The sequence below is a fragment of the Condylura cristata genome, unplaced genomic scaffold (genome assembly GCF_000260355.1).
Source record: "Condylura cristata isolate star-nosed mole 26May11 unplaced genomic scaffold, ConCri1.0 scaffold00004, whole genome shotgun sequence".
Taxonomy (NCBI): domain Eukaryota; kingdom Metazoa; phylum Chordata; class Mammalia; order Eulipotyphla; family Talpidae; genus Condylura; species Condylura cristata.
The window spans coordinates 14,667,728-14,739,816 of record NW_004567105.1 but is presented as its reverse complement, the minus strand read 5'-3'; the positions used below and the strand labels follow the sequence as shown (position 1 = coordinate 14,739,816).

The 72,089-nt window shown below is 36.5% G+C and overlaps 2 protein-coding genes across 3 annotated transcripts in view; one reads left to right on the top strand and one right to left on the bottom strand.

Annotated features, from left to right (window-relative positions):
• The window catches only part of ELK3 (ELK3, ETS-domain protein (SRF accessory protein 2)), a 36,860-nt gene extending 25,528 nt beyond the window's left edge, over positions 1-11,332 (top strand). The window contains exons 3-4 of the mRNA XM_004675792.2: positions 5,112-5,234; positions 9,025-11,332. Coding sequence (XP_004675849.1) covers positions 5,112-5,234; positions 9,025-9,123 — 222 coding nt within the window. The 3' untranslated portion in view covers positions 9,124-11,332. The remainder of the gene's footprint in view (positions 1-5,111; positions 5,235-9,024) is intronic.
• A 2,536-nt stretch (positions 11,333-13,868) lies between these two features.
• Positions 13,869-47,040, bottom strand: CDK17 (cyclin-dependent kinase 17). 2 transcript variants are annotated; one of them, XM_012720554.1, is made up of 16 exons: positions 46,899-47,040; positions 40,485-40,649; positions 37,826-37,959; positions 36,567-36,692; positions 31,446-31,502; positions 30,303-30,417; positions 29,228-29,322; positions 28,983-29,045; positions 26,890-27,013; positions 24,283-24,403; positions 21,765-21,862; positions 21,160-21,265; positions 18,477-18,519; positions 17,390-17,480; positions 16,130-16,207; positions 13,869-15,957 (listed from the first exon to the last, which is right to left on the bottom strand). In XM_012720554.1, the coding sequence occupies exons 1-16, from the start codon at positions 47,014-47,016 to the stop codon at positions 15,950-15,952; spliced, it is 1,542 nt and encodes a 513-aa protein (XP_012576008.1). In that variant the 5' UTR covers positions 47,017-47,040; the 3' UTR covers positions 13,869-15,949. The 2 variants fall into 2 exon arrangements, with proteins under 2 accessions (XP_012576008.1, XP_004675848.1); XM_004675791.1 differs by having other exon boundaries at positions 13,882-15,623.
• Between the last annotated feature and the right edge of the window lie 25,049 nt (positions 47,041-72,089).

Below are 72,089 nucleotides of genomic sequence, written 5' to 3'. Positions count from 1 at the left end.
TCAGGAGCCGGCTACAGGGCCGTGAGTGACTGTTGAAGAGGTGCGGCCATATGAGAACACCAGAGGGAGCCCAGGGGAAGCGTGTAAATATTCCTGGGGGGCCAGGAGGCTGGCTACCTGCCAGCGCCCCCTAACTGGCCCCTGCCTGCCCCACCTACAGGCTTGCCACTAGACCCCTATGTAAGGTGAGCATATTCAGAGCTGATGCTTCTGGGTGAATCTTTTAAGGGCTTTCCTTTAAAGTTGTCACCACCATACATTTTGATTTGAATTCGGGGCACTTGAGGTGTTCCCGGAGATTCTCCGTCATCTTTGAGGACATTTCAACCGCAGAATGGCATTGTTATAGAGGATTGGCACCCATGAGGTTCAGATGAGAGATGTTTGTTGGTACAACTCGTTAAATCAACATGCTGACTTTCTCGCCTTTATTTTCTAAGTCCTGAACAACTTGGCAGTACCTCAAGTCAGCAGTGAATCTGCAGATACTTCTTGTGGCACAGCTCATGTATAGTCTCTTTAGCCAGTTAAGTAATGAGTGGTGACTTAATTCATGCATTTGGGAGACAGTTGTTGGACACCTGCTGTTTGCTGGGCACTTGGGACTCAGGTGAGGATGGTCAGAGCCCCTGAGCTCATGAGCCAAGAGCTTGTTCAGCAGGTAAAAACGATAGAGCTAGCTTCGAAGGCTGTGTGAAAGGATAGATTCTGAAAACTGGCTGAGGAATTCAACCTGTTTTGATGGGAAAGTTGCATTTGCTGGAGTTGTAAGTTAACAGAAACAAAGGTTCCTGTTTTATCAACAAATAATTACTGAATATTGTTTGCAAGACATAGAAAGGACAGAAGTACAAGTGCCTAACTTTGAGGATTTTAGGACCGAGGTTGGCAGCTAGGTGTGCGTGTGCACACACACGACACTGTAGCAAGAGTGAAATACCCAGTGCAGAGCATACCTTAAGGAACCAAAGTGGGTAAGAGTATTTGTTTGAGTCAACAAAATGAACTGAGCACCTGTCATGTGTGAGCCTGGGGCTGGGGCTACAAATACGAATCACTTCGTCTCTGGTCGTCAGGTGCTCCTCACGTAGGGGGGTGCTGATAGTATCCCAGACACAGCAAGCAGGAAATACTTAGGCACAAAAGAAATGCCGAGGAGGGAGGTGTTGCTGGTGGGGGCAGGTGCTGACAGGGCTTCACGGGCGTGCTCACACCTGGCTCCAGTGACGGATCCACAGTGATTTATCCGGCAGACGGGTGAAAAGGACATTGTGGGCAGTGGACTAGCATGAGCCAGGCATAAAGGGGTGAAGCCACTCAGCATCTCTAGGGTAAACAGCTTTACCAAGGGGCAGGGTAAATTCTAGCAGTGAAAGGTGGCAGGGATGGGGCACCAGAGGCTTGGTCAAGTTGCATTTTGGAAGTATTGTTTGTCCCTGAAGACTGGGGAAGGGGAGGGGCAAACTCGATACAGTGCAGCTGAGAGGCAATGAGGATCTAAGGCTGTATCCGTGGGAGGAGCTGGAGGAGCTGAGATTCAGGGAATGGCATCAACACGGCTTGGTGACTAACTGGGTGTGGAGGCGGTTGGGGTCAGCCAGAAGTTGAGTATGAGGCACAGAGGAGGAAGGATGAGCTCATGGGGAAAGGCTGGGAGCTTGAGGTGCCCGTAGGACATTGAAGAGGAAATACTAAGTGGCAGCTGGAGCTAAGGAGAGTTTGGGGCTGGAGATGAGTGTGGGAGTCAGATATGTCCAGGGTGATTAAAGTTATGGAAAAGGATGGGAGCTGGGACCGCCCGTGACCAGGGATGTTCTGGAATGAGTGCTGATGAATGGGGGGCAGAGGGTTTGTTTTGGGATTCCATGATGCTCTGGACACAGCAAGCCAAGCAGGAAGGTTCGCATCGGGACAGCAGGGAGCATGTGAAGTGGTTATAGGAAAACCTACAGTTGTGTCTAAGGAGCTTGTACCTTTCCCCCTAGAAACTGTGAAAATCTTTCAATGGACATAGTATCTCAGAGTGATTGATCTGGTGGAGGTGCTCCAGAGAGACTGGCGGGGACGGGGAGGCACCCACAAACTGGCGGGCTGGTGTGGGTGGTGGACAGGCCTTGGTTGCAGCAGGAATGGAAATGGAGGGATTAAATTCGGTTCAAGGAAGGTTCCACAAGCCCTGTCGGAGATGCTGGCAAGGCCAAGTCATCCAGGTGACTGGGGTGCTGGGTGGTAGACAGAGCTGAATGCAGGGGTCCTGTCTTATCACTGAGTCTGGCACCTGCTGGGGAGCACCATCGGGGGATTCAAGCTGCCTACAGAGCAGGAGGGCAGCTAAGAAACATTGGATTTGGTGAGAAAGGTGATGAGTTCCGTTTGAACCTGTGGTCATTCCCAGTGAAGGGCATAAGCAAGGGGGTACACCTAGAGGTGCCAATCACGTCCGCTCATCAGGTATTCAGGAGCTGTTCATGGCATAAAGCTAAGACCTTACAGCTACAGAAAGCAGTATGATGAAAGCACATTACCATAATATGAAGCAGAACATGTTAAATGTTAATTTAAAATGTGGTTATAAGTGGTATAAGGATTCAGAAAAAAGCAAAGTGCCATCTGGTTGAGGGGAGATCAGGAAAGTCTTGAGGAGGAAGAATTTTGGTGAGCAGAGAGAGGGAGGCGGGAGAGCCAGAGGTCAGAGGACGCGCGTCTAAACCAGCTTATCCGGGTTCTGATGTGGCTTTATAGGTAGCAAGTGGGAGAAGAACTGAGCAGGGAGGATCAAAACACGATACCAGGGTCTTTCCCCTTGAAAATAAATACCTACTGCTCCTTCCCCAGCACGGTCTCCTTCCCCAGCAGCTGGTTGGGATCTGTGCCATTCAGAACGGCCCCTTTGCTAAGATACTCCTTGGAAAGACCGGAAGCGCACGTCTGGTTGTGGCTTCTTCCTTCAGCCCCTCGCCCTCAGCCCAGCCCACATTCCTCCAGGAGCAGTGTGAAAGGTCACACTGTCCCACAGATAACCCAGGGGACGCTTTAAAGAAACCTTAGAAGAGCAACAGTAGATTTTTCTTTAAGGCCACAGACCTTTGGGGAGTCCAGAGCTGGGAGGGGGAGAAGCAGATGAAGTCATTTCACAATATTTATTTGCATATATTATAGGAGACATTTCAAACACATTAAACATGAGAAACAGAAGGTTACTGTATTCGGAGTACATCCTGTATCCCGTAGACACAAATGTGTAAACATCTGAAATCCAAACATATGAACAACCTTTAAACTGAAAATTCCATAACTTATAAATTGTGGAGAGGATTCTAAAGGAATAGGTGTGTGTTTATGGTCATGGATGAAAGACGACTATGTAGTATAGTTTAGGAGACTGTATGCAGAGCTTTTGAGACTTTCATGGATGGATAAGTGAGGCCCCGGACACACCGGTCACTAAATGTTAATGTGGAACATACTGTGTTGGAACCTGGCTCCGGTGATTGCAAATATTAGTTCTTTGTCCACCTGAGCCTGTGGACATGAGCTGAACAACACTAAGGAATCTTAAGGTGCCAACTGACCACACAGGTCTGTTTCAGAACATTAAGTTCTTTCCTGTATACAGTGGAGAATTCTGAATAGAAGGCGTGCATTTCCTAAGCGGGTCAAGTCTACTAACGTTAGTAATTAATAATAGCAGCATTTAATATTTGTTGAGTTTTTCTGTGTGCCACAGCACAGTTCTCTGCACACAGTTCTACGTAGATCATCTTGTTTCATCTTCCTGACCATCCTGGAGTGTAAGCTTTGTGTCCCTGATTTAGGAAACTGCGGCACAGAGAGAGGTGCCATTGCTCGTCGAGAATACCTAGCTGGTCAGTAGTAGTTCTGAGGTGAGCCCAGGGCAGGGGCATACTGAGTGCCTAGGTCTTAACTGTTAGGCCAGATGGCCTGGCCCACTTGTTAAACTGCTGTGGATTAAAACAAAAGGGAAGCTTGCTCAAAACTGGTATTTATCCTGGCAACCTCATAAGTCATTCAGTATTCCATAGGCAATGCTATGGAACCAAAGACTCAAGTAACTTAGTGTAAATTGGCTTACCTTTCAAGCATCTTCACAGTTTTGTGAATACCTTTGGGTATTTGTCTCCTCTCTGCTCTTTCAACTTAGGTTAAAGCCACATAATCTCTATAATTAACGAAGCCCCTGAGGCCTCGATGCTAGGAAAAAAACACTTTTAGCACCCAGTATGATGCAATCTCAAGTGTGGGCACCTTTGCTGTGGTTCTCACACTGAGTGCCTTTACTGACATTGCAGATCACTGAGGGGCTCTTTGCTAGTGACCGGAGGTACAGATCCACTTGGAGTTTGCCCCCACTGAGAACCCAAGCCTGCCGACCTGCCAGCTGGGACAGGCTGTGCCTCCTGCCCTCTGGCCGGTGGACAGGCCAGGGCTCCTGCTGTGTGTGCAAGCAAATGCAGTCCTTGGCCCTCTCCCGGGGAAACTCAGCCTTTTGGCTCCACACCTAATTTGACAAGAAAGGATTTTCCCCCCTCCTTCAAACCATTGCCAGGGAGATGAATTCTCATCAGCCCCACATCCGGAGTAAAATGTGGAAAACCCAGTTGTGAACTTTTAAAGAAGCTGCTACAGGGGTATTTCAACAGATCTTAAAAGTATTAAGGGGCTGCTGGTGCGGGAAAGTAAAGCTTGAGGCCCTTAGGAAAAAAAAAGTGAGAGTGAAAAAGCATGGATGTCCACTGTAGAAAACTAAGAAAATAAACATAGGAAAATAAAGCCCTTCATGGATCCTGCTTGGCTTAAACACTAAATCTAGTTTATCGTGGGCGGGTGAGCCAACTTAAGAAGCCATCTGGATAAAAATGGCTGCGCATTCCGCTTGAATGTTCAGGGTAGGTAATGTATCTGTGCCTTCCTCCTCTATAAAACTGCTGATACAATTACATTGAAGAAAATTAAACTGCAGTTTTGCTGAAATACAGTCGTCAGAATCTCCTTAGAAGGTGGGGCTTGTTTCTCGCTGATGGCTGCCGCCAGCCACTCTAATCATGGAATTTAGACCTACCACAAAATGGCCCCTTTGCTTTCCTTTCCAGACACCAAATGGGTTGCTCCTGACTCCGAGTCCACTGCTGTCCAGCATACATTTCTGGAGCAGCCTAAGTCCAGTTGCTCCACTGAGTCCTGCCAGGCTGCAAGGGCCAAACACGTTGTTCCAGGTGAGTATTTGGAGATGAACTTTTACTTATTGTTTTAAGATTTATTTTATTTACGCATACAAGAACTGGGGTGTAGGCCAGAGGTGTGTGTGGGGGGAATGAGAGGATTCATCAGAGTGGGGTGCAGAATAGGTGGATTGACTGTTCTACACCTCTGAGAGGAGCAGCGTGTGAGGCAGGACAGGTCTGCAGCCCACATGGCTCAGCTGCCTGGCTGGTGGGTATCGAACTTGTGCTGTGGCGCCTGATAGGTCATAGTGATGACACTTTAGCTCCTGCACCACCAGGGAGGCACTGGAAATGAACTTTTATAGAACTTCAAAGGGATGTGTCCCCTAACATCCTGCAAAAGGTAACAGTGAATTCTGTCTTACTGTTTTTTATTCAAATGTAAAGTTTTCAAAGGAAGTTCACTTAAGTGGGAATGCAAAAGGCAGCCTTCAAAGCAAAACATTTTCTTTGAGGCAGAAACACCAGTCAGCATAAATGAAGCAATTCTTGAAGTTTCTGGATATTTGGAAACTGGACATTATGGAAAAACTAGTTAAACTCTCATAAAATACCATAAAGACTTTACATAATAAATTAGTCAACAGTATCACTTGAAATAGAAAAATGAGAAAATTCCCTTCATATTATAATAGGAAAGTTATTGGCATCAATTGTTAAATCATAATCGAAGTATCTCTTTGTAATTTAAAAGGAGTATCCGAGGCGTTTGGCTAAAAACTCTGAGCTCTTTATCCTGTAGAATTACATACTAGGGATATGCTTCCTGTTCACTCCTGATAGACTCTCGTAGTGGCATCACTTGCTATTACGTGACAGTTTCCTGCGATCCTAAGGTTGTTACTAACCAACAGGATGTTACTGTTTGAATATGGGAGTGTAGATTAGAAAGGCTCCAGGGGCAGAAATGAAGCAAAGGCAGCTAAAATAAAATTCCCTCTTAATTCTGTCCTCCTCCATCCTGGATCCCATGCTACTTACTCCGTGTGATTCACCCATCTGTAATTCTGCTGAGTCAAGCATGGGCCACTTTGCATTGGAGTTGCCTGCTTATCTGATGATCCTCCACCCCCACCGCCCGTGGAGATGGGCCCTCGGCATCCGTAAATGCTTCTTGCTCTGTGGTGTGACCCTACCATCTACCACATTGCATGGTGCTCAGTAATTCTCATGGACTGAATGAATGGTTGGATGACTAAGAAGGCATCAGGATATGGCTAAGAAAGCAAGTGTTAACAGGATCACTTGTCTGAGTTGGTCATTTTGCCTGTCATGGTTTACATTTCCTGAGTATTCTGTGCCAGGAGCTGTGGTGTTTATGGCCTTGTTGTAAGAAGGGCAGAGTTAACGAGGTTCTGATTACAATCTAGCTTCTCTGCCTCCCTATAGATTTGAGGTAGGGTGTCTTGATATACCCCTGGAGTCATTAGGTTTCTCTTTCCTGGCTCTCTTCCAGTCTCTAGAAATTGAGCTGTGGTGATATACAAGCTAATGTGTTGATTCTTAGCTATTTTAACTCAGGCAGAAAAACAAAAGTAAAGAAACAATAAGCCCAGAAAATGGTAACATTTCAGATTGGTAGAGAACTAAAATACCCTACTTCTTGGGTCTTCAGATTGGAGCAGTGCATTGTGGTATTAGGGCTCCCCAATAGAAGAGAAAGCTGCTTTCTCTTCTACAGCTTCATATTAAAACCCCTCGCACTACCAGGGAGCCCCTGAACATTTTCTTTTAGAAAGTGTTGTAGTAAGAGAAAGAATTAAGCAATAAGTTTAAATGATGCAAGTTTCTGTTGTGTTTGGAAAAGTAGATCAGAATCCTTAGTCACAATTTACAGCCTTTCACAGAAGTCCTACTATTATTATAGATGGTCACAGCAGATATTAAAGAATATTTAAGGGAATGAGAGAGAAGATACTAGTTTCTGTGTAAGTACCATGGTGCTCCAGTTAGTAGCCCTTTGGGGAGAGGTATGCTGTGTTTTAGTAAAGACAGATACCAGTCTAAATAAACAATCTTGATTTATCAATAGAAGTTCACTGGATACTATTGCATTTCATCTTGTCTAGAAATCGACTCCACTTTAGAAACAAATTTTGATCAATTTTGGAATTGATCTGTATTTAGTAGATAATCATGTCTTGAAACAAGGCAGAGCTAAATGTTTAATTGAATGTCTAATTTTTGATTCAGCACATCTAGTACAAACAGCAGTATCTGGAAGACTCTGGGGTAGGGGCTGCAGGGTATTCAGCGTGTGATTAACGATGTGTGAAGAAACCTGGTGACGGGAGATCAGGGGTTTCTACCCTCATCTGTTCACTGATAACCATGGAAAGCTTTGTAAGTGTGAGGAAATTTACAATACCCCAAAGAGTCATTCTACAAGCATCTTCTTTTAGATTGGAACAGTGAAGACAGGAACAGACAAAACTGAGGGAGATTTTTACTTGGGCTTAAGGACTAAGTAGACAGTAAAAACTCGGAGGAAACAAAGATTATGTGATTAAAGGTCTGCAAGATATTCATAGTCAGTATTGAGGCCTGCTCTTGCCAGATATTCCTAATTACAAGAGCTTCATTTTAAAGCAAGAAAATTGAAGCCCATGAGTTGCAGAATTTACCCATTACCACAGAACTTCTAAATGTCTTCGAGATACGTGGGTGCTGCTTCAGTCTACTGCCTCCTGCCCCGGATCCAAGGCTGTCTCTCCGGTTGGCTTTTGAAGCTTGTCTTTATCTGAGCCTTAGTGACACCTTCCTGCTTTTTTTTCCTCCTGACTTATTGCACCTAGCATTATTGCTGCCAGCTCTGTATTTAGAAACCTCACGCCCCCTCCCTGCTCTCACTCACCAGCTTTGCACAGCCTTCTGCCAAAATCAGTTGGCTGTTTAGTTCAGGAAGTGTAGTGTCTTTTAGTCTGAGTTTAAAACTTGGATTTACTGCCTATTAGCTGCGAACTTCAGTCAATCAGGACTTACTTGGAGTCTCAAGTATACATCTATAGAAGTGGGGTGTGATCAGACTTGACAGGATCTAGATGTCAAATGAAGTGACAGCCATCGATAAACCATCAGGCACTAGCCACGTAACAGGTACTGACATAAATTGCAAAAATAAGTTTACTTGTCCTACAAATATTTATTGTACTTCTAACACGTGACAGACTTGGTAATTTGGTATTCAGTGCTAAAGTTTAATATTTAACTTACCTAGACTAAATAGGAATGAAACCAGAAGACAGCCCAGGAGATCATGCCAGACAGTGAAAATCTAGTAGTGAACAGCTTTTAAAGGCTTAAAAGGTAGTCATGATTTTTGTTCATTTGGGAGTAATATAAAATATATTAAAGAAAATGCATCTTAGTTACCAGTAATACAGAAATTACTTACAATTTTAATTAAAATACTTTTTTCAGCCCCAAATGTCTCATTTTTAGTTACTGAGAAGTGTCCTTGGAAGTATTGTAAAACTACTGCCCAATTCCAAGTGTTACAAAGGATTAGAATCACATGTAAAAGTCATTTGTCTGGTTTTCAAAATTTAAATATTAATTATGAAAAACTGAAGCAAATAACATCCCAATAACTTGAAACCTTTTCCTGTACTAAAATACCTGCTTTCTGTAAAATACCTAGTCTAGGCACATAAAATATTCTGTTTGCTCTCTGTATGTAATCTTGATCTCATTGTCATTATTTACCATGGCTAGGAATGTAAAGAATATTCTTTCTAATACATTGACAATAATTATATCAAAACCTGTTTGTTCCCTACAGTTCCCAACACTGCTTAATGGTCACATGCCGGTGCCAATCCCCAGTCTGGACAGAGCTGCTTCTCCAGTACTGCTTTCTTCAAACTCTCAGAAATCCTGATAACCTCTGGCCACAATTAAAGACTCATTAACTGAAGAAACAACTTGTCCCCATGGGCTAGTTCACCTGTGTCATGAGAAGGACATTGTGAAACCCTCTATTAATTTGGTTTGCACTTTTCATAACATGGATGGTCTAGATTTATGTTAGCATTTTTAAAACTTTTTATATACAAGTATATATGAAAATCTGTTTTGCATTAAGTGAATTTTAATTTTTTTTATATCCTCTTAGCTCTTATGTGTTGAACACTGTTGACAGTGAAGAACTTTTTAATGGTTTTCAGTAACTAATAAGGATGTGAAGCTTTTTTCGCTAATTCTGCATATGCTGAATTGTGCTTGTATACACTATAACCAGCTGTGCCTTCCTTTGCATTTAGTTTTATGTAAATGATTTTTATATTTTTAGTATTAAGAAAGTGTTTGAAAGATGAAAATTAGTATCAAACAGCTCTCTAGTAGAATTTCATTATTTTTCACAAGTAGGCAACATGAAAGCATAGTCATATTTTTCTTTTTTGCTTTCAGTTGTATGAGAATTGCCTTAGAACCTCTTGAAACTGAAATTCAGCAAACGTAATAATGTCCAACTAATTTTTTTTAATAAGAAACTAAGCTATATTTAGACAACAATAAAACATTCAAAAGAAAATGCTTGAAAGTACATTTTTTAAAAATATCAAATGGAAAGGCTAGTCTTCTAGCTCTTCAAAATCAGACGTCCCCCAAACAAAAACTTGAGATGGAGAAATGCTATGTAACATTTATCCAAGTTCCTGTAAAAAAACCCTACTTAGCATACCCCCATTTCAAAATATTAGCACTTGTTCTGAGAATCATACCCTGTTGATATACTTACTGTATCATCATGAGCTAGGGTTTCTCTAAACCTCTGGCACTATAACATTTAAAAATGGAATACTATGGAAGAGGCTGACAGATTGGTGAGGTATACACACAGCAAAGGAACAATTTTGTATTACCACGTTTCCTCATCTATATAGGTATAGCCTTGCTTGTGGAAAATAGAAGCTTTAACACTCGGTGGTAAATTCTTCTGTGTACTTTAGCTTAGAGCAGTGACAACAGAAGCATCATTCTGTACATGGAGTAGGAAAATTCTTTTGTACCGTAAGAAAACTAGAATGTGCCGGTGCTTTCAAGTCAAGGTTAGGGGACCCCTTAACTATAGTAACAAATCAATCGGAAATGTGAATAAATGATTGATTCTTGCAGGTGTTAAGTGGCATAGATTAAGGAAATAAAGCTTCCAAAAACGCACATTTCTCAAACTTTCAAAAATTTAAAGTTATAATACTTACCATGTTTTGAGATTTTCCACTGGAATCGTGCATCTCTGCAGGGGAATGTATGCCCCCATCTGGGGGAGCAATCCAAACACTCTAATTTTCATTTTTGACTCTAAAGTAATTGGGGTTGATTCCAAATCCACAGACACTACTGTCACCCCTCATATGCTAATTATTTACTGAATAAAAAAAGCTTTCCCAGGAACTGGTATCTACCAAACAAAGACTATCAGACCTTTGACAATGACCCACATATTTCCAGGTACGGACAGCTGCACTGGAGAATCTGGACTAGCCTGAAGGCCACACAGGTCTCTTGGTCAGTGTTCAGTGAGGTTTTGTTTCCCTAATCCTAGATACAAGTAACTAGCCAATACTGTATGTTCCTAGGGGAAAAAAAAAAAAAAAGCATAACATTAAGACAAGAAAGTTGTCAGATAAGAACACACAACAAACGCAAGTTTCTTACAGAAAAACTAAAGTTGTAATCAATGCGCAAAATTCACAGTCAACATTGACTTTTAAATGTCAATGTTGGTTGGAAATATTCCAATGACCATAAATTTGATTTCTGGATTCCCTTCCTCCAACTATAGTTTAACCATATATTTTAGATCCATGAAAATTGGAAAAAGTTTTTGCTGGAACAACACTCACTGTAACATATAAAAAGAACTGGAGGTTTTGATGTATAACACTTATAACTTGTGCCTCATTCTGTGTATGTGGCTGTTTAACAAATGTTTTAGTCAGAAAGTAAGATTCAAAGAACACAGTAACTTCCTTTTTATATGTCTGCTTGATCAGTGTTAAACTGCTATGGCTGAAGTTTTATAGAACTATAACCTAAATGTTGTCCTTTTTGTACACATCTTTTCTATGCTTGTAAATCTTCATTCACTTCCATGTATGTATCATTTTTACTGTTACATTATTTTTGTTCAATAAATACTTTGTGATAAAAAGTGTGAAAAGGCAAGTGAGTTAGTTTGCTTCTGTTTACTTGGGAGGATCCAAATTTCACTTTTCCATATGGGTACAAGTTGGAAAATTAGTTTTGTCACCTAGCCATAAATATGGCATGCTTAAAACATGCTATAAGTACATACATACACACACACATACGTAATGCTTTAAAACATATTTAAGGAGACAAATGTTGAGGCTGAATCAGGGGGATGGGCCCCTCATCTTTAAATATGAAGTTCCATTCAGTTGCTCTATACTGAAATGGTGGAGGATAAAGAAAAAGGATAAGACCAACTTACCATTTAATCTTTTAGTTGCAGCTACAATCATACTCAGTTGTGCGAGACTGAAAGCTATTTCCTTAAGATCAGGCACAAGCAAAGGATGCCCTCATTTGTCACTTCTATTCAACATAGCATGGAAAGTTTTAACCAGAGTAGTTAGGAAAAAGGAATAAAAGACATCCAAATTAGAAAGGAAGGAGGAAAATTATCCAGAGAACAATGGCAGTAACATCAAAAAATAAGAAAATAAAATAGCTAGGAAAAATTTACTATGGCAAAAGACCTATACACACTGAAAATTAAAATTAAGAAGTTCATGATTAGAAGGCTTACAATATTAAGCCCACAACCTAGCACAATTCCAATGATATTTCCTCCATCCCAGAATTCAAACGAACTCTCAAGGAACCAAATCAATCTTGAAAAAAAGACAACCAAAACTGGTGAAGTACAAAGTTACAACTAATCAAAACATCATGCTACTGGGTAGAAAGACAGAGATGAAGACCAAGGGAGTCCTCAAGTCCATAATCAATTGATTTTCAACAAGATTGCCAAGATTATTCAGTGGGAAAAAGACACAAAAAGAGAAAACATTCCTAACTTCAGATTTGACATAATTTCTTAAATTAGCTGTAAGAACAGAGGTAACCAAAAAACTTGGACAAGTTTTTGATTTTAGTGAAGTCCATCAAAAGGTCATCAAGAAAGTAAAAGACCACCCACAGAATGGAAGGAAATAGTTACAAATTTTACTTCATCAGGGTCTAATTATCTAAAAAATGTAAAGTACTTCTACAATACAATAACAAATTTGGAGGATCCAATTTAAAAACAGGCAAAGGAAATAAAATGAAGACATTTCTCCAAATCAGATACACAAATATCCAACACCACATAGGGAGATGCTCAACACATCATTAGGGAAGTGGAAATACAAACCACAGTGAGGTATCACTTCACACCTGTTAGAATACCAAAAAAGTTATAACTGAATGTTTTGCAGGAAATGGCGAAGAAAAACTGGCACTTTATTATTGTTAGCAAAGTAAATGGTTTGCCCACTGAGGAACAATTTTGGTGGTTCCTCAAAAGAATTATCAAATGATCCAAATTCCACTCCCAAACACATAAAATCAATGAGAATATGGACTGAATCAGTTACATGTATGCCCATGTTCATGGTAGCATTATTTAAATAACCAAGAGTTGGGAAGAACACAGTATCCATGAAGAGGTGAACAGAAAAAGTGCTGTACATTATTACTATTCACCCACCAAAACAAATGAAGTTATATATATGCAACAATACAGATGAACCTATAAACATGCTGGATGAAATAGCACGTCCCACAAAGAACAGATATGGTATGATTTCACTTAATGAAATGTCTAGAAAAGGCAAGTTTAGAGAGATAAAAAGTATACTAAAATTTAAACCAGGGGGGTAGGATTGAGAGAAAATAGCAGGGTTATTTCCTAATGGAAGTTTCGGTTTGGAGTTAGGAATTATTTTAGAAATAAATATGGTAGCTGGTATAAAACACTATGAATGTAATACTACTGAATTGTATGGTAAATGTTATGTGTTATTTCACTACAACTTAAGAAAAATAGTAATAACAGATATGAATTGACTTGATTCCAAAAGTAGACTATTGTAACATGTTAACAAGTAGTCTTTCAAAAGCTAGGTGATAAAAGCATCCGATGGAACACAGCCACACCTTGTGTCTAGTGATGAATATATTATATATATATATAAATATATATTAACATCATCACTCAGAAGGGAAACAAAGAAGACATCCTCTCTTACCTTGAAATTTCAGTCTAAGATGAATCAAAAGTATTAAAGGTCCAAGTTTTCCGACTGTCAATTCTCTTCACTGTAAAGTTTTCATAATTTAAAAGGTCCTCAAGTATCAAAAAATACCAAACACCTTAGTAAAATGAGAAAATTCTCTAGGACTTTCCAGGAAGAAGAATTAATGTTACAACTAGAGGTACATTACTTTACCTTTTTTATGCAGGAATCAAACTTGCTGATAACTGTACCAAATCAAATATATCACCCATGGAGTAAAAGATCTGATGCTTTAGAATTTAGTGCTACTCTCTACAATTGCAGATTACTAAACGATCAGCATTGCATTCTCCCCCAAGAAAGAACTGTGACTCAACAAAACCACATTTTAACAACATGAAGATTTTGTTATTATAAATTTCAAAACAAAATGGAGGGATTTCCACATAATATTTATAACCTTCAAAGTACAATATTAATACATGTCTGTCAGTTAGAAATAACAGCAGTTTGTTAGGCTACAGGGTTTAACATAAAACCAATTTACAAATGTGAAAAGCAGTAGTGGTCCAATATTCACCATTACACATGAATCTTGTTTCTTCCAGAAATTTTTTAAAAAAAATTAAAATTTCAGTATCATGAAATATTAAAGTAACACCCCAAACATGCCACAATCACTATTCACAAATAAAGTTAAAAGGTAATATACAAAAATTCACTTAATACTGTTAAATAACAATAAACTACAAGATTTCCTGAACAGAAATGGTAGGACCCCTGAATGTTTTACAGTGAATGTCAGGAAAAAAATTAAGTTATGACTATTTCCATGATATATATGTCAAAAATTTTACATGACCATTTCAAAATATACCAATTAAGGTTTGTAGTTTGTAAGATGCACTAAACAAATAGTCCTTAAAAGTGAACACAAATGCTTAAGACATTGTTACTAACACCAAGATGTGTTTATGATGTTCAATAGATGCATAATTAAAACTGTAATATTTATTGTCTCTGGTAAACAGGTAATACCTATACAAAGTTTTAAAACAGTCATCTAAGTTCTTATTTCTCATTTATATTTATCATGGCTCATTTCAAAGACATATTACAGCTTTCAGCTGATTCCAAGTGAATATTATTAAAACATACATACAGACACAGCCCCCAAATGAAATAAACTGCTCCCCATTGAAGTATCATTCTTCTATTAAAAGAATGGCATTTGAAACAAATGAAAACAGGACTTTTCAGGTTTGAACTTGTTATGATTTAGTTTTAACTAAATCAAAGCACAATGTAAAATAGGTAAGTGCATTAGTACACAAATATTCAACAATACACAGTAAATATTTCTAAAATGAGGAAAGGTTAAAAATAAATAATTTTGGTGCTTTAATTTACTGGTATCTAATGTGAGATTCTCCAAATAGCAGGTATTCACTTGCTTGAATCAACTTCTGCATCCCATGCTTTCCTAAACATAATGTGCTTATCAATTTCATAGCTATTCTACTTGCCATTGTTCAATAAAAAATTATATAGCAGTAATGTAGAGTGTTCAAGATGGCTCACTTTTTTACTGTTAAGCAAAGCTAAATTTACATTCCAGGAAACATTGCAGTTTAATTTTAAAAACAAACAACAATGCAGCAGTAAAACAATTTGAGAGGAGCAAACAGATGCATTCACATATAATAAAGCCACTGCAACATCTTCAGGCATTCAACTGTTGTGTTAAATAAACAGACAGTAGTTATTTAGCAGCAATGATTCCGCAATAAATAATGCGCTGTGTTTCTCAGTCCTGCACAAAAATTGCAGCTACAGTTACATCAACAGTTGTAACCTACTGGCTCTAATGGCAGAAAAGACCTTAAAACCAACTGTACAAAAAAATTTGTCACACTGTGACAACAAATATAAAAACAATCTGTAGGTCTGAAATAAAAAGACTCCACTGTGAAGAGGACAGTGTAGACAAACGGAGATTCCAAGTCCATCAAAAGAAATAATTGCCTTCAATCTGAGTCCTTGATTGATAAGAAAGGCTGGGGGCTGGGCTTGAAACCATGTTATCAGACTTAAAAGAGCATGCTCTGTCTTCTGTTCTTCCCATGTCCTAAAATATAAAGTCATCTTATGAGGCATTTCAAGGTTCAGTTTTATCCCACATACAGTATTTGGTGACTCTAGGAAGCTAATGTTCCCACCACGGTAAGTGATCAGCACTGTCTTAAATGACCCTTTTGTTGATGGGGTCAGTCTACAGCTTCTATGCTTCGGAGTGATGAACCTGATGACTAGGGAAGTACGAGCTGTGTCTTCTGCCTCAGGTACCAAAGATGGTGTGTGCAGTGATCAAGCCAGGCCACTTGTAAAAGGTCTTTGTGCCATCTGCCGCTTTCAGGATCCCTGACTTGACTGAGTCAGATTTCTCTCTGAAGATTACTGAGCTGCCCACATCATACAGAAAAGTGAGTACGTGCAATGCTAAACATACACAGTGGTGGAATGCATTGTACATTAGTTTCACATCAATCATTTTACTGATCAACTTTAAACCAAAACCTTGGTTCCACGTTAAATTTCATGATCGACACGTGAAATGGTTTATGACAAACACACCTGTCTCTGGATAAGAAGAGTTTCGAAAACCCGGGTCCTTTTGCAACTGAATCTCTTTCAAACTGAATATTGATACACCTAAAATGCAGAGACAAAAGTCCTTAGGGGAAGAACATGATTAAAACAAACAAAACCCAACTATAGACAAAACATTTTCATTTATATTACATTTATAAAGTTATAGCCCTGTTAAAATGTTTTCCCCTTAGTCTCTCAAAATGTTTTGAGAAGAAACAAATCATCTTTCAGAACCTCTGCTTACATCTCTGCTTTAAATCATGCTCTGACACTTGTGTGTCTCTGAAAATAAACAACGCTGTTTATAGGGCTTGTCACAAAGTTATGAAATCCTCAAACTACAGATTTTTTACAGTAAACAAAGTATAGGTTTAACAAAACTGCCTACCTCAAACTATGAAACATGATAGTAACAATGAAATGCAAATATCATCTTAAAAAAGACTTGTAATTCATCTCTCTCACTTCCAATCTCTCCCAAAAAGGTAGTCTTTCACTAAAATAAATGCAGTTGAGTTCTAAATGAAAATTCTTAAGATTCTTACTTAAAATTAGCAAACCTCAATGAATGAATGATATTCAGTAAATGAGCATGAAGTAAACGAAAGCTTCTGGCAGATCAGTTTCCCAAATTTTTTTCTAATTCCCACTCACCCTCGCTCCATTTTAAGGTAAAATCTTAAAAATTATGAAAAAAAAATCAATCCATTACCTCAAGCACGAGAAATCAGCTGTTCTAGTGAAGACAGTATGTTCACCATTATCATAGGGACAGTAAAACCAGTGACCACAGTAGAGGAAAATAATTTTTATATCTTGACAAGGAAATCTACTTTCACAAGAAAACAACCTTATCTTAAGTTGTGCTTCATTATTCTTTGCCTGAAAACCATTTTTAACAACACTGAATCAAAGCAATCTAGGTGGGATCTCAGGAAATCTCTACCCGCAGAAGGCGTTTTCTAACTTAAATCCAGTAAGATTAATGGCCCATGTCTAAGTATTGTTGATGTCTTGTAAACAAATGGCAGTGTACTTAGGGTTAAGAGAAATAAAGCATAGGTAAATAGATACCTTCCTTTAAGGAATTCTGACCTAAATATTAAAAAAAACAAAAACAAAATTTTAGGCTTACAAACCAGGAACAATTCCTAAACCTGTAATTCACCCCAATATCCAAAAAATGGACAACAAAAAATGGTGTGGCAGTGGAGTGAGAAAACCCTTTAGAGTTTTTCTTACTTTCAGGTAGAGCATGTATTCTTGGTCCCAGGCTTCGAAAGTACACATGTTTCATAGCCTCTTCTGCTGAAACCCTTTTCTTAGATTCATACTGTGAAAAAGCAAAGAATTGCTTTATTAACTTTTTCTATAAAAAGTGTAAAACTAGGGTGTATAAATTGACATTTAGATCTACTTTTATCTTGGTCACTTAATACAATGATGGTGTTTCATAAGAACAATATAGACTACTAGGATACCCTCTAATTTGAGTTGCTATTAAGGTTATAGTAGTACTTGTATCTCAGTCCCAAATTTCAAAGGTAAAGCTGGATTTTACCCAAAAATTTAGGTTCCCCTATATTTTATGAAGTAATCAAATTATTTGACTTTTGGCGTTAATTTTGTTCATGAACACCAAAGAATCACTGGAAACAGAATCAATACCTTTACAGCAGACATTATTAAATTACCTATGCAATGCCCATTTTCCTGCATGAGATAATCTAGATGTTTAAAGTATCCGCACTTCCAATTCTAACCATGAGTCATAACTGTGCTAAGTTTATGCTAATTATGACAATTCTGCTCCCCAGTTCCCAGTCTCTCTTACAATGAGTGTTCTGGTCAAGGAGACTTAGGAAGAGACCTTGGAGTTTCTGGAAAAGCCTTGCTTTCCAGATACAAGAGGACTAATGTAGCTGATATAACCCTTATCCTCTCTCTTCTTCCTACTTTGAATGAAGGTAATGAATGGTATTTGAAGATGCAGCAGCCTGTAAGGTGGTAAATATAAGGAAAAGAAAAGAGAACATAAGAGAACATGAATTACAGAGAACATGGTCTTGAAACAGCTGATCAATGCCAGCAGCTGACTACTTTAGACTATTCCAGGTCAGACAAGAGACCTAGACCCACTGAGAAAGAAAAATAAAGAAATATATATTTACTTTAGCATGTGTCTTGAGCATACTAGATACAATACTATAAATAATATTTAACTGTCACAACATATTGAGGGAGGTATTATTCCTACTCTACACATGAAGAAACAGGCTTACAGAGCTTAAATACCCATGTAGCAATTATAAAACAAGATGCAATTTACCTGAAGAAATTTTGTTATCAACTCAATTCCTTCAGAGTCTAACCTAGAAGAAACAAAAAACAAGTCTGTTAGTCTTTTGTTTTTTATTCAGATACAGCTTATTTCCCAAGTATTTTAATTTGCTAAACTCAACTGTTCAAAAACAGGTACTTCTGTAGTTTAAAAATACTCAAACATGGGCTCTCCCTGGCAGCGCAACGGGTTAAAACACCACATGATGAAGCGCGCCTAAGCCACAGCAGCACCAGCTGGATCCCGGCCAGCTGACCCACACGGCGCGGCAGACCTCTCCTGACCCGCCCGCTGCTACCCGCAGCCGTGTATTTTGTCAATCTGCCTGTTCTGCTCCCCACTCTGTCCCTGGTGAATCCTCTCACCCACCACACCTCTGGCTTGTACCCCGGTTCTGTAAGCATAAATTAATCTTTTAAAAAAAATACTCAGGGGCCCTCCCTGGTGGCGCAGCGGGTTAAAGCACAGCACTGAGGATCTAAAGCCGCTTCCGCATGAGTTCGATCCCCGCCTGCCCTGGAGGTGACCACATGGCGTGGCAGACCTCTCCTGACCCGCCCGCTGCTCCCCTCAGCAGTGTACTTCGTCGATCTGCCTGTTCTGTTCCCCGCTCTGTCTCTGGTGAAGCCTCTCACCGCCCCCAAGCCTCTGGCCTGTACCCCAGTTCTGTATACACAAATAAATAAATCTAAAAAAAAAAAAAAATACTCAAATATGTTTTATCCTTAAAAAGACAAGAAACCATAAGTAAGTTGGTTTCAATTCAAAGTTTCAATATTCAAGAAAAAATTAATTATTGAAACTACAGAACATCCTTAAATCACCATTCTGCCTCAAAACCAAGTAACTTCTATAATTAGGGCAGCTTAAATAAACTGCAGCAATTTTTCCAACATTCCACTGAATGCAAAAGTACAAAAACAACATTTGCCTATATAGGTAAAAAGACACAAACAACCCCCAAATCTATCTCTGTATTTCAAGATAAATGCAGAAATGAGTCACGGAATTTTTACAGGGTGGTTTGCTGAGCATTCACTACTTGAGTCATAAGGTTCAATTTAAATATGCTTCAACAACTTCATAAAACTTAATTAAAAAGGGCCTCAAACCCAATGAGATAGCTGATAAAAATAATTATTGTGATTCATTAAATACAACAAAGAATAGAGGGTTTAGGGGCTATTTCATGGGACAATCTCTTGAGCAAATCACAGGTTCTTTTATATCTACCTTCACTTGAACAAACACAATTATAAATAATGAAGTATCCCAACCCCCACTCCGAGTACTTAGTGGGCAAGGTTGCAGCTCAGATATTTCCACGCTCTTCTAATACTTTGTAGTTTGACTTTCTGACAAAGAGCCACACTTCCTTGGACACAGTGATAGATCTAAGATCAGAGTATCTACTTTAAGAGCTTCAATCTTCTACAATGGACATTGTAATAGCCAAGCAAAATATAACTAAAAAAATAGGATTTATGCAACTTGGAAAAAAGTCATACACACACACACACACAAAAGTCCAGCACATATTATTTCTTTTAAGTACTTAAGATGTTATTAGTTGCTATGGTAACCCTAAAGCCATTAATCCCCATTATAAAATAATTTTGGTACCAGAATTGTTGTAATTCTTCCCTATCTTGAGAATAAATGTAATTAGAATGCATGTGCTATGTTGTGAGCAATATGAGAAGGTTTTTCATTAAAACAGACACTGGATTTAGCTGACATGGTGATGTACTTTTTTTCTTTTTTTAAATGAAGAACAAAAAAACTAAATTGAGAGGTCACCTATCTGTCACTGAAAATGGAGCATTTCACAAATAAAAATTTTCTGTTCAGGCCCTCCCTGGTGGCGCAGCGGGTTAAAGTACAGCACTGAGAATCTAAAGCCGCTTCCACATGAGTTCAATTTCCGCCTGCCCTGGAGGTGACCACATGGTGTGGCAGACCTCTCCTGACCCGCCCGCTGCTCCCCTCAGCAGTGTACTTCGTCGGATCTGCCTATTCTGTTCCCAACTCTGTCTCTGGTGAAGCCTGTCACTGTCCCTGAGCCTCTGGCCTCTACCGCAGTTCTGTATGCACAAATAAATAAATCTTTAAAAAAAAAATTTCTGCTCAAATTTTAATGGGGGCCATGGATGCATATGGGGAGGAGATCTGAAAGGAAACTTTAATTTAAAGGCCAACATTCAGAATATAAGAGGCTAGAAAGAGCTTATATTCTTCAAATACAAATGATGTTACTAGCCAAAATACTGAGGGATCATCTTGCATCAGAATGTGTTTATTTGTAACACTCTCTTAGAAAAACAAAAAAAAGAAACCTAAGTAAATACTGAATAATTTCCCTAGAAAGCAAAACCAATTTCATCCTAGTCTTCATGGTGTTTAGTAGATAAACAATGTTTTCTCTCTAGGAAAAGGAATGATCAATCTATAGAAACCCTAGAATTTTAAAATCTATATTTCATATTCATTATTTACAGAACAATTGTATGATTTACATATTTTAATTCTTGGTCACTGAATTACAAAATTAGTGTGACAGAGGAAAGAAGAAATTCAATTAAACAAGATCCTGAATGCTTAACTGTGGCTAATTATTCAAGAGACTTGAAAACATTGTTGGGTTCCCCCTTTTCACTTAAAGAAAAAATACCTGGGTGCATGGTTAATTAGAGGTTGTGGTTTGTATTTTGGAAAGTTGTAGTTCTTGAACTCATCATTTGAAGAAACACCTGGCCAAGTTTCCTGAGATGGAGTTCCTAAATTAAAAAAAAATTATGTATTTATAAATATATTTAAATGTTTTATATAAAAAATATTTAAGTAGGAAGGACTAAGCTTCTCAATGAAAAATTTACATTCAGTGAAGTGATTTGACTAAAACCAAAATGACAGAAATAGTAAACAAGTTATAGATTTTTTTTTGGACTATGCAATGACAGAAGATATGAAAACAATGGTGTCATTGACATTTAAACAAAAAATATTGCCTAATACATGGTAAAAATCAGTTTTCAAATACTAGTTCTCTTTGCTATTCTTCCCCATAAAGTCTTTATTGCAAAGGTAGAGCTCTGTAATGAAAAAGAGAAGTTACCTGGAGGGAACTATAATTATGCTAACTATAATTCTTATAGAAACAGCTATTAACATTAGTTTCAGTATCAAAGTTTAAAAATATATTTTTTTAAAGATTCCATCTTATCTAGTTAATCAACTGTAGGTGAAAAATCCCTGGAAAAGACTTTTTTCTATTACCTAGGAGTCGAAAAATTAAGTGTAGTTCATCTTCCACAGTGGATCCTGGGAACAGAGGTCTTCCAGAAGCCATTTCAAAGAAAATGCAACCAACACCCCTTTAAAATATATCATAAAACAAACAAAAGACAATGAGCAATCCATTTACATATGAAGCACAGGAATACTCAGAACCCAATTTTGTACTATCCTGCAAACCTCCTACAGGGATAGATTCAGATCTAACTAAACTTACTTGTTAACACTTAATCCTATTTGTCTACATTGCTGTACATTGATACATTTTTTCCAACTTAAAATGTCTAGCTCTCTTCTACAAGAATAACACAATAGTCATTTAATATGATGTGTGAGTAGTAGCTATGCAAAATGTTTTTAGCAGCTATAGAATATTTAAGTGCAGGCCCTCCCTAGTGGCGCAGAGGGTTAAAGCACAGTACTAAGAAGCTAAAGCCACTTCAGCATGAGTTTGATCCCCGCCCCATTGCTTGGCAGGCCTCTCCTGACCCTCCAGAGTTACTCCCCTTAGCAGTGTACTTCCTGGATCTGCCTGTTCTGCCCACCTGTCTCTGGTGAGGCCTCTCACAGCCCCTGCACTTCTGGCCTGTACTCCAGTTCTGTATGCATAAATAAATAATCTTCAAACAGACAAAAAGACTATGTAGACACTGGGTTGAAAGGGAGAGAGATTAGTAGAAGGGAAGAGAAATTAATGGAGGTTCAATGAATGAATAATGCCTTCTAGGTCTGTGTGAACACCCGTTTAGCTTAGCACACAGTATTAAAGAACTTAAACTCTAACAACTGTATAGGCACTTTAATTTTACTTATTAAAACATCACATAGAGGAAAAAAATGACAGAGCCATTATGGAAAGCAATACATTGTTTGGTGGGGTTTGTGGGGGGGGGCGGTTTGGGAACCAACAACCCCCACCCCAAAAACCAGCAACATAAAACTACCACATGATTCAGCAATATCATTCCTCAGTATATACCCAGAAGAATTGAAAAGCCGTGTTTCAAAGAAATATTTGTAGACCCATGTTCATAAAAGCAATATTTACAATAGCCAAAAAGGTTGAAGCAACCCAAGTAACTACCAACGGATGAATAAAAATGTAGCATAAATACACAATGATTACTCTTTTGACCATAATATTCATTTGACCTTAAAAATGAAGGAAATTGGGGTTAAAGCACAGCACTAAGAAGCTAAAGCCACTTCTGCATGAGTTCAATTCCCGCCTGCCCCGGAGGTGACCACATGGCGTGGCAGACCTCTCCTGACCCGCCCGCTGCTCCCCTCAGCAGTGTACTTCATCGATCTGCCTGCTCTGCTCCCCACTCTGCCTCTGGTGAAGTCTTTTGCCACCCGAGCCTCTGGCTTGTACCCCAGTTCTGTATGCACAAATAAATCTTTAAAAAAAAAAATGAAGGAAATTCTGACACATGCTATATGTGGATGATCCTTGAAGATATTTATGCTAAAGGAGATAAGCCACTCACAAAAGAACAAATATTGTATTAATCCACTCATATGAGGTACTTAAAAATGTCAAATTCAGAGACAGAAAGTAGGATGGTAGTTATAAGGGCATAAAAGGAGACGGAAAGGGGGAATTGTTTAGTGTGTATGAAGTTTCAGCCCTGCAAGACGAAAAAGTTCTGAAGATGGATGTGGTGACAGTTGTACCACAATGTAAATGTATTTAATGTGAGTGAGGTGTACACTATAAATTGATTATGATAGAATTGTTCCGAGGGAAAAATTGCCACCACAGGCTAAGTTGTATCAAGGAAGGATTTGTGAAAACACAATTTGAAGGATCCTGAGCACAGGGCCCTGTCAGAAAAGCAGAATAGGCATTCTGGATAGATGGACTGATATGAGCACAGGAGCAAAGTTGGGAAAAGTGCAGGTTATTTCTGAGATAGAGTAGTCCACTTGGCAGTAAATGGCTAGCACATGTGTAGAGTGGTATAGTATAAACTGAGATGAAAAAGTAATCTAGACATATTTTACAGACATCATTAAGTGTAAAGAACTGTACCAACTGAGGCAATGAATGGGGAAGGGGCAGAGGTGCTTTAGTAAGGGATTGTGGTGACTAAAGGGGTCCCTGAGGAAGTGCTGTAGCTCATTATTTTGAGACAAATATCGAGCAAATGGATTTTTGTGAGCACTAAATGACAGAAATAATTTTATATAGTATATACTAAATACTCGTACTTGTTCATTTGGTCTTAACATTAGTCATGAAACAGCCTTTTAAAGTAGTTATTGTTGCTATTCCTATTTCCGTAAGTGAGGAAAGGGAGGCACAAGCAAATAAAGTTATTATACAGCTATGAGGTGCAGAACTGAGATAATCTTTCTCATGTGCCACAACTCTTAACCATATCTTATACTTTGAAGTTTTAAAGTATACCTCTTTAAAAGTGAAACATTTATCAGTATGCCATGGGTATTAATGGCTACATTCTTTCAAAACTATAAATGGCATTAACATATTTACCACATGTCAATCTGTGTTGAGTATTCTGAGGAACCAAGAAGCACATCAGGAGGCCGGTACCACAGTGTGACAACTTCATTTGAGTAGGTCTTTGTGGGAACTGACTTGGCTCTGGCTAGTCCTACACAAGAGACAGAAAACAGTCAAGAAATAGCTGTAAAGACTATCCCAGTCCTTATCTTCACCATGACAAGTCACAAGGATGTCTGAGATGGCAACTTTGTAGGTTCCTGGAATATCAAAATTAGTTTTATGAAATTTTTTGAGTGTACATGGTATTGGATGTATCAGGCAAACCCTCACATAACTAAGTGAAATAATAATTCCACAGTCAAAGACTGTGCTTGCTTTTTATGCATGTGAATTTACCTGCTACAGTGTCCAGGTAATTGTAAACTTGGTATTTTCCTTATGTTCCTGAACCATAACACCAAATTTACTTCCTAGCTAAACTTAAATTGATACAAATTTGGCCAATGGCACTGGGATAAACAACATTATTACTTATAACTAGAGGGTCTTGTCACTTTCTTAATCTGACTACAGCTTTCATTTGCTATTCCCAATTTCTATCAAAAGAAAACATGATCCAATTGATTTCACTGACATTTCCTTGCAGAAAACCATTTAGAGAAGTTTTCGAATTTAATCCCTGGAATACGTTATACTATTTCTACCAGTTCCCTGAGCTATACAGATATTCCAAATGCCTGTCAATTTCTTTATCATATCAAAAACAAACAAAAACAAGCAAACAAAACCATGTTTTCTCTTAACCATGTTAAAAGTTTTTAAATATTAAGAAGCTATAAAACTCAAAATGACAGATCCAAATTTCCAAAATCTAATATTTGCTTGAAAACTCAAATTTTATTATTGGCAAGAAGTATTTTCAGTTGTGTTCTTAAAATGTCAGATTCAACTAATTTATCTTCAAGAAAACATCTGTCAAATACCAAATACAAATGACCAAAATTTGTGGACCATTTTTTCAAGCACATAAAGTCCCTTGAAAGGGGCTACTTCAGTTTGTACCCATGGAGACATACAGCACTTTCCTGAGATAACCACAGCATTTCTGTGTGCTCCAAATTGTGTTTCATGACTAATACCCATTTCTTCACACAAAATAGTAAAAAGTTATATACTCAAATTTAATAAATTGGACTGCTCCTTGAAACACTGTTAAGAGTAACAGCCTTTTCCCTACAAATGCATAGTCATGAAGAATATAATGACCACAGTCATGAAGAATATATAAGAATTTAAGTGATGGAGGGAGGAATGCAAGGGAGGCATCACAAGACTGAGTCGCACAAAGGGGACAGAAAGAAGGGGCCAGTGCAGCAATCCACACAGCCATAACATCAAGGTCCTCAGGCACCAAAGCCCTATGTCCAGGATGTCTGGGATGCCTGGATGTCTCCAAGAGGTCCCAGCAGATAACAGACTGTTGGGGGCTGTGCCTGAAGCTTAGACCCAAAAGGTAAAAGATAAGGACCTGGAGACGAAGCTCATCAGGAAATCTCTGGTCCTCTCAAGTTCTACCCAGGCTCACAAGGAGTGAGCACCGCCCAGGGAGGCACTGCCTATATCAGGGCAGTCTCTGCACCAGCACGGGGCAGCTGTTCCACTGCCCACCTGTGACTATGCAGGTGCTTCTTTCCCTTTTCTATCTGTTTCTAATAAACTTACTCTTTAAATATAACTGAGTCTCTGTCTCATGAAGAATCTTGCCATGTGCCACTGAAAGGGGCACTCTGGTGAAACCTTTGCCAGAATGAACCCAAGTACCCTGAACTCAAAATACGACATCATAAGTACACTATTAAGACACTACTTTTCATTCATACTAAGCACCAGTAGTTTTATCCCTTAATGTTTTTGGGACATCAGAGCAAATACTAACACAACGAAAAAGGTAAATAAAGACATGCCTCATCATACTGCACTTCATATGCTGGTGTTTTTGTTTGTTTGTGGTAAGGATTTGTTAACTCTGTGCAACAGGTGTATTAGCAACATTTTCCATAATAGCATATTATCCTCCATCATGTCTCTGTGTTACATTTTGGTACTTCAGTTTTTCATTATTTTATCTACTAATGGGATCTTTGATAGTACTGCATACCCCTCCACTAGCAAAAAGATTACAACTCACTGGAGCCTCAGCTGATGATTAGCAGTCTTGTTGAATAAAGTATTTTTTAATTAAGGTATGCATATTATCTTTTGGACATAATGATATTGTGTATTCAACAGACTACGTTATATATAAGCATTATTTTCGTGTGCAATGGGAAACCAAAAATTGAGACTCACTTTATTGTAAAGTTCACTTTTATTAGGCTGGTCTAGAACTGAACGCAGTACCTTGAATGTGTGCCTGCAACATCTGGCTAAATTTTGATGATATATTTAGTGACCCCGAGAAGGTTTCAGAAGCTTAACTGCTTATGGAATGCATCTGAGAACTGGTATCACTTAGTATTCAGTAACATAACACACCCACCAAAGTTCTGTCAGTATCTCATTCTATGGGCCACAGAGAAAATTACCAAATGCACATAAAAGTAATCAGTGACAAATATCTCAGACATTTCTTACCAAAATCTGCTAGCTTTAATTCCCCTTTTTCATTAATGAGGAGGTTCTGTGGTTTCAAGTCTCGGTGCAACACCTTTCTTCTGTGACAGTATGCTAATCCACGCAGAATTTGGTACAAAAAGAGCTACAGAAAAAAAACAAATTAGTCTCAGATGAGTTATACTCTGACATAAGCATAGGCTACAGTAGTAGAAAACCAAATGACCTAGAAGAGTAAAAAAAAACAACAAAAAACCAACACATTTTTTAAGTAAACAGTCTTTTCCTGAAATTTTACAATTTATTATTCTGTTTAAGCCATAGACTTGTTTTTTTTTTTTTTTTTGGTCTAACAAGTGTCTTTGAAAATGAATGAAATTAAACATTATTTTGTTAGCAATAATTCATTTATTACAGAAAATGACTTAAAATATCCTCAAAAACTTACAGGACTCCTAGAGTTACAGCTTGATTTGGAAATCTTGGCAAAATAAATAACCACACTTTACTACCCCTTCCAATCTCCTCAAACCCCCCCCCCAAAAAAAAAAAAACTGATCTGGAACAGACTTTAAAATAAGTCATCAGAATTGGTGGTTTTATTAAAATTCTGAGGTGTCAAAGAGAATGGCACAGCATAGCTCTGGTAAATTAAGTGCTTTTTTAAAAATAAACTAAACCAGCTTCTATCACCCACCTCTTGGGTACTTTACTTTCAGCACCTCCTACTCAGCTTTCAAAATCTGCTGTGATTCAGAAAAGACAATTAGCACTATAGTGCTCTGAATGACTCTTTGAAAGAAGGCTACTGGCAGACTTTTTTGTTGTGGAGTTTTGGTGGAAAGGGGCAAACACAGATGGTCTTTGGGGTTAACAAAAAGGAGCCTCAAGTCAGAGGATTAAAGAGTGTACCCTCAATTTACCTGTAAGTGAAGAATTGAGAGTAAGCCAAGATAGTAAATAATGGGCCTGAAGTTCTAAAAAGTAGCAGTGTTCCTACAATTATTTATGATTTGAAAACTCAAAAATTACTATTTTCACCTACCTGTTTTTCATTTCTGAAAAACATAAGGGCTATTTAAGCAATCAATAAAATACTTTAGCTTTAAAGGTAATAAACTCAAATCTTTGTCAAAGTTTGACATTTAAGATCTTTGTCTTCTTTCCAAATTGCTAATATGAAAACAGGAAAAACAAACCACAAATACATACAAAATAAGATTCACAAAACTCTGCTTCATAACAAAATGTAAAAAATGATGAAAATAATTCTCATGAAAAAATGTATTTGGAAATACATGTAAAACCCTACTGTAGAATTCAATAATTTGTTATCTGATGTTCTAAAGCTGTCCTCTCTTTAGTAAAAGAAACAAGCTCTCCTTTGTATCCTCCAAACCTACTGTTTTAAAAAATTTGTAGTCTAAAGTCACTATCGACACAATTGTAAGGGCCTTAAAGGCACAACTGGGCAAGCCTACTTCCAGAACAGTTTTCACAAACTGCTGACTAAGTTTAAATAAATCTGTTCACTAAATTTGTGCATAATGCTCAGATAAAAGAAACCTACTGTAAGAATTCAACTAGATCAAACATTTTTATTTGATTTTATTTATGGGTTTCATCTGGCACTGATTACAATGCCAAACTTCTGTCATTACCTGCATGTTTAGATATGTACATAAGTAAAAATAATGATCTTACTTCTCTTTCTGACAGTATAGATTGGCATTTTCCACCAGATTTTTGCAAAAACTTGTTTTTTGTGCTGTTCAGTAGATTAGTACCTTGAAACTTATTGTTTTATAATTAAGTACCATTTTAAATGTTAGCTGAATTTGCCATTTATCATTTGTATTTATTTTAATCACTTGGATTTTGAAAGTAAGTATTACGTAAAATAAACTACTGAAAATGTCTAAGAGAAAATTTTGAATTAGACTAGTTTTGAGGCTGGTAAATATACTGCAGCATAGTTCATCTATGTGTAGTGTTTGGCTTTTTTTAATAGTTTTCAGATGTGGGTAAATTAAGGTATGTATATAAACTACATTACATTCTAAAGTCAAATTCCATCTTTCACCAAACACCAAAAACGACACACTAAAATGTACCTTTACGTTGTGCATACTCATGATGTTTCCACAGTCATCCATATACTGCTTTAGGTCTTTATCCTGAAAAAACATATGGCACTTTAAAAATTGATACATATATATATACACACACACCTACATATATGTTGTTTTCAGAAGGCATTGTTGATTTACTTAAATAGTATTCAACTAAGTAATACTAAGCTGTTTTTAAAATCTAATTTACTGTTTTATTGAATACTGAATTCATACTAAATACTTACCAGGTACTCAAAGACCAGGGTCAAAGATTTATCTGTGTGAACAATGTCATGCAAGGTTACTATGTTTGCATGTTTTAGATCCTTTAATAGTGAAACTGCAAAAGCAAAAAGAAAATCTAATTATTTAATCTGTGGCAGCCACTCTATAATATCTAAAGTTTAATATATGAACTAATTAAATTTTAAGAGTATCTTAAGTTTAAATTTTTTTAAAAAAAGTTTTATTTAACATAGAGACATAGAAACAATGGGCCAGAGATGTGTGTGTGGGGGGGGCCTGGGGATTGTGGTTAGGGAGAGGATTACCAGAGACAGCAAAACAGGCAGATCTACTGAAACACACTGCTAAGGGGAGGAGCAGGCCCGACAGGAGAGGTCTGCTGCACCATATGTGGATTAGCTCTCTGGCCAGGATCCAACTCAGGTTGGACCATAGTGATAGTGCTGAGATGTAACCCCTATGTCACCAGGGAGGACCCTCAAAGTCATCCTAAGCTTAAAACAACTCACCAAAATTTATGGTAGAAATCTTAATAAAATTATTTTTTTTCTTTTATGGTTCTGAATTGTCCCCAAGTTACAATAACATTCTCCATTATCATTATCTTTTTCCCCACCTCAAATGTTAAGACTACTGAAACTTTTAGGGTTAATGTAGAAGAAACACACAAGAAATATTTTCCCTTTCCAACTGCTGATCAATTATTCAAATGATTTTCTGGATAATCTATCTTCTATCTTCTATGATACAAAACATTTACATTATTTACATACCAATTTGCATTTTGCTCTTCCTCCACACACCTTTGTAAAGTTTCTGGTACAGAATATTTGCCCATGGCAATTTTTTCTGACTTCATAATCATAATAAGCTATCCAATAATTCCTTTCTGTTGAATACTTTGGCTTTAGATGTTAGCTTACATAAGGTCTAAGTATATCTTCCACTCAATATTTTTATATTTGAGGTCTTTTTTTACTTACAAAAAAAATGAGCTGGTATTATACTGCTTTTGTTTTAAAGTGTTCTACTTGAATTTCACAATATATTTTGCTTGCAAAGATCAAGTTATACCTTCTCTTATAGCTGTGCATGGTGCACCTTCTTCATGTTCCAACCGGATCTCTTTTAATGCCACCAAATTCTCTGTCAACTTACTTCTTCCTTTATATACTGTTGCATATGTACCCTATAAAATATTTTTGAAAAACATATCAAAGGTTACTGTTTGAGTCTCTACTTATGCCATCTATACAATAAAGTACTACCTGAATATCTCAGCCACATTAAATTACATTTTGTAAGGAAAACACCACAATGATTAGTCTTGGTTTTTCTATAGCCAAGAGAACTTTCAGTTTCCACATAAATAGCTTCCAGAATAATTTATAATCAACCCTTCAGAGTGCCTCAAAATTATATAAACATAGGGAAGAATACTTAATTTACTTTTTATACTTTGTATCAGATTAACATTGGAGTATTATCTTTAGAATCAAAGATAATGCTTTATCTGCAATAGTATGTAGAGATTAAGAAAACTAAGTATATCAACTACCATTTAAAATGCAAATAACATTATTATATTATAAAAATGTAGTTTTCAGAATCTTCAGAATTTCTTAACATTATCTATCCTTCAAAAAATATAACAATGTATACATGAAATTACTTCTTTCAATATTAGGAAACCCTGAAATGCTTAAGGCTTCACTGTTAACTAATTTTATCTTTTTTTTTTACCCTTTCTCCCCTTTGGAAGTAAGACTACTTCAAAACCAGTACCATTAGCAGGCCAAAGAAAACCAAGGCCTTATTAGCCAAGTATCACCTTAACTTTTAACAAGATGTATCTTTATCAGAGGCAGTACTTTGATTTTTCACAGGTTTGAACTCCTGCAATTTCCCATAGGAGAGCAGGCAGGAGACTGCAGGAGGCTAACTATCAAATGCCTACCAAGAACGCATAATAATTTGTGCTTTAGTAAAGGATTATTAGGCTATAAAAAAGGATTCACTTCCTCAACAAACTGATGGGTTAATGTTAATAATCGAAGGTTTTCATCCCTCTAACATTTGGTTGCCTTTTCTGAAAAAGATACAATCTTTTGAACAGTAGTGTTTACATTAATTTTTCCAGGTTTGCAAAAACTGAACTAAGAGAGTCTGGATAATGAACAACAGAAAAAAATCATATGTGTTTGAATCATTACTTACCTCTCCAAGCTTTTCCAATTTGATGTAGGTTTCCATTTTCCCAAACCCAATTTCTGACTGAAAATAAAAAAAATATATTTTTCCCTCAATTTCTGAAACTCTTCCATTCTAAATATTATCTTGGAATCGAGAAATCTTGATTATAACTAAATTATAGTATCTGTCAAGTTTTCAAAATATATATAACTAACATTGGAACATTTAGTGGTTAAAAAACATCAAAGATTGGCCCTCCCTGGTGGCGCAGCGGGTTAAAGCACAGCACTAAGAAGATAAAGCCTCTCCCGCATGAGTTCAATTCCCGCCTGCCCCAGAGGTGCCGCCCTCTCCCGACCGACCACTGCTCCTCCCAGCAGAGTACTTAGTCCATCGGCCTGTTCTGCTCCCCACTCTGTCTCTGGTGAAGCCTCTCGCTGCCCCTGAGCCTCTGGGCCTGTACCCCAGTTCTGTATGCACAAATAAATCAATCTTTAAAAAAAAAAAAATCAAAGATCACTATTAAACCTGATGAGCCATCTTTTACATAGAGCAGTTAACATTTTGATGAAAAGACCCTGACTCTAAGATACCAAGCACATTTTAAGATTATAAAAATTTTATAAAAGATGAGTACATGATTTTCTTTTTGACAAAAATCACAAAAGAAATAAGTTTTCTTCACCAACTTCGAAGTTTTCTAAGAAACATGCAAAGAATAAAGTGTTATTTGTTTCAGGCTTTCTAATTTAAAAATAATAAAAACAGAACATTAATATATTCTGGTAAACTTAAAAAGTAGTCACCAAGTGGTATTACTGAATGACTGAAAAACTTGTACTTGTTCAGGCCTTTTGTTCTATTATACAGTGTTCCCCAAATAAATTTCAGTTTAAAAAAATTGGGTTTGATGGGATGCTGCCCCAGTGGCTTAGAGATTAAGTCTTGGCACTACCACCTTGAAGGCGCATTACAATGGCCTGAGTTCAATCCCCTGCCAGGGAGCTGACCCACATGGCACAGCAGACCTTTCCTGACTTGCATGCTGTTCCCCTTTGCAATGTATTTCAGTGGATCTACCTGCCTGCTCCCCACTCTGTCTCTGGTGAATCCTCTCACCAACCCTGCACCTCTGACCTGTACCCCAGTTCTATGTGCACAAATAAAATACTCTGAAATTTTTTTTAAATTAAAAAACTGGTTTGGAATCATCACATACCACCCACCCATGTATTGTTCAATATGATTCAAGATGTTCAATTCACACTTTCCAGTAACAATAACTGCAGAATAATAAAGTAAAACTGTAACAGACAACACGAATAATCTTTAGGCTTATGTCTCTTTAATAGGCCCTTTATATAGAATCTTAATTTACTCCATTTATAGGATAATTGTGAATGTCGCACAAATTATGATGAAATAAATTTATTTTCTTCTACCTATCTCAAAAAATGAAGTGCTTAAATTCACAAGTATAGCACTACTTTTCTTTTGCCATGAATGTTAAGTCTATGTCATAGCTTTTACAAAGGGAAAAAAACTATCGTGACAAAAATGCTAAGGCTTGCTTTAAAGAGTGGTTTGAGTGGCTTAGAAGTTCAAGATAATAAAGATATTACAGAGATTACTATACATATAAAGTAAGGAATAAACTGTAGAGTGCTTCTAAATTAATGGGTCACTCTTCAGAGAATGCCATTTAGCATACACTAAAATATGCTAGAACTCTGCTTTAAGAAAAGAAATACTACACTATATCATGAAGTTGAATTTGAATATTTAATCTACGAAATAAGCAACAGTGCTGAATTCCACCCATGTAGGCAGAGAATTCAAAGAGTTCAATCACAATAGCCAATTGTCTGTCAAAAACTAATTCAAAGAATAAAGTGTATCCCACTAATTTTAATAATTTCCAACTTCGAAGATTTAATAATTATATTCAGATATTGCTTCCTGCATCCTGAAAAACTTTAGGAAATTTTGCTTGCATTTGTATTTGCTGAACATGACAAGACTAACAACAGATATAAAGGCTAGTTTGTTGACATGCTCTCCTACAGAAATTATTCAGAGGTCAGAGGACAAAGCTCATCTATTCAACATTTATTAAGCATAATGCTAGGTACTGGAGAAACAGCGAAGGCAACAGGATAAGATTCCAGATTCCTCCCTCAATGGAGTCACAATTTAGACTCAGTTCCACCTTAGATTATTTTAGAGTATTTAAAAAAAATCATAAAGATAGAAATGATAGCTAGGGGAATAAAGGTTTGTATTTTAATGTAACAGTAAAACTCCCTTAATTTTGCTTTCCAAACAAAAGTATTTCTTTATGATACTTCATTGCTCCAAGAAAATACTTGGCTTCTTGACAGCCTCAAGCAAATTTCTCTGTTCATATGGGTTCTTAGAGCATATGTACAAGAAAACTTCTTTTAAAGTAGAAAATCAATTATAATTTACAATATCTTTCAATCTAATCCTTCCATCTACTCAGCTTAAGTGGTACTGAGTATTATGAAAAACTTGTTAATTACTTTGGCTCTGGCAATATCATAGCATAGTTGTAAAGATGTATTAACATGGTGGCAATGCAGTTCTAAGTAGGCTTGCAAACAAATGATGTATACACAAAAGTTCTACAGATGCCATTCTAAAAATGAATGTTTATGTAAGAAACACTGGTGGCAAAAGGAGATTTTTCACCCCAAACATCCATTTGCCTACTTGTGAGACTTATTGCACTACTGTTACTGATACAAATGTATTCTATCCTTAGATGTAAGGGGGACAGGAAAGCATGAGAACTTCTCATTTTATTTGGTCAGCTAGTCTTACTAAATTGTTACCCTCATAATGATAAGACTATGATGTATATATAATACATCAAAGGTAAGTTAAGTTGTGGGTGGTTTTCGAACCTCACTTCCATAACCTATAATGTTTTTATTATTTCTGAGACACTGATACCTATTTTCTCACCTACTCTTAGAAACAGAAAAAGACTACAAATAATCTGTATTGGTAAAGATATAACTAAGGAATTCAACACTAAATGTTTAGGCAAAAGTAGTTCTCATAGTGCGTGGAATCTGAAATATCAATATAATGAAAACAAATTTTCATACACAGACTTTCAGTCTACTAAAGTCACACTGAACATTCCCACAAAACTTCCACTGGGTGTGTCATCACTGCAACAGCACAACAGTGGTCAAATGATCCTTATCTATTGGTATGATGTTTCCTCCACTTAAAACACCCTGAACAAATTCCTACCTAACTTTGTACAGCCAGTTTCAACCTATATATCTTTTGAAAACCTGTGATATACTAAGACATTTTACTTGCTTGTCTCTCTTGCTTTCCTGTAGCACCTCATATGCACCTGAACTATGACTACAACTCATCTAAAGAAATCCTCACATATGCAATCACCTGATTTTATGTCAAAGGTGACATTGCAACAGCAAAAGCTATTCTTTTAGTAACCACTTCTGGTCACTTGCTACATGCTAAGAGAATGTACCAATAAGACACGACTAACAACGGTCTTTTATACAAAATGCATAGAGAATTCCTAGAACAATATAAAAAGACAAAATGGAAGAGACAACAGACTTGAGCAGTTAAGTTTTGCAAAAAGAGGATCCATAAACATTAAAAAAGGCGTTTGACTGAGTCATAAGGAAAATGCAAAATAAAAATGTGATGAGACAGTATTATATATTCACCAGAAAAGTTAAGATTTTAAAAATGGGGAGAGAAGAGACAATATAAAAAATTGGCAAGGAATATTATCACACATTGACGAGTATGAACTGTATAGCCACACTAGGAATTCTTTGATTGCATCTAGGCAAGCAGAACATATACATACAGTCTGTATGTTTATATACAGTTCCATTCCATCTCTAAAGTATGTACCCAATTCCATTCAATATCTAACAATTCCATTCCTAAGTATGTACCCAACAAACTTACATATGCTAACCAAAACCCATGTACAGGAATGGTGATAGAAGCAACACAACTAAACAATGGCCAAAAACAAACAATTCAACTGTAAATGCCTATCAGTAGAAGACTGGATATGATAAGGACAAATAATTATAAATTTATGAACCACCTAGATAAAACACAAAACAGAAGCCAACCCCCAAAAGGATACACATCATATATGTCCAGTACATTGGAATACATACTGTGCAGCACATATATAAACTTGTGTAACAATGCATTTAAACAATTTAGATTCCTAAGTATAAAGTTTAAAGTTCAAATGAAAATAAAACTATCAAAAGCATTTTTAAAGTGGCGTGTATACAGAAATGAGGATTTAAAAAGTCTTTCTAGATCTTAAAATGTACTATAATAATCAAAACAATGGGAAACATGGATAAAAGGAGTCTTTGATTTTGGACTCTGGGATAATGTTTACAGTTAAAGAGGAGACAAAAAGCAAACTGAGGAAGCAAGACAGGATTTCTGGGATTTTTCAAATTTCCTTTTTTAGTGATCTCAATATTGGTTACACAGGTATATTAACTTTGAAAAAATAAAATATTAAAAAATTTCTATTCTTAGAGAATACAATTATGGTTTATGTACTTATCAATACATCTACCATATGGTAATGTATTTGGTACAGCTAGCATTGACTGGATGGCAATAAATATATTAAGTTTACCAAAATATAATATAAAATAGTGTAAGTCATATTCAAACAGCCATCTTTAAACTCTTATGAATGAAAAACACAAAAGCCAAAAAAATAAAATTAGTTATTCAAAAATTAAATATAAAATTATAAAATACTTACACTTAGAAAAACCAAACATTTGATGGTGTAGGTATAAGAGACTAAATACGGGCCCTCCCTGGTGGCGCAGCAGGTTAAAGCACAGCACCAAGAAGCTTAAGCCACTTCCGCATGAGTTCGATCCCCGCCTGCCCCGGAGGTGATCCACATGGCCTGGCAGACCTCTCCTGACCCACCCACTGCTCCCCTCAGCAGTGTACTTCGTCGATCTCCCTTTTCTGCTCCCCACTCTGTCCCTGGTGAATCCTCTCACCCTCCACATCTCTGGCCTGTACCCCAGCTCTGTATGAATAAATAAAAAGAGACTAAATACTTACCAAGGAAGCTCGACGTGACCTTCGGCTCATTGGTTGATCAAAGGGTGGACTGTTTATCTGTAACTTCTCAAGATATCCATCAGGTATTCTGATATCTGCAGGCAGTGATAATCGCTTATTTAAATCCTTTAAAAAAAAGGGAGAGAGAAAGGAAAAGAAGATATTGATAGGTAACTTCAAAGAAAGACAAGGGCATCTGAAAGTTGGATTCTTAACTTCTTTATTATTTCTTAGTGATAAGTAACTGTATTGCAGTTGTAGTGTTACCTATTTTGATTATATATAATATATACACACAAGAATATACTATAAGCAAAATGTATATAGTTTTTCATAAATGGTACCCTACAACCCACTTATTTCATTTTAAGGTAAATTAGATTCAGAATTCTTTTATTTCAAAATATGTTCTTTTTTTTCTGAAAAATTCATTTCTACAGTATATGCTAAAGTGACATTCATAATCAACTTATGCCACTGATGTTATGTATTATATTGACAAAGAGAATCAAAGAAGTTAATTATTTTACATGAAGACATAGTTTGAATGCTTTACAGAGATAATTAGGTATGATGAACTACAAAGAAAATGTTTCCAAAATGTAACATTTGTATTTTTCACAAAATAAATATGAAGCATCCAGATGAATCTCATAAAAAATAATTAAACTCATGTTTTCTAAAAAGAAAAGTTTGCTAACGTAAAACACTGGACTTCCAGAATTTTTGAAAATTCACATTTCATTTTATAGAGAGCCCACACAGTGTTTTGCAGAATATTAAATATAATGAAACTGGCCCTCCCTGGTGGTGCAGCGGGCTAAAGCACAGCACTAAGAAGCTAAAGCCAGTTCAGCATGAGTTCAATCCCCACCCCAGAGGTGACCCACAGGGTGTGGAAACCTCTCTTGACCTGCCCGCTGTTCCCCTCAGTAGTGTACTTCGTCTCTCTGCCTGTTCTGCTCCCCACTGTCTCTGGTGAATCCTCTCACCGCCCCTACACCTCTGGCCTATACACCAGTTCTGTATGCACAAATAAATAAATCTTTAAATATAATGAAACTATGTTTGTCTTACGATACCAAATAATTGGAAAAGAGAAAATATTTACTACTCTTCAAAAATGCAAAGAAACAACTTTCTTACAAGTGTCTTTTACCTATTTGAAAATGTTCAAAAAGGCATTCTACTCTGTTTTATGTGTGCATTTACATACACAAGCACAAATAGAGGAATATTCAAATTTGTTAAATGGTTACCTCCATTGAGATCCGTCTATGTATACGATTTCTAAGACAAACACCAGTAGGTGACTGGACTTCATCAGATGATGTCCCAGAAGCTTGGTCACTCTCACCATCTGAGCCCATTTTTAAATTTTCATGAACAATATCTATAAAAGAAAATGAAACATTATCTGACCTGCCCTACTTATATGCTACTTAATTAGATCACACAATCTAGTATCACTACAGATAATAGGTAGACAGCCAACACATAAGTCATTAGCATAAAAAGGTTTTACATTCTGGGTGTCATAAGTATGTGGCTAAGGTATCAAAACAAAGTGGTCTTAGGAGATTAGTAAGAAATCCTTTTATAGTTTCAAACTAAGAAAATAATCAAATAATTATCAAGACTTGAACAATAAATTACAGACTGGAAATAACACTTAAGGATTATTTAGTCACTTCTCTCCTTTCCCAGATCTGAGAACTAAGAATTTGAAAGATTAAATGACTTCCACTGTTCACATAGTTTACAGGCAGAGCTAGAATAGAAACCTGGGTTTTTCTGTTTAGCCTTTGTTTAGCATTCCTCTCACTAAATAATGTGTCACTGGGTCTATGACCAAATAAGCGAATTCTTTGAATATTGTTTTTAAAGATTTAAAAATAAAAACCTGGTAAGACAGTTTCCTCCAGCCCCAGTCCAGTGTTAAATATAAAGCAACAATTCAAAAGTTATTCACTGAATATTTATTTTGTACTAGAACTACAAAAACCAGTTTATGATTGCCAAAAATCTGTTGGAAGCAAAAACATTAATAAAATTACAGTGGAAGAACACACTCAGAGATTTCAAAAGAAATTTTCTAGAGCCATCTGAACAAAAATTAACTTGGCAGCAAAAGTCAATGCATTAGTGACTGATTCTTAATCTGATGGTATCTAACCACATGAGGCCAAGTATTATTTTCTGTCACATTATAAAATCTCAATGATAATTTATCTATACTTTCCATTTCCAGAAAAATCTGACAATCCTTCTACACGTGAAAATATAACACTTTAATGTGTATAGCTGAGTCTGCAAGAATGTATTCATAATACCCAAGAAACAAAGACAAAGAGAACTAAAACCCAAAGCTGTTAAACACATACAATATCACTTTTGGGGGGTTTGGGGGGGACTGCTGATCTGGGCAAGAATGTACTTGGATTTAGTTGTCACAGTGGGATAATAGGTGAAGCCTCAGCACAAAATAATGATGTCTCACATGTCTGAGTCTCAAAAGCTTCTTGTAGAGAGGATGAGAATTTCAAAATGCAACATCTTAAGTAAAGAGCAGACTTAAAAGAATTCGGCTCTACTCCATAAGGACTACAAAGGAGCATACATATAAACCTCTAAAATACTTGAGTACTATCTGATTCAACCAAGAAACTTCTCGTGCCCTCAACAAATAAGGGTTGTCTCAACATGAATGCTGGCTTTTTCATTTTTGTTAATAAGACAAAAGTGCAACAGTGAATGAAGATTTCTGTCAACACTTATAATTGTGAGCAATCTCTTTGTTGAATTAGGTAACAGTTTTTGAGGGCTAGAACAAAATTTATTTCTCAAATGGATCAATTTTTGGTCACTCACAATATGACAGCTACAGATCTACTTAAATTTAATCTGAATTAACTAATATGTTCAATATCACTTTCTAAGTTTACACCAAGAGTCTGCAAATGTGGACTGTTTTACATAGTTCCTGAGTTATAATAGATTTTATATCTTTATAGGGTTACTTTTAAAAGAGTATGCAACAGAAATCTTACGTGACCTACAAAATCTGAAGTATTACTATCTGTACTTCTACAGAAAAACTTTGCAAAAATCTCTGGTCCAGACAGTCGACAATAATAAATCAAACCTTGATATAAGCACTTTCTAATTTCTGTGAATTAAATAACTTGCTCCATGACTAACTTCAAGTTATCAATATGTTTATCACTTAACACAAAGCTGGAAAGAAATGTGTACACCATTACATAATATTTTGCTTATGTACATTAGAAAAATAACTCCAAAATCCTAAGTAGTAGTAAAGTGTAAGCTCCCATTGTAGCAAACATTGTAGTTAACAAAGCACATAAGGAAATAATATATCATGGCAAGAGTAAGCAAATAAAGCAAACAGCAGAATAAAACTCAAAAACTTCAATAAATAGATCATGAGACTATAAAATAACTGCACACAAATTGATTTTAAAAGTCAAACATGATAAATTAGATACCACCCAAATAAGGCCAGAAATAAACTTGCAGATACGTAGTTTTCCTAGATATTTAAAAGTACAGTGACATTAACTCAGGTCATAATCATATATACTTAATATCGCAACTGGTAATAATCTGGAATTAGCACCATTTCAATCTGCCATTCATCTTGAAATCTTGTGTCCATCTCTTAGAAGTCTGGGATTTTTCTTGGTGAACAGGCTTTCAACTGTTACTCTGAATGTCAGTACTACTGCACTACCTCTCTGAAACCTATCTTTCTGCTATTTCTCTTATTCTAAACTGAATAAGAAAAACCAGATAGTAAAGATCTGCTTCTTTTTTAGTTTCATGCAACTAAAACTTAGCTCTGTACATGACCTATAATCAGGCAACGTTTTAAAAAGTAACAGATAGTTAAATTACCTAATCTGCTTCCATTTCTAGGCATTGCCATGAAGGAGCCAAGGCTTCCTCCAATAACGCTATGTGGTCTCCGTAATGGGGGCTTCTTGAAGGATCCTGTGTACTGGTGAAGGAAGGAATGCATACTGTGAGAGGTTGGTGGCCTGCCATTCTTCACAATAGGCTCTGTGGTATCCAAAAATCATTCCATTTAACAGCCCGAGGTCCAGGATCACATGAAAAGGGTTCAAAAAGTGAAACAGGAAACAAAAGATTATATTAGAGATCATTACATCTGACCTCATTTCTTTGATTAGCTCTGCAAAGTATTAGATTAAAATAATTTCTATGAAAAAATACTTACAGAAAACATTTTTAATATTTGAAGTTGGCCTAGTAACTTATCACTTCTTACAAAACCAAAATTGGTTAGCATCACAAAATACCTCAGATTTTGATTTTTTGCAAATGGATTTTTGATCCATTTGCTTATTTTAAAATATCTCAATTGTTTCCCTACTACACTTATATTTATTTACTGTTTCATATATGTCTTATGAGTAGGCATGCTGTAGGATATAAAAGACATGGTTCTGGTTGGAAGGAACTTACATTCCTATTTGATAGACATTCAAAACATATGTCAGTGAATAAATAAAATACAGCTTCAGTATAGATCAATGAAGAGGTTTTGGAATTTATTGCCCCAAAATTTTCATAGTTTTAAAAATAATCGTAGACCTCTATCCAACCAGAAACATTAATTATAAATGAAGAAAAACCTGTTTTTCTTATGATCTTATGATCACTTTCACCTCTAAAGAACAGGTTAAGGACATGATAAAATCTTCTGACACATAATTAGTCCTCTATATTAGAACTATATTTTATATTGGTAGTTGTCAAGGAATATTAAAAGGAATTTGGTTTCTTTAAATTTGGTTTATTTAAAGAAGAGCCGACCCTTCTTTTGTAACAGGATAGTCATAAGTATATCTTGTAATGAGGGAACTTTCTTATCTATAAAGATTTACCAGATACCAAAAAAGGCTGGCAAGTACAGGTAGCTCAGATTTACAGAAGTCCAATGTATGGGCTTAGGAAAAATTAGCCAAAGTGGCCAATTAGTCTGCACCAATAGTGGTGCTTGGAAGACTCAACGAGAGGGAAAAGTGAAGATGGGGCAAACAGTCTTTGAGGATCCCATACGGCCCAAGTCATCTAACCATCAGACTGGCAGGAGGGGAAGAGCCTAACTAGTAATGAAAAATGCCTGTCCAAAGTGCATTGGACTGGTATGGTCTTAGGCAACAGACAATCAAGGACTTGGGTATCTTAAAGTCTAATAAAATATATGATTTAATAATGAATGGCGAGAGGATATCTGATTAAAAAATGTGTAAATTAAATAAAAAGAAACTGGAATACATGTCAGAACAAGAAAAATTTCAAATTATAATATTTCATTTTTTGTAATCTTAATAAAACACAAATATTCTGCCTATAGACTTTTATTTTAGATGCTCTGTAAAGTTGTTTGGTGAAATACAACTTGCAAAAAAACGGAGCTTATTATGCAGTGGGGATAGTTACAGTGTGCCTTATGATTTGACAAACACTATTTCAGGCCCTGGGCATCAAGAGGTGAACAAAATTAATAACGTGCCATTCTTTCAGACTATAAAATCTAGGGGGAAAAATGAGAAACTGAAAAAAATATCAGATAATAGGCAATATACAAAAATTTAAATTGAGAGATATGATACAAATGCAGGATGAGCTATTTTACATTGGATACTGAGGAAAAATTTTCTCTCCAGAGATATTTCTAACAGATATAAACACAAGAAGGAGTCAGTCAAGGGGAGAAGGTTGAATGGTATGTTAGATGATATTCTGGGTAGAGGGAAGAACTACGCATGGTAGAGGGAAGAAGTGAACACATGGTAGTTTGATTTGTTAGAGAAGTAGTCCTCAAACTTCAGTATGCTTCAGAATCCTTGCAAGGACTTGTTAAAATACAAATGAGTGGGCTCCTCATCCAGATTTCCTGAGAGGGAATCTCCTTAGAGCATGAGATGGTGGTTACCAAGGGTTATGGTTATGTACATTTTATTGTAATGTTTTCTGTAACTAGCAGAAATCTCTACGAAAAACTGCAGTAATTTTTCTTATTCTATAGATTTGTTGCAAGTTTTCCAAAGTCTTTAACACTGCAACATGGCAATTTTTATTACACTGAGAAATTTATTGCCAAATAGAACTTATTTATCTATTTGATTTTCTGACTACGTAAACTATTATGATCAGAAATATGAAATTTCTTGACCTACTTCATAGCCTTACTCATATTCCTGTTCCTAACCCTGTTTATAAAGTCTTAGCTTGATCCTATTCCCATTTCCTATTTACACCCACTGGAGTCTGCTTTCAATTTCTTCTCCTCATAGACCTTGTGCTATTTGTAGGAATTAGCACTATTTCCAACTCCCTGTATCACCCACTATTCTCAAAAACTAATCTTCACTGCTAACCTTGTATTTAGTCAACAGGTGAAAGGAAGAAAACTGCAAGTTAAGACAAAAGCTAACAATATCCATAAAGACTAGGCTCAATGACTCTAAAAAATATGTCCCTGTGCAGATTATAGAGGAATTAGAAAGCCAGACTATTTCAATCTTTGCCTTTGTGATTATCATGAGAATTATTATTCTGTTAAATTTGTCTTATCACACCCCATGGGAACATGAAGATATGGTCAATTTTTTTTAGTTGAGAAATTTCAGTTATGTTAAAAGAACTTTGATAAATTTATCTGTAAGCCCCGAGTAGTGTAACAAAACAGTATTGATTTTCTATGTATAATTATGCTCTACCTTTCCCCCCATATTTAAATTGTCACCTATCCTCATAGAAGTCAATTATTTTGGAAAATTCTTATTGCAAAAAATAAGACCCTGAAACATGGTAACTGTGATATTTCTAAAGTAGCATGAAGATTTTATCAAACTGAGAATCTATAAAAAACTTCTCAGATTAATTATTTCTACTGAGATAATATGACATAATTAATCATTTTAAAGTATACAACTCAGTGGCATTTTGTCCTCCTATAATGATGGATAGCCAACACTTTTACCTAGCTCCAAAAACTGTCCTCATTTCCAAAGAAGACCCTACACCCCTTAAGCAGCTGTTTCCCCATCATCCTCTTTTCTGAATTTACCTATAATGGATATAACACAGAAATATAATTAATTATAGACTATGAGACCTTTCAGTCAAGGTTTTTTCAGTGTTTGAGGTTCATTCACATTGTTGTCTACAGTACCTTTTTATGCCTGAGTAATACTCAACTCTTGGAATATGCCACATTTGACTAATGCACTCACCTGTTAATGAACTTTGGGTTGCTTACACCTTGAGCCATTGTAAATAGTGCTATGATTATAAACATTTGTGTATGAGACTCTGTTTGCATACCTGTTTCTATTCTTTGAGGGAAATTCCTAGGAACTGAATTTGTGGGTCGCATGGTGAGTTTAATCTTAGAGTAATATTAAACTAAATTTTTTACCCTCCTTACGCTAACATTGTCACTATATGGCTGTGAGACAAAGACCACCTGATTTAAAAACTAGTAATATTGTATGTGAGAAGATAATTTTAAAAGTGTGCAATCTATCACTTCTCATTCATTAAAGGATATTCAGGTGTAGACTTTATCACCTAGTTTAAGAATTTTATGCTCCATGATAAACTCATTAGAGAAAAAAGTATGTTGGAACTGGCTACCAGGCATAATGGAAGCTCCAAAAGGGTATTAAACCTTGGTCAAAGCTGCTGGTAAAAATCTTTGCACTATTACATATAAGGGGTAAAGAAATCAGTCTATGTTACCAGTGGTCTCTACAACGCAAGACGAATCAATGTCTATTACGATACATTCAAGTATTATTTCAAGTAACTCATGTTAAGAAGAAACTACTCAACAGACCTCCTGTTTTCTCTTCCTCAATGCCCATTAGTGTTACTATTAGAAGACAATTTTAATAAAGCAAATATGTAGAACTTAAAAAATATTTAACATTTAACCACTTGTTATAAATGAAGCATTTTTTTTTAAAATATTTTATTTGTACATACAGAACTGGGGTACAGGCCAGAGGCTCAGGGGCGGTGAGAGGCTTCACCAGAGACAGAGTGGGGAGCAGAACAGGCAGATCTATGAAGTACACTGCTGAGGGGAGCAGCGGGCAGGTCAGGAGAGGTCTGCCACGCCATGTGGTCACCTCCGGGGCAGGCGGGAATTGAACTCATGCGGAAGTGGCTTTAGACTCTCAGTGCAGTGCTTTAACCCGCTGCGCCACCAGGGAGGGCCTAAATGAAGCATTTTTAAGAACATTTAACACTAAAATATAGCAGAAAATGGAATTAATCTAAAATATTAATGAGTTCTCCAAAAGGTATGTATAATTTCTTTGACTCACACTTTGTTTTTCAAAAGAAGTTTGTCTTATACCCAAATATCCATTTAGAATGTGCCCAGGCCCTTTCTGGTGGCTCAAGGGGTTAAAGTGCAGCACTATGAAGCTACCTGCAGCCACCTCAGCTTCCAGTTTGATTTGTGGACAGACCTACATGGCACAGCAGACCTCTTGTCTTGCATGCTGCTCACCTCCTCAGCAGTGTATTTCAGTCAATCTGCCTGTTCTGTTCCCCACTTTGTCTCTGGTGAATCATCTCACCACCCCCGCACCTCTGGCCTGTACCAAGTGCTTGTATGCGTAATTAAATCTTTAAAAAATAAAAATAAAAAAAGAATGTGCCCCAGAAACCATCCACCAAGATGTATACTGTGTTTATTTCACTCCTGATCATCACCAGTAAATATGCCTGCAAGACTGATCACAAGAACCAATACACTGGATTTAAAGAATACCAAGAATTTAAAAGGGGTCAGTGAGGGCTCTCCTTGGTAGTAAAATGGGTTAAATTAGCACTGCATTATGAAGATTTCCAAAGCCACTGCAGCATGAGTTCGATCCCTGGCCAGGGAGCTGACCCACATGGCGTGGCAGACCTCTTCTGACCCACCCGCTGCTCCCCTCAGCAGTGTACTTTGTCAATCTGCCTGTTCTGCTCCCCACTCTGTCTCTGGTGAATCTTCTCACCCACCATTCCTCTGGCCTGTACCCCAGTTCTGTAAGCATAAATAAATCTTAAAAAAATGTTTTTTTAAAGGATTCTGCTCCTAGCTTAAGAAATAAAAGGCATTCTAAAACCATCATTAAGATCTGATGCAAATGCACAAATGTTTCCTTCCTAAGTGAATATATCTAAATTGCTTTAAATCTTTTACTCAATTTATCTGTCTTCTCTCTCCTACCACAACAAATCCGTTAACCTTGAGTAAAGATGGCTCTTCTGAGGAAAAGAGTTTTGAAAAGAAACTAAAGCAACAGTAAAATAAATTTACACAGAGCCACACAACTAATTTACAAATTTTAGTGTATCCCAAATTCCACTGTGTGACTTTTAATTTGCCATTATTCCTTTCCTTTTTACAACAAAGGCATTTACATTCAGTTGTAAAGGGTGTAATATTCATGCTTTCACCCCCTGACACAAACATCTAGTAGCAGAGATTTAGGCAGCCCCAAGAAAGGCTTCTCAGAAAATCTGCATATGATTATATACCTGCAGCCATCCAGTTAGCTCCTTCTGTTATTATTATGGCATCCCTAGGGCTATTTCAGTTTTGAATATGTAGTTTTGCTCTATAAATTTCATCTGGAGTTTTCACTCATCTAATTTAACAATATTTTCTTTTCTATTAAGGTCTGTGAATTACTACTTTACATAGGGAAAAGAACTGTCCAAAGTGTTACTCATTATACCCCTAACTACTATCTTCCAATACCATTGCAGTGAATATAAAATAAGAAAAAGTATGATTCCCTTATGTAACAAATTTTGTCATATACATGGTAGCCAATCTGTACACATGCTATAAAATTATGAAGGATAAAACAAGAATTTCACAAACTTACTATAACTTAGGTTATAAGAATAAAAATATATTTAAATATTAATTTTAAAATGGTTCCTTAACAATTAGTATAATAGTATAAAAAAGGTGGTATATTATTTAAGAACCAATAAAAACATAAAGATAAATAGGACAGGAGAATTTCTTAGGATTAGAGACCAAGGTCAGTGTACCTAACACTGTAGAGTAAGATTTACAGTACAGTAAGAAAGCAAGCAAAAGTTATATTGTCTTCTGTTTCCTAGAAGCTAGGAAATGAGATGGAGAAATAAGCAAAAGGATGCTACTAAGAACTAACCAGGAAAGTAAACTATTATTCAATTTATGAAGTAATGAAGAAGAAGAAGCATTTCTCCACCCTTACCCATCCCCCAAATATTTACCGTTATCCTTACTGCTGTTTTCTTCAATAGTCATTTGTTCAGCCAACTCAGACAATGATTCATCAATAGTCTGGCTTCCTCGAAGTGTGAGGGACAACCTTCTCTTAAATTTTTTCATCCTATCTATTGAATGTGCCTTGAAAAAGCCTAGGGGGGGAAAAAAAGAACACAATGAATACAAAGGTAAAGCTGTGAATTACAGATCTAGGTTACTGGGAATCTTTAAAGTAAGAATCTAGTGAGGAATTTTCAACTTCCTCCAAACACCATAAAATCTAACCCACCCTTTAAAAAATCATTTAGATTAATGTGTATTTGTAAAGTATCATCAGAAAAGCAGAAATCCTACTTATACAGCTTTATACAGCTGAATTAAGAAGTTTTCAAAAGTATATATTTAAAAATCCAAACATAGTGCAAACATAAATACTATTTTGATATGTAGGTTTCATCATTAAAAACATCAGTCATCACATTGAAACCAGCCAATCATACTTTTAGATTCGGTCCGGGGAGTGGCACTGAAGAGGTGAAGGGGAAAGAGAACAACAGAATGGTATGTGAAACTTTATCAAATGTCTCCAGTGGAATTTTTTAAAGATTACTTATTTTTGCATATTGAGAACTGGGGCACAGGCTAGAGGTATGGGGAAGTGAGAGGATTCAGAGGCAGCATGGGGAGCAGTGGGTGAGACAGGAGAGGTCTGCTGTGCCACGTGGGTCACCTTGAGGGCTGGGGATTGAACTGGTGCTTCATTAGCCGGCTGCAGATAGCTTCACAGTGCTGAGACTTAACTCCCAGGCACCACCAGGGAGGGCCCAGTGGACATTTTCTTAAAAGCTCCTATTCCTTAAGCTTAGGTTGGTCCTTACACCAAAAAGACAAATCCATGTTGAAGAATGTTTTCTCATCTTCCATAATTTACTAATCCTCTTTTCAGCTGTGTCCAGTTTACAGTTGTTGTAGATTAATTAACAATAAGTATTATCATCTACAGATCTAATAGTTGTTACAATTGTTATTAATTTATTACATTTTTCAGTTCCATAATTTCTGTTTGATTCTTTTCTACAGATTCCAGTTCTTTACAGAAATTCTCCACCTTGCCTGCTATCTACTTTCACGAACAGGCTATTTATAGAGTTTTAAAACTCTAGAATTTGAACTTGTCTCAATAACTTATGGTAACCTGCATATCCTTTATCTGTTAATTTCTCTCTTTTGGTCCTGCTGGTCTAGTAATCTCTTATTGAATGCTCTATATTGTATGTGATCTTGTATGGACATATGTATAGGAAATGTAGAGGGCTCTACATCTAGGTTATGCTGCCCTCACCTAGAGAGAATTTAATTTCTGTCTAGCAAGCAGTCAGAGTAGGAGGATATCCTCTCAAAATCAGGGACTAAGCTGGCTTGAGAACTGTTTCAAATACTATAAAGATTAGCCTACCTGTGGATTGTTCCACTTAACGGTGAATTCCAACTACAACCCTCGATCACTACAACAAAAACTAGTGAAAGTTCTACTCAGCTTCCTTCGGTAGCATTTTGCTTATATTTTATCCTTTTATGCAAAAGACCTTAGAGATAGAAAATGCCTCTAGCTGGGCCCTCCTTGGTGGCACAACGGTTTGCAGTACAGCACTACGCCGAAGCTAGATGCTCAAGCTCGATCCCTAGCAGCCAGGAAGGTTACCTGCCCCACATGGTGCAGCAGACGTCTCCAGTCTCCCTGGCTGCTCCCCTCATCAGTACTTCATGAGTCTGCCTGTTCTGTTCCCCACTCGGTCTCTGGTGAATTCTCTCACTTTCTCCTGTACCTGTAACCTGTACCCCAGTTCTGCATGCACGCATAAAATAAATCTGAAAGAAAGAGAGAAGGGGGAGAAGGGGGAAAAGAGGGAGAAGGGGAAGGAAGGAAGGAAGATGCCTCTAGAGGGAAACTAGAACAAACTAGCACAGAAAGATTATGTTTATCTCCATTTTCTTCTGAAACTTGTTCTCCCCGCAAATCATACCGCTTGTAATTGACTGAGAAGCTCTACAATGCCTTCAAGTTTATGTTTTTGCAAATACAAATTTGTAAAAATAGTTTGGGAAAAAATCACAAATAGGTGACAGTGGCCTTCAAAAACCACGAAAAACCTGAAGGGTGGGAGAATCTGGTTTCCACTATTGTTACTTTGTAACATTCACAATATCCAGGTCACAACAAAAATTTAAAGCACACAGAAAAGAAGGCATTGCCTAATCTGAAATAACCATTTCACAGGTTCAGAAAACTACCTGAAGAAGTTCATAAGTTGGAATTGGTATGTTAACTCAACTACCCTAAATATGCCCAAAGGGCTAAAGAAAACCAACCATAAAGAAAGCATGAAATAAATGAGAATATCAACAAAGATGCAGTAATTATAAAAAGGAGCCAAATAGAAATGCTAGAGTTAAAAAGAACAGCACTGAAATGAAATATTCACCACAAGGTTTTAAAAGGTGATTTAAGTAGGAAGAACAAAAGGATCAGTAAACCTGAATAAAGTAAAATTATGTATTCTGACAGGGGAAAAGAGGAAAAAGGAACATATAGGATCCATTAAGGTATTGACACAACATCACAGGATCCTCAGAAGAGAAGGAGGGCAACAATACATAAGAAGAAATAATAGCAAGAAACCTGAAATATTATTTTAAAAAGTGAACATACACATCCAAGAACCTCAACAAGTCCCATGAAGTATAAAATCAGATTATTTCTAAGCTGATATACATATTCAGTATCAAAAGAAACAATACTGAAAGCAGCAAGAAAAAGAACTTGGCATATACAACAGAACATCAATAAGACTGATGGCTACGGTTTCTCAGTTACTGTGAAGGTCAGGAAAAACAGTATAGAAAATATATGTGTCAATCAAGAAGTCTACATCCAATAAAATGATCCTTCAAGAAGAAGAAATTAAGACATTTCCCAATAAACAAAAGTTGAGAAGTATCATTACTTGTAGGCCTGACCTAGAAGAAATGCTAAAGGGAGAGCTTCAGACTGAAATAAAAGGATTCTAGATAGCAATGTGAAGTCATCAGAATAAATAAAAGACACTCGTAAAGGTTAAGTACCTTACGTAGGTAAGAGATAGTATTTTTGTACTTTTGGGTGGTAAATATTTTCAGCCTTTTCTATATGACTTAAAGAGCATATGCACACACAGATTTCTTTTAAAAAAGGTAAGTCTATGCTGATGGCCATCCAATATAGAAAATATCACAGGTAATCTATGAGAACAAGATATAAAGAAGGCGAAAGATGCAGTTAAATATATATACCATTGCATTAAATTAGTGTTTTTTCAGACTACACTTAACAAAGTTTAAGATATTAATTTTAATTCTCAAGTAACTAAAAAATATTATAGAAAAGGAAAAAAAGGGAATCAGAATGTACACTAAAAAAAAGAAAAATCAACTAACGTGTACTTTCAAGTAGCTTGAATCAGTAATCAAAACATACCCCAACAACAACAACAAAAAAAGCTCAGGACCAGAAGTCTCGACTGATAATTCCACCAAATATGTAAGACTCCTTTTCAAATTAATTCCCAAAAATTGAAGAGGGATCACTTTGTTGATGCCAACAATACCCTGATATTTAATTCATACTAATAGTATGAGACAAAGAAAAAAAAAATAGGCAAATATCCTTTGACTATGGATATTGAATTCTTAACAAAGTACTAACAAATCAAATTCACCACCATACTAAAAGGATTAAACATGGGTGGGTCAACATTTAAAAAAAAAAGTAACACTATCTTAAACAGAAGGAAAAAAAAAACACATATGTACATCCCCAATGATGCAGAAAAAGAAGTTAACAATATCCAACATCCTTTCATGATTAAAAAAAAACACTCAGTGACCCTCCCTGGTAGTTCAGCGGGTTAAAGCACAGCACTAAGAAGCTAAAACCACTTCCGCATGAGTTCGATCCCCGCCTGCCCCAGAGGTGACCACATGGCGTGGCAGACATCTCCTGACCTGCCCGCTGCTCCCCTCAGCAGTGTACTTCCTCAATCTGCCTGTTCTACTCCCCACCGTCTCTGGTGAATCCTCTCACCCTCCGCATCTCTGGATTGTACCCCAGTTCTGTATGAATAAATAAATCTTTAAAAAAAGCACTCAGTAAAGTAGGGAAACAAGAGAACTTTCTCAACATGATTAAGGCCATATATGAAAAATCTACAGCTAACATAATATTCAATGACCAAAGGCTGAAAACTTCTCCACTAAGGTTAGGAAAAAGACAAGGATGTCCGTCCACCCACTTTTACAACTTCTATTCAATATATTTCTGAATGTTCCAGTCAAAGCAATTAGGCAAGAAAAAAAGATATAAAAGGTGCCATAATTTGAAAATGAGAGGTGAAACTATGTCTTCACAAATGAATGCTCTTATACACAAAAAGATTCTAAGTAAAAATGAGCTAGTAATCAGCAAAGTTACAAACTACAAAACAAAAAATCAACTGTATATTTATATATTTGCAATGAACACAGAGAATGAAAATTAACAGTAACAAAAAAAAATAAAATACTTGGAAATAACTTTAAGGAAGCACAGCTTTGCAGGTGAAAACTATAAAATGTTGGTGAAAGACATTAAAAAGTATCTAATAAATGCAAAGTAATACATGTATTGAAATATTAAAATGAACAAAATCACCCAAAGTGATTTATAGAGACAACTCAATCCTTATCATAATGCCATTTTTTAACAGAAATAGAAAAACACATCCTAAAATTTATACAGAATTACAAGGGGCCTTAGTAGCCCAAACAATCTTAAAACAGAATGACAAAGTTGGAGAGCTGTCACTTCTTGATTTCAAAACTTACTACAGAGCTATGGTAATTAAAACACTGTGGTACTTACATAAGGATAGACAGCAAATGGAACAGCTAATAACTCACTAACTCATTTTTGACAAGGGTGTCAAGAATATGGGAAGAAAAACATGGTTTGATTTTTCTTAACAAATGGTACTGCACAATCTAGATATATTCATATGAAAAGAATGAAGTTGGAACCCTTAACCTGTGCCATATTAATTCAAAACAGGCCAAAGGCCTAAAAAAGGCAAAAGTGCTAAGACCTTTAAAAGAAAACATGAAGGAAATAATAATGATGCTGGATTGGGCCAAGATATCTTAATATGACATAGAAAACCCAGGAAACAGACAAACTTGAAATCACTAAAATTTAAAACCTTTGTGAATCTAGGCACAATAGGGAGAGGAAAAAGCCAAGCCACAGAATTAGAGAAAATATTTGCAAGTTATATACGTGATAAGCATTTGATAACCAAATGTACAAAGTACTCCTATAACACTAAAAACACACACAAAACCACACAAATGGCTAATACGTGCATGAAAAGTTGTTCGTTACTCATTAAAGAATGCATCAAAACCATTATAAGATACTAAGTCACACCTACCACATGGTTATTATTAAGGAAAAAAGAAATCTCAAGTGTTGATGAGGAAGTGGCGATATTGAACACAGGGTACTGCTGGTGGGAATTTTAATATGTGGAAAAGTATTTGGAGTTTCCTTTAAAAGTTCAACATAAAATAACCATATCACCCAATAACTTAGACTCCTAGAAACATACCCCCCAAAAAGAAATCACTGAAAACAGGAACTCAGATATTTGTACACAATTGTTAATAGCAGCATTAATCATAACACACACATGTGAAAACAATGTACAAATCCATCAATAGACAAGTGGATAAACAAAACTGTATATACCGTGGAATACTATTTTGCCATAAAAATGAAGTTCTGAAACATGCTAGAATATGGATTAACCTTAAAAACACCATGCTAAGTGAAAGGAATGCAACACATAAGGACGTATACTGTGCAAGTCTACCCATATAAAATTCAAAGAGGCAGAAAAAGAGGTTTCCTGAGGATAGGAGAAAGCAAAATGAAGAGTTATTGTCAAATGGGTAGAGTATTTGGGATGATAAAAAAATTTCTGGGCCCTCCCTGGTGATGCAGTAGGTTAAAGCACAGCACTAAGAAGCTAAAGCTACTTCTGCACGAGTTTGATCCCTGCCAGCCCTGGAGGTGACCCACCTGCTGCTCCCCTCAGCAGTATACGTCGTTGATCTGCCTGTTCTGCTCCCCACTCTGTCTCTGGTGAATCCTCTCACTGCCCCTGCACCCTGGCCTGTACCCCAGTTCTGTAAGCACAGATAAATCTTTAAATTTTTTTTTCTGGAAATAACTATACATATATATTTAATGACAACTAAATTATAGGCTTAAGCATGTTATAATGTTAAACTTGTTATCTATATTCTACCAAAATAAAACAATTAACAATTTGTTAGCAAGCATTAATATCCATTTTCATCAAGTTATTAAGTATGGTTAATACCTCATTTTAATAGAGTTTTACTAAAAGCACTGACAAAATTAAACAGTGAGCCTGTCGCAACTATTTTGAATATAACAAAGTACGAGGGCTATGTATGGTTTACAGTTAGATGTATGAACTACAAGGCTATTGCTAGTCCCACCTCAAAAATAAGAAAAAGCCAGATTATAAAACTGTAACTTTGTTATGTGCAAAGAGTTGAAATGCAAAGTAACATAACTGAACCTAATCCTAAAGGAAACAAGATCTTCTCAGGGATGAAAACATGCTGGGGTCACACCACTTTTTAAAGGGTGCATGGGGGCTGGGAAGGCATTAAAATCTTGAGCAGCCTCATTTAAAAAGTGAATCTGCACCTTCCCAAGAACCTCTCCAAGCACTGCAGCTACACGTGGGTAAGACTGGGCAGCAACATGCTTAGAACTGGGCATGAGAGTTAAAAAAAAAAAAAAAAAATCCTTGTCCCTAAGGGCACAGAGCCTTCACCAAGAATAATGCCAGGCCCATTCTATGAAGGTGTCAGGGCAGAAGGTGAAGGCTTGCTCCAGAGGCAGGGAAAGCCAGGGTAGGGTTAAGGAGAAAAGAAAACATCCCAGTTGCTCAAAATCCCAGCAACAGGGCTATGAAACAAGCATTTTACTGCTGGCGTGGCTGCAAAGCATGGAAAGATTTTTGAGTCTCACAGGTACTCAGAACTCAAACCCTTAAGAGGGGAAATTCCTGATTCCACAGCCAAAACATTTGATGCCAGTGGTGAACTAAACATACTAAAAGTCTAACAGTTTTGACCCAAAGTAGGCTGCTTTCTGATCCTGATCAAGTATCTCAGCATCTCCCCCCATAAAATATGTCATGGAGGGCCCTCCCTGGTGGCGCAGCGGGTTAAAGCACTGCACAAAGAAGCTGAAACCAGTTCCTCATGAGCTTGATTCTCGCCTGCCCCGGAGGAGATCCACAAGGCGTGGCAGACCTCTCCTGACCCGCCCGCTGCTCCCCTCAGCAGTGTACTTCGTCGATCTGCCTGTTCTGCTCCCCGCTCTGTCTCTGGTGAATCCTCTCACCCTCTGCATCTCTGGCCTGTACCCCAATTCTGTATGCATAAATAAATAAATCTTTAAAAAAAATATGTCATGGAAGTCCATTTTTAAAAATGAATATAGGCTACAGATCATCTTAATATATGACACAAATGCTTTGTGCTGTTTATCACACTGAATATTAAGAATGATATGTACACCTCCAGGGTGAGATTTAAGAATTGAACAATTGTTACAAGAAGTAAAATGTGAGAGATGCCTACAATTAGTAAATGAATAAAGGTAAAGTCATCAAAGTAGTTGCAGAAAGAGTGGATAGACACAAATTGTGACAAATGAAGAAGGAATATTGGAGATCATGTGTACTAAGCAATTCCTTTTAATGTTATAGAAGTAGAGTTTGAAGAAGTTCAAATTAGTGAAGTGACTTAGACAAGTCAGGTCTAAATATTCAGTCATTTTCATTGTTGATTGATCAACTGCAAAGATCAAAACATAATTTACCATATTGGAACTCCTACAAGTATATGATATAATATCCCTACTAATTATCTCTGAATTCAATAGCAACTTAAAAAATACAAAACAAAACAAAACAAAAAACCCAATTTCTGAGAAGTCTCTTACTGGCTTATTAATGTTGTATATCTCAATAAATGCACTGATTAAAAATAATCCCCCAATTCCTTCTGGCCTCCAGAAGATAGTATTTTCCACCCAAGTTATTTTAATTTATCTTAAAATTACCTGTTTAATTTTCCTTAAGCCTGTATTTTTGCATACACTGTTCGGCAAAAAGTTAAAATTCAAACTATGGTTAAAATCTGTTTTAAAATCAGTGAAGATATTTTCGTCATGAATAATCCTCAGTTGATTTGCAGATGATAAACCCCAACAGAAAGGCATTTGTTTGGAACAGCTGTTCAGTTGCAGTGAATTCAGAAAGTCATCTATTAGAAATGTCATGAGTCTTTTGATAATGGTCTTACTCAAAGCAGAACCAAGAGGGCAATTGTAATCACTTGAGGTAGTGCCTCATTTTGATATGCAAATGGCTACATACAAGGAAAAGGTCCATTGAAAAAGCAGTAAAAATTTGGAAAACACAATGATATCTAAAATATGTTAAGATTTCATTCGTTTTTACCTATTCCATGGTAAGCAGATAAAATTCTAAGTTACTTCAGCTAAAGGAATTTTTACCAATTTCTCTGGTTAAAAAATAAAAGTTAAATTAAATTGCAAAACCAGGGATTTGTGAAAGCTATTTTTAAAAGATTTGCTTGCTTTGTCAATTATCTCTTACACTTGAAAAGTCAATCATTATCTTTGGTGGCTAGTGAAAAATTAGTACTCTAAAAAAACTGCTAGCTCCTCTACAATTCAAAACCAAAAGCAGCAATTTAGATTCTCATGATGAGAGCTCCTAATCATGAGTTTACCTCTATGTACCCCATTTCTTAAAATGGGTCTCACATTATAGCCCCTGAGAAACTAATATATATATATATATATATATATATTTTTAAGATTTATTTATTCGTACAGAACTGGGGTACAGGCCAGAGATGCGGAGGGTGAGAGGATTCACCAGAGACAGAGTGGAGAGCAGAACAGGCAGATCGACGAAGTAACACTGCTGAGGGCGGGCAGGTCAGGAGAGGTCTGCCTCACCATGTGGTCGCCTCCGGGGCGGGGCGGGAATCGAACTCATGCTGAGGTGGCTTTAGTTTCTCAGTGCAGTGCTTTAACCGGCTGCGCCACCAGGGAGGGCCGAAACTAATATTTTTAACAGTGAAGGAAGTACTGAACATTTATGATTTTGTTTACAAATGAACTATTTTCTATCTAGAGTAATTCAGTTTATTTAGTAAAGAATAATCTCTTCAGTAGTTTCAATTCCTCTTGAGAAAGGTAAAGTAATTTCCATAAAATATTTCTCAAGCATCAATACAGAAAAAAAATAGCATCCTACCAACTACCATGGGTAACATTTTATTTTTAAGATTAGAAAAATTATGGCACAGAAACTAATAAAAGAAAAACAAACTTGAAATGACTGAGTTTCTGGCCAGTGTAATCGGGTGAAAATGCTTTTTCAACTGCAAGCTTAGAAAAAGCATTTACAGACCTGATTACATGGGCCAGAAACTCAGTCATCCTTACTCATTTTCACTCCCTCAACTACTATATATAATTGAATCAAATCAGATTGCTTTTATATCCCTCACATTTCTCAATTCCATGTCCATCTCTGTTAGGTTTTTGTAAAACCAAGACAATTTTTTGTCTAAACCACTTCAACAAGCCTTCATAGTCTTCATTCAAATATTAATAGAGAAGTTGGGGGGGGGGATGAACAGATTATAACAATGGAAACTAGTTAGATACTAGTTTATAAAGTTAAACATGATACTGCAATTCTTATCCTAGGTAGGTAACATGTTACCCAAAAGAACTGAACAAATATTAGCAGCAACATAGCTACCTGTAACATAATGCTGGAAACAAGTGAAAAGTTTACATATAAGAAAATGGATAAAGTATGCTAAATTTGCAGAATGGGGGGTAAATATAGTGGTAAAAATGAAAGAACTAAACCTTATGCAACAAAGAATACTGATATGTTTAAACATACATATTATTTATATAAGACAATAAAAATACATATTATATAACTTATATAATACAAGCTACTAGATACAAAGTTCAGGATGATACCATTTAGGAGGAGGCAGGGAAAACATAGGAAGATAGGTCTCTGATTATGTTTAGATGTCAGTCACAGATACTATTTTATTGATGCAAAATACACACATACCAGATAAGCAGATCACACACAGAACTGTGAGGACAACTTGTCATGAGTTAAGAATTGTGGCTAATCGGCCCTCCCTGGTGGCGCGGCGGGTTGGAGCACAGCACTGAGAATCTAAAGCCGATTCCGCATGAGTTCGATTCCCGCCTGCTCTGGAGGTGGCCACATGGTGTGGCAGACCTCTCCTGGCCAGCCCACTGCTCCCCTCAGCAGTGTACTTCATCAGTCAGCCTGTTCTGTTCCCCACTCTGTCTCTGGTGGGGCTTCTCACCGCCCCTGAGCCTCTGGCCTGTACCCCAGTTCTGTATGAATAAATAAATAAAAAAAATCTTTAAAAAAAAAAAAAAAGTATTAAAAAAAAAAGAATTGTGGCTAACAATATGTCATGGGGACATATATATATATATATATATGTCACGGGGAAAACATAGTAAGTATAAAAGAGATATAATTAAAGATTAGGAGTAGATTTAAAATTTCTAAATAATAAATCTTTTTAAAAAAGGATACAGGGCCTTCTGTTTTCCTAATCCTGCCACTTACTCAATGAGTTTCCAACACTAACTTTGGTCAGAAAATTTAATTTTTCCCCTGAAACAAAATTAATGCTATCAGATATGAAATCTGTTCTCTCTGGAAAATATCACTTCATTCTTGGCTTGACCTGCTGTCCCTAGCGCACAAACATTATCTAAGACCGTCAATGTCACTCTACCCCCCAAAAAAGCCACCAAACTAATTGGTCCAGCAGATTCTCCTCATAACTTACACTGATTGACTATTTATTGATTATTACCACCACTTAGGACCAACTTCAAAAGACACATATATCCTGAGAAATCAACTATCTTTACCTGATGTGCAGCATTCAATAAATGTCTCTACAAAAAATTCTTATTAACACTAATTATACAAGTCAAGACTGCTAGGTTATACTACAGTAACAAAAACCAACAAAATAACTAACAGTTCATTCTTTTATCTATGTAGCCACTGTGAAATGGCTGGGTCTCTGTGCCAAGTCTTCAAGTACCTGGAGTGTAGTAGCAGTCACCACAGGATGAAGGCAAAGCAGAGACTAATTCCTAAAGGAATTAAGAAAATCACAATTACTTTTACTCACACTTAATTGGCTATGTCAAGTCACATGGCCATGCCTAATTTTAGATATGCAGGAATTCCTAGCATACTTACAGAAAGAGGAGAAGCAGATCATATAAACTATTTTCACAATGTTTTGGCTTTTGGAGACAAAAAAATTTAAGATTAGAAAGATGCAATAGAATGGATTTTCAAAAGATTTAACAGAAAAACACAAAACAGAAAAAGAAAAGTTCAAATGCTAAGAAAATCCCTCTCAAATTCCAAAAGATAAAAAAAAACAAACTACAACCCCTAAGCAAGTAAAAAAGAAATTCCAAGGAAATCATTTCTCCCTAAAAATTCAGTACAGATATAGTCTAAATGTTAACAGACTAACATATTCCAATTATCCACAGTGATCAACAGCTCCTCCACTACAAAAGAAACAAAGTAGGAATAGAAAGAAGGCCTTTGGAATTTGTGTGTGTGTGTGTGTTGTTCATGAACAATCCATTTTCATTCTTTTTTGTGCGACTTTCCAATTTTCCCAGCACCATTGAAACTTTCCCCCATTTTATTGGGGTACCTGCTTTAAACCACAGATTAAGTGCCTGAATGCATATGGATTTATTTCTGAGCTTTGTCTTCTGTTCCACTGACCCTCCTATTTTTGTGTGAGTAACTTATCCTGCTGCTTTGTAACAGAGTTTGAACCTGGGTATAATAATGACACTTCCATTTCTCTCCTTTTCCCAAGTTTGCTCTTGGAATTCAAGGCCTTTTGTGTTTTCACATAAATTTCAGTATTTTTTGTTCAATTTGAAAATTATTGTGGAATTTTGATAGGGACTGTGTTAAATTTGTCTATCATTTTAGTCAGGATAGTCATTTTGATTATACTGATTCTAGCTCATCCATGAGCCTAGGCCATCCATCTCTTCATGTTGCTGCTATGTAAGACTTTAATAACATCTTGTACTTTGCCTTTGTTGTGTAGGTCCTTTACCTCCTTTGGTAGGGTGATTTCAAGGCATTTAATTTTTTTCTGGAGCTACTGTAAATGCTAATCATTTTCTTAATTTCTTTTGCTACCTTTGTCCCTATTTGTATAAAAAGGCTATGAATCTTTGTATATTGATGTTGCAATCCTGCCACTTTGCCACATTCATTTATTGTTTATACTAACTTTTTGATGGGGCATCAGGGTTTTCTATGCCAATGTTCACTTTTTTACTGACTTCTATCTGCTTAGTCTGTCAGACCTGTGAGAAGTCTATTAATCTATAATTATAGGCTAGGTCTCCTTTAAGTCAATTTTTGCTTTATGTATTTTGAAGTTATGTAATTAGGTAGATACAAATTAGAACTGTTACATCTTGCTACTGAGGACCCTTTTAATATTATCCTTTTTATTCTCCAGGAATATTTCTAAGATTAAAACCATTGTGTCTTGCCAGTATAGTTACATAGAGTCTTCTCCTGGTTAACATCTGCATGGTATAAATAGTGTTGTCTATCTTTTCACTATGAACCACTCTGTGTATAGTTTGTTAGCAGCATACAGTTGGGTTTTACTTATTTTCCTTATTCAACCTGATGACTTTTAGTGGAACCATTTAGTCAAATTGCATTTAATTAGTGATATCACTGCATGCAAATCTATCATTTTTTCTGTTTGATTTCCATTTGTCTCCTTGTTCATTCTTTCCTCACTTTGCATCAAATTTTTATTATTCTATTTCCTGCATTCTATACATTTATCTTTTTGTGTCATTTTCAGTAGTTACTGTTGAGATACAAAAATACATCTTTATTTTCTATCCTAAACTAGCATTTTATATACCTGCCCATGAGCAATTCTTACAGCTTTACTCTATTTACCTCCTGTTTTTGCTATCTTATAATTACTTCTGCATGTTACCTTGTTTTTCAACATAACACTATTACATTGGACTAAAGGTTTATAATTGGACTATAATCTTACCCACTGTATTTAATCTTTCCAATGCTCTTCATTCTGTCATGCTTTCATCTGAGAATTTTTACTCTGAAGAAATTAGTATTGATTATAGCACAGATGTGCTGCTGACTTCTCTCAGTTCTTGTTATATAATATTTTTATTCATTTTGACTTCTGAAAAATATTTTCACTGTATTTAGTACAGACTTACTTGTTGGCAGTTTTATATTCCATAATCCGTTAAAAAGTTGAATTTCAGGGCCCTCCCTGGTGGCGCAGCGGGTTAGAGCACAGCACTAAGAGGCTAAAAGCGGCTTCCGCCTGCCCCGGAGGTGACCACATGGCACAGCAGACCTCTCCTGACCAACCCGCTGCTCCCCTCAGCAGTGTACTTCGTTGATCTGCCTTTTCTGTTCCCCACTCTGTCTCTGGTGAATCTGCTCACTGCCCCTGCACCTCTGGCCTGTCCCCCAGTTCTGTATGAATAAGTCTTTAAAAAAAAAAAAGTTGAATTTCAAATTCATATTGTTTTCTGTAAATCTTTTCCCCCACTACTAAGGTTTTTCTCTTTATATGTGACTGTTAGCACTATAACCCCAAATTGTGTGCTGAAAAAATACAGCAATATCTGTACTAAGGGCTACTAATAAGTTTTTTTTTTTTTTAGACCTACCTACGTAAGAAGCTAACTTAATGATGCAATGAAAAATTTCAGAGATAGTAGGTTGTGTGATTTTTTTGTTATTTATTCTATTTTGGGCTCAGTGAGCTTCCTGGACTATAATTAATATCTTAACAGTTTTAAAAAGCAGTCATTATTCTTCAAATATTGTTTATGTGCCCCTTTTCCCTATTCATTGTACCATCATCTTTTAGGCCTGCTTTAATATATTACCCCAGACTAGGCAGCTTATGATAAACAAAGTTTGCACAATTCTAAAGACTGGAAGTCAGAGATCAGGTGCCAGCATGATCAGGTAAGAACTTCTGGTTACAGATTTTTCATATGCTCACATGGTGGATGGTGCCAAGGAGCTTTCTGGGTCGGGGGCCGAGGTGTGATTCCATACATGAGGGTTATATCTTCATGACCTAAGCATCAAAAGCTCTACTTAATAGGACTTCAACCCATGAAATAGGGGTGGACATAACATACAGACCCTAGCAATCAAGGGCTCCAACTATATATATGCTAAATCATCTGGTTGTGTTTGATTTTTTATTTCTCTTATTAAGTTTTATTTCTTTTTGGCTTGTTTTCTTTCGGTCCTTTAACAGCAACCTTTGCAACAACTTTTGCTTAGTGAACACTATCAAAACAGACAGTAAGTACAGAAAATCACTTCTATGTGCCTGGTCTTCAAAGTTAGTCCTTAAAAATGGGGAAATGAAAATATATTCCTCTATGTTTATAAGTGAACTTCAAAAACTGCTTTAAAAAATTAAGATCATGAAAACAGTGCTTCCTTTTAGGGAGAGAGCTGGGAATATCTTCAGTTCCATCTATAGATAAGCTATTCTAGAATGTTCCAGGACTCCTCACAAATGTGATGTGGATCAGGGTATACAAGGAAGGTGCTGAACTTGCAAAGCATCACTTTACAATTAAGTCTTTTTTTAGACACCAAACCTACAATTTTTTCAACTAAACAACCCTCTGAATGTCTACATATTAAAATGTTTATAGGCTTACCCATAAAACTAGTTTTAAAATTATCATCAAATATATCATTCCACACTAAATAAAAATTGTTTTTCTCCTCAAAGATGAGCTATGTATTAATAGCTACAAATAAGATAATTCTTTTATCAATTTGTTGGATGTATCTGGCCTTTTAATTTTTGTGGAATTAGATATTATTGAGTAAAATAAGTCAAAGCATTTCTGATAATCTTTCAAAAGAAAACTCACACCTTAAAAACAATGTTAGCAGTATCAAATTACCTTGAAGTCAACAAATTTCAATTATCCAAAACTTGCTTAACAGATGATTTTCTGATGCAGACATCTTATCTGATTTTTTTTATATTTTTTAAATCTAGGTTTAAACAAAGCAGAATATACTATAAATAGCACCTCTGCAGGAGACTAGTAAACACTCTTCCTTGGGTAGAATTAAAAAGACAAAATTAGACTCAATTTCACAAACAGGAAAATTTTTTCGGCTATTTCTTGTCAAACTGCAATACTGAGGAGAAATTTCAGACAAAGGGAAGGACAAAAGCTTTCATCAACCTTCACTCCTGTCTGGCCTTCCTAGACAGTATTTTTAAATGAACATAGATATTCTTTCATCTTTGTCATTACTTTTACTGAAAGTATGATTTACAAAAGGGGGAAATAAATCTCCCTATGAAAAAGTACCTTAGTTCTAAGTACAGTAAACTGGCGCCACTACCTAACACTGTACTTATTATTTCTGATGTTATATGTAGTGTATTGCAAGATAAACAGAAAAAAGGCAAAGTTATTTCTAAAAAATCAGTGGAATTATAATCTCATTTATATCCCTCCCCCACACCCCCCCCCCAAAAAAAATCAGTTAATAGTAACTCATGTTTGTTTGAGTTATTTGGCTAAGGCTAAAACCTTTAATTCAAATAGATACATATATTAACTTTGCACTACTAGGAATAACTAGTCATACTGGATATTCACAAATGGTAAATAAAAGCAACGACTTAAAAATGTATATACTAAGGAACTGGCCTGCTATCTAACATGAACAAGAGAGTTGTCACTGATATGATCTGTCAGAAAAAAAAAAGGTGAGTTTATAAATGTATTACCAGGACCATTTCACCTATAAGAAAATTTCTAGAAGATTTCAGGGGGAAAATGAGAAGAGAAGAGCAGAATTATTTCTCTATTCAACAGAGAACACTAAGCTAATAGGACTTATTTCTTTTACTCCAAAGAAAAATTATAAAGGTCCTATTCTAAATCCACCTGTACAAGATATAGTCAAGAAGTCATGATCTCTAGATGTGGCTATATGTTCCCATGCGATTTTGTGGTTGAAAGTTAAAAGTGACTGGAATTGTTCCGTCTTTCAAAGGTAGGAAATGAGAGGTTATCCTGAGGTCAGAGTTTTCTAATGTGGCTCTTGATTTAAATTGTGTTAACTTGCTCTGCTCCAGGATGAAAGCAATTATGACCAGATCAATGTGTTCTGCAGCTGGTTAGTTAGTGATCCAGAATAGGCAGCCAGCAAAACAGCTTTGGGGCTTCTCTGGGCACAGTGCCTCCGAAGATTCAAGTGCAGTCCTGTTGCTACTAATTCCTAAACAATATTTTCAGCTCCCCAAGATAACAAGTAAACAGAAAACAGTCTTTTAATTTTCCAAGTAAGCTATAATTGAAGTGTTCAACATTTTAGGCTAATATTCACTAGAAAATGTTCTGAAACTCTGTATGAAACCATCATATTGGCTCAAAAAAAATCATCATATGGCCTTAGAAGAAATCAGCTGACTTCTTATAAGAGAATTAAAAGGAAGCCACTATAATTTGTTCTTAAAAAGTTAAGTGGTGTGTGCAAACACAGCTAGAAAGGAGTGTAAAAATCCTAAAACCTAGGAAGTTAAAAAGTCCTCTATTTATTTATGCATGCAAGAACTGAAGTGTAGGCCAGAGGTGAAGCGAGTGAGTGAGAGAATTCACCAGAGGCAAGAGGAGCCAAACAGGCAGACCTACCGCCCTACTGCTACACACTGCTGAGCAGCAGATGAGACAGGAGAGGTTAGTTAACTCTCTGGCCAGCACCAGTGAGGCTCTACAAAGAAAATGGTGCGAATATAACACTGATACAAAGTGATACTATGAAATCACATACTTCAGTTTGACTATAAAATCCATGTTAAAGTTTTAAAAAGTGCTTCAGTCAACTTTCAAGTCAGAGTTCAAGAAAAATGTTTGAGGAAGAAGGTATATTTACTGAAAATAAATATTAGTGACTCAACTAGCTTAAGACAAGTCAACTAATCAAGTCATTAATTGGGGAACACAAAAAGTTACGCGCTGCATACATTAGCTTTTTAACTTTATACTTTCAAATGTGCTTACCAATCTCTTGCTGTTAAGGCAATGACCATGACTCTTGCGTAAAGTCACATGCCAACTGTTTCTGCAACCATCTGAGGCTGGATAAGTTCATCAGCAGGTCTAGCGATTTGAATTTTGGAGCCTGTGGCATCATTTGGTTGTAATGTGTTATAGCAGCAGGTTCTCTCTACGGATCCCTCAGGGTCTTCTGCTGATGCTCTTTGTACACCAGCTGTTGTGGGGCAAACTCTCAGGCTAGCAACGTGGGGGGCTGTGGGGCCTGCAAGGCCAGCCCCCAGCAAACCTTTACTCTCTCTTTGGGCTCTCTCTGGCGTACTCTGCCATCTCTTCCTCTGTAGCTGTTCTGCCCGACTCCGTTCTGTGACGCCGCAGCCTTATGTACTCAGTCTCTCAGCTCAGGTGTGCCCACTTACGCACTCCAGGTGTCAGGCATTCATACCCTGAGCCCACGCTCCCAAGCACCTCCTGCATTCAAGGCCACAACACACAAAGGCCAGCAGTGCAAAAGCCTAAGCAATCATCATTTACCCTGTAATGGGTGCGCTGGGGAACAAGCCAGTCGGGAGACAGCAACTTGAGCCCCCTGACAATCTCAATATCTCTTTTCTCTGGTATTCTCTCATGGTCTCTTCCTCCTGTAACTGCTGCTCACCTTCTGGAAGCCATTTTGCTGTAGCGAGCTCAGTAACCCCGCCCTTAGATATACACCTGACCTCTAAGCTCGTGTGCACACTCGCACGTGCGCACTCACCCACGCGCAGGTGTCCGTAGCCAGGCCTGTGTGCCCCACACCCACCAGCCCTCCACATTAACAGGATCAAGATGGCAGGTGATAGACTCAGAGCCCAACAGCATAAAAGCCTGACCAACTTCGTGTACCCTACACCAATGTAGACTCTTAAAAGAATTAATTAGAAATTGTAAAGTGAAGGGAAAAATTATAAACACCTGTGAAGCAATGAATGCCAAGCTTTTACAGGTTTGTAGGCCCTTCCAAGGCTTTTAGTTATCCTTCCATACATCTAATATCATAAACTTTTTCAGCAACCTGAAAAACTTGGATTGATATATCAAATCTTATGCATTGCAGCAAAACAATTTACTTGGCAGTAATTAATTAAAGTATATGATTACAATAATAAATAAAGCTGGCATATAACTAAGAAAAGCCAGCTAGCCAACAGTTAATATCAAACATGCCATGGCCATCAATCAGCAGTCTTACAAGGGGAATGAAGACCACAGACTAATCAGTGCTTCTAAGTTATCCTCACTTGCCTGCTTATGTGCTACATACACAGAAGTCTAGTCAAGCCATGTGTCATTCAAAATACTCTAAACTCCAAATAAGTTTCTTAACTATAAACAAGAGACTAATTTGAACTTTCCTTTCTAAATGGAGTGCTGATGAGTCATAAGATTTCTATGCATTTTAAAAGAACATTCTTAAAAAGGAAAGAACCAAGCATTGTAACTATCTGTGTATATCCAGAATGCGATGTTTTTTTTTTTTTCCCAATCAGGTTGAATTCCATTATGGACAATTTCCCTTATTTCATTCTTACAAGTTTTGTCAGAAATATTTGGATGACAGCTAAGACTTGCTAATTATTTTATAAAGAAATTAAATATTATATGCTAGGGAAAACTGATTTCTCTTTCTATCACGCTTTGAGAAGAGGTTGACAGTGAAATCCTAGACAACTGAGTACATGTTCACTTGTGTGACTGCTTTCATAACAGCAGGCTGGAAATCTGATTAAAAGCCAACTCAGTAGCTGTGTAAACATTCAATAGGAAAAAAAAAAGAACAATGGTACTTATCATGGCTCTCCAGAAGGCATTTGTAAAAGACTGTAAAATGGGTACAAACTCATTATTGCTAAATTCCAGAATATTTTTCACTATAATTTTATCTAAATGATGAAATGAAGGATCCTCATTCAATTTCATAGATAAAATGCCTTTGTGGTTCCAATCCATCCCCAAAATATGGCTCCTTAAATAAGGAGAAAAGACTACTCTACTAACACACAAATTTGACTTTTTATCTGGATATTTAGAAGCAGGCAAAATAAGTCTCTCTCTCTCTCTTTTTTAAAGATGTATTTATTTATGCATACAGAACTGGGCTACAATCCAGAGCTACAACGGCCGTGAGAGGCTTCACCAGAGACAGAGTGGGCAGCAGAATAGGCAGATTGACGAAGGAAGTAGCAAGCAGGTCAGGAGGAGAGGTCTGCTGCGCCATGTGGGTCACCTCCGAGGCCGGGGATCCAACTCGCACTGATGCGGCTGTGCTTAGCTTGCAGTGCTGTGTCCTAACCCATTGGGCCCAGAATAATAATGCTCTTTTTAAAAGCATATCACACCAATAAAGCTTTTCCTGGGGCCCTAATATAAAGGTACTCTCTGTATACACATGTCACTGGCATTACCATCCTTAGTGACACAGAAGGGCAGCGAAAGGCTTGTATTATTTTTCCATTCTTTAAGTAGAAAGCATTTAATGATTTTTACCACTTGTTCAAAAGACCACCCAGTAATCATATTTATAGTTTTCTATAAAACTTGATCTGATTTTGACCCCAAATTTAATTTACCAAGGACTCATCATTTAAAGTATGAACAATCTTCTGTTTATAAAGTTAACTAGACAATTCACCTGTTCCTATATGCTAGCAACCATATCCTTCAAAAGTGATTAGAAATACACAGAAAATATTACCTAGTACTATCAATGGACAACTTTTCTCTCAAACATGAGATTTACGTTTTCTTTCAAAATTTTCATAGCAGCACCATGTAAAAATATCTATAATAAATTCAAGGGGGGAAATAATTTAAGAAACAATGTATCTTTGAGTAAAATTCACTTCAGTTGCTAGAAGATCTAGTGAGCCTTTTATTAATCTCTTCTGCATGTCAAAATGAAACCAGTGATTTACAAGTTTAATAGAAATAGCCCCAAAGAATATCAAAAAGAGTAACATCAAGGGAATTATGATCTAATTTCATTTTGCTTAAACAGAGGCTGTCCAAGTGCAGTCTAAGGAATCTTTATGGAGAAGTCCTAAGTTTAAAACTACTTTTATAATAATACTAGGAACTTATTTACCTTTCTTAATTTTGTCTCATGAATGTACAGGAGTTCTCCAGAGATTACACTGCACAAAATATCGCAACAGACTGAAATTAAAAAGCAGATGTCCAAGTGTCCTATCAAGGTTTGCATATATATAAGACACAGCCATCTCACCATGGGTTTTTTTCAAGATACTTTTCATCTTAAAATATCTGTTAACTACCACTATTTGTTATTTTAAGTAAACGTTTATTAATATAAAGAGGTTTTGAGACCAAGAAGGTTAAAAAGTCTATGCTCTAAGGTCATTCTTAAGCAATCCACAAATCTAAAATCTGATCTAAATTGATTTTTAAGTGGGCTATAAAAATAAGAAGTTCTAGGTTTCAACAAAGTACAGATTCCTTAAGGACAGGAATGTTTTTATCTGTGTCCTTCCCTACCAGCATCACATCACTCACATCCAAAAACAGGGCTATATTAGGTAAGATTATTTCTACTTTTCTTATATATATTTCTCTGTATATTTCTAAATAAATATAATACTGTATATAGAGAAATAAATATAATACATACTATAGTTTATCCTGAAGTAATAAAAAATATTCTATAGTACATCATCTCAAAATTAACTGGACAGGAAGATCAACCTAAAAACTGAAAGACCAGACTTTGTATCACAGTGACACATAATGACCCCCGCTGAGTTAAAGACATCATGTGAGCCTCTCAGCTCTCTTAACTACTTCCTGACTCCAATAGTAAGAATACTAAAAAAGGATTTTAGGGAGCACATTTTAACAGAAATAAGTAAAATTATACATTTAAATATTTAAAAGGCCATGTTACAAATAATGTAAAATGAATCTGCAATTATTCTTTATGTTTTGGAAATACAAATTTCACAAAATCTTTGACTTACTAAAAATTCATGTAGGTTTCACTGAGAACATTCTCAGTACATTGGGCATATAAATTTGCATATTTCTTAAAAAAGCAAGGAAGAAACTGAAACTTTCTAGCCTGTCTCTCCAAAAGATAACCTAAACTGGACAAATGGAATGTGTTAGTCTGTAATTTATGACAAAATAAATTCACTCAAATTTTCGTAAGACACGAGAGTGGCCAACTTTCCTCGGCAGCACTGTAAGCCTTGCTAACATGTAAAAATGTCATCCCTCTAATCTCTTGGTAGTTGTATTGGGGAAGAAGGAAAGGGCCATTTTAAGGGGTGGTGGGGAAGAATAGTCCTCCTTAAAATATTCAGTTAGCTACAAAGATATTGGAAAAGGGTCATCTTAGGGCTGAGTCACATACCTGTTGACCTCAAAATTTTAGATCTATAACACATTAGAAAAGTCTCCTTGTAGTTTTAGAAATGAAAGAAAAACAAATAATCTTCTATCACATTACTTGCTAAATGGAAAATAAGAAATTGCTCACACACCAAATCCTAAGAGGAAGAGGGCAAAACAATGAGCCAATTAACAAGTATACTTACTTTACTTTATAAGGTGTAAGAGTGTTGGGCATATAAACAGCCAGGTGTAAAGGAATTAGAATAATTGTAGCTTAATAAACCACAATACCACAACTTTAATGTTTTCAAATTTTTTTCATTTTAATTTCTAGGATTGCCTATTCTATTAATTCTACTTATTTAGGAAACCTTAGTATATCAATAACAGGAAAACTAAAGCTTTATATTAACATGACATTATAAAAAGGTTTCCTGTGACAGAGAAAAATCCTTTGGAACAGAAATGCCTGAATTAACAAGAATTCTAACAAGCAAGATATTACTATATCTGAATATCTCCCATAAATGAAATTAAAGGATTCTTCTTAATTAAAGATTCCAGTTAATCAAAGATTGATATATGGACCTCTTCTTTTGCTTCAGTATTGCTTACTACCTGTTCAGTCTTGATCCTCAAAAGCTGAGAAGTAACATATTATTACATAATTAACACCTGTGGTGAAGTTAATTACATACAACTTTGGCTCTGGTTGATGATGTGTTTATAGCATACCTGAAGCAAACTTGGTATAGCAGAAACTGAAAGTAAGCCTAATATAGGTGGAAGTCCCAAATACAACAGACATTGTGGTATGTGAGATGTATGACATTGGGAAAGCCCACCTTAGTTTCCTTTTTAGACAATGAAATTAATGACTAAATTGAAAGGATATGGGATTTAGATTAGAATGTCTGTACTGTACCATGGTACCAGGTAGATAATAAGCATTCAACATGTTACTTCCTCCATTATAGACTCCCAAATTATGAACATCAATAGATATACTGTGTATAAAATTACACACTTCTTTCCTCAAAATGAGGAGTTAAATAACTTTTGTGTGAGGTATAGGAACATTTTAGTAATCTTATTTCTAAGAAAATATTCTTAGGCCCTCCCTGGTGGCGTAGTGGGTTAGAGCACAGCACTAAGAAGCTAAACTCATGAGTTTGATCCCTGCCTGCCCCGGGAGTGACCACATGGCACAGCAGACCTCTCCTGACCCACCCGCTGCTCCCCTCAGCAGTGTACTTCATCGATCTGCCTATTCTGCTCCCTACTCTGTCTCTGGTGAAGCCTCTTGCCGACCCTGAGCCTCTGGCCTGTACCCCAGTTCTGTATGCACAAATAAATAAATCTTTTTTTTTTTAAAGATTTATTTATTTGTGCATACAGAACTGGGGTACAGGCCAGAGGTGCAGGGGTGGTGAGAGGCTTCACCAGAGACAGAGTGGGGAGCAGAACAGGCAGAGTGACTGAAATACACTGCTGAGGGGAGCAGCGGGCGGGTCAGGAGAGGTCTGCCTTGCCATGTGGTCTCCTCCGGGGCAGGCGGGAATCGAACTCATGCGGAAGTGGCTTTAGCTTCTCAGTGCTGTGCTTCAACCCGCTGCGCCACCAGGGAGGGCCATAAATAAATCTTTTTTTTAAAAAAAAAAAGAAAATAATCTTAATTTCAAATAACTGCCTTGCAACAGAATTTCCCACTATGAAATTCTTACATAAACCATGTCATGACAGACTGCAAAATTCTGTGAGTAGTCTATCTTGTATATGCACTGGAGAACTGTTAAGTTGCCAATAGGTGTCACTCTGCTAGGCTTGCAATGTCTTAGTGTTCTGACCTCACAACTTTTCAGCTCTCACATAACAAAGTCTCTGTTTTCCTTCCACCTCCTGGTCACTCCTTTTGCATATTTATTCACAAATAAATACACATTAAGTCTCACTAAACACTAAACTCTTAAATCCCAAGTATTTTTCTTTTCATCCTATGCTTCTTCCTTAGGCAAATTCATGTGAGGCATGGATTCAGTAACAGCAGATAACTCCCAATTTCTGTTTCTTTTCTGAATCATAAATTAATAAATCCTCCTGCCTACTTGGATGTCTCATACACTTGGGTATCTCATACACTTAATTCTCAAAGTCATAATTTTCAAAAGGGTAATATTAATGTTAAATCCTAACCAAGAGAAAGAACTGTCCTTACAGATGGACATAATAATTAAAACTTTTTATAAATATATTTTCAGGTAATTGTGGTTCTTATTGGGCACTGAGAACTGAAACCATCTACAACCAGAGTTTACTGTTTACTAACTTCACTATTTAGCTATTTTCAAAAAAAAAAAAAATGACTTTACTATTCCAGGAAACTCTTGCTCAGGCAGATAAGAGTTGCAAATAACTTCATTGTTCATTTCAGGAACTTCCCCAAAATCCCATATAAACCAACACTGGACTATTAAACTTTTCAATAAATAGCAGCAAATGATTGTTCATTTTCCAAAATGAAACTCTTCCTTCAAAACCCTTAGGTTTGTTATGCTTGTCAATTACAAACTGTTATATCATGATCCTTACTGATTCTAACCAAGTTCTTACATTGAATAAAACTGTCTTAAATATTCCAAATCCTCAATACATATCCCAACTTTTGCACTACACTCCTACTTAGCAATCTTTTTCACTCCCTTATACACACCCCCTCCCCTTTCTACCTACTCAGTAGAGATGGTACTCTCCACAAACTCACCACGTTATTTTTAGTATTTTCCAGAATTTAACATTTCAAAGTCTCATCAGATAGTTTTCCAAATGCCTGTAAAATTCAGCTCAGTAATACCAATTTTGCAACAAGAAGTGTGAAGAAAACAGGGGGCCCTCCCTGGTGGTGCAGCAGATTGGAGTGCTGCACTGCAAAACTAAGCCAATCTGAAGCTTGATCCCCACCCCAGAGCTGACCCACATGGCACAGCAGACTCTCCTGTCTCATCCTCTGCTCCCCTCAGCAGTGTACTTCGTTGATATGCCTATTCTGCTCCCCATTCTGTCTCTGGTGAATCCTCTCACCACAACCCTGCACCTCTGGCTGGACCCCATTTCTGTATGTATAAGTAAATAAATCTTAAAAACAAAACAAAACAAAACAAGAAAAACAGCAAACCTGCCCACTAATTAAATTTCTAAATAATAGCAAAGAGATTACTAATATCAGGGACTAATCGACTAAACTAGTGAGGAATTCTAAGGAAGATGGAAGATAAGTCAGACAGGCTTAATAATATAATAGCAGGAATTTTAGGAGAAGTGAGATAGGGAAAAGCTTAATTAACATATGAATAATACACAACAATAATTGGTGGAAGAAAAGAAAATAAGTATATTA

Excerpts from the sequence above, each read along its gene's own strand:
- CDK17 (XM_004675791.1), bottom strand. The coding sequence starts at position 47,016 with ATGAAAAAATTTAAGAGAAGGTTGTCCCTCACACTTCGAGGAAGCCAG. Across the intron at positions 29,046-29,227 it reads CCCTGGTCTTTGAGTACCTG|GATAAAGACCTAAAGCAGTA; the intron begins GTAAGTATTTAG and ends ATGTTTTTTCAG. Across the intron at positions 15,624-16,129 it reads CTCTTCTTATCCAGAGACAG|GACATGGGAAGAACAGAAGA; the intron begins GTGTGTTTGTCA and ends TTTATATTTTAG.